At 34.3% G+C, this 61,496-nt stretch overlaps 4 protein-coding genes and 1 long non-coding RNA gene across 8 annotated transcripts; 3 read left to right on the top strand and 2 right to left on the bottom strand.

Annotated features, from left to right (window-relative positions):
• The first annotated feature begins 6,779 nt into the window (after positions 1-6,779).
• LOC112736300 (probable serine/threonine-protein kinase WNK3) lies at positions 6,780-10,578 on the top strand. 4 transcript variants are annotated; one of them, XM_072213016.1, is made up of 9 exons: positions 6,780-7,003; positions 7,157-7,300; positions 7,521-7,558; positions 7,706-7,933; positions 8,069-8,292; positions 8,392-8,549; positions 8,748-8,931; positions 9,006-9,143; positions 9,244-10,578. In XM_072213016.1, exons 2-9 carry the CDS (start codon positions 7,217-7,219, stop codon positions 10,044-10,046), a joined length of 1,857 nt encoding a protein of 618 aa, XP_072069117.1. In that variant the 5' UTR covers positions 6,780-7,003; positions 7,157-7,216; the 3' UTR covers positions 10,047-10,578. The 4 variants fall into 4 exon arrangements, with proteins under 4 accessions (XP_072069117.1, XP_072069116.1, XP_025641472.1 ...); XM_072213015.1 differs by having other exon boundaries at positions 9,000-9,143; XM_025785687.3 differs by lacking the exon at positions 6,780-7,003 and having other exon boundaries at positions 7,004-7,300; positions 9,000-9,143.
• An 11,278-nt stretch (positions 10,579-21,856) lies between these two features.
• Positions 21,857-24,691, top strand: LOC112736299 (elongation factor Tu, chloroplastic). Its single transcript, XM_025785686.2, has 2 exons — positions 21,857-22,941; positions 23,718-24,691. Exons 1-2 carry the CDS (start codon positions 22,282-22,284, stop codon positions 24,525-24,527), a joined length of 1,470 nt encoding a protein of 489 aa, XP_025641471.1. The 5' UTR covers positions 21,857-22,281; the 3' UTR covers positions 24,528-24,691.
• Positions 24,692-25,610: 919 nt separating this feature from the next.
• On the bottom strand, positions 25,611-29,885 carry LOC112736298 (uncharacterized). Its single transcript, XM_072213014.1, has 5 exons — positions 29,516-29,885; positions 27,696-27,829; positions 27,336-27,398; positions 26,928-27,118; positions 25,611-25,976 (listed from the first exon to the last, which is right to left on the bottom strand). Exons 1-5 carry the CDS (start codon positions 29,598-29,600, stop codon positions 25,859-25,861), a joined length of 591 nt encoding a protein of 196 aa, XP_072069115.1. The 5' UTR covers positions 29,601-29,885; the 3' UTR covers positions 25,611-25,858.
• Positions 29,886-42,910: 13,025 nt separating this feature from the next.
• Positions 42,911-44,739, top strand: LOC112736296 (uncharacterized). Its single transcript, XR_003168743.3, has 2 exons — positions 42,911-43,510; positions 43,592-44,739. It is a non-coding gene; the product is annotated as an uncharacterized lncRNA (long non-coding RNA).
• LOC112736295 (pachytene checkpoint protein 2 homolog) lies at positions 43,413-48,425 on the bottom strand. Its single transcript, XM_025785684.3, has 14 exons — positions 48,195-48,425; positions 48,041-48,104; positions 47,817-47,923; positions 47,121-47,188; positions 46,765-46,868; positions 46,521-46,625; positions 45,871-45,960; positions 45,703-45,778; positions 45,484-45,553; positions 45,336-45,406; positions 45,050-45,140; positions 44,472-44,599; positions 44,197-44,325; positions 43,413-44,111 (listed from the first exon to the last, which is right to left on the bottom strand). The coding sequence occupies exons 1-14, from the start codon at positions 48,349-48,351 to the stop codon at positions 43,971-43,973; spliced, it is 1,401 nt and encodes a 466-aa protein (XP_025641469.1). The 5' UTR covers positions 48,352-48,425; the 3' UTR covers positions 43,413-43,970.
• Positions 48,426-61,496: the final 13,071 nt, after the last annotated feature.

The raw sequence follows: 61,496 nt of genomic DNA, 5'->3' as shown, positions 1-61,496 counted from the left end.
CTGCAACAGGAATCGTGAAAGCTACATGCAGGCTGCAAAACCTAGCTTGCGTTTGGCAGGGAATGAGCTTTAAGCCTCGAAACGTATTCCTGCTCCCTGCATGCAGACAAGGACTGCTGTGTTGATCGCCTGGAAACTTCCAAAACGGAAGTTGTGTTTGGCAGCTGTCAGGGACAAAACGCAGGTTGCGTTTGGCAGGTTCTCTGGCTGCATGAACGCCACATATTGCAGGAGAGCGGTGATGGAGTATTTAAAATGCAAAACGAACGTAAAACACAAGAAGGAAGGAAAAAAGAGTTGAAAAGCTTGTTGAAAGAGAGCTTACGGTGAGGGGTTTTAACTTGCAAGGTTGTGCTGAGAGCTTGTGGGAGGAAGAAGAAGAGTAGAAGGTTTAGGGTAGATATTATAAAACGAATAATGGTTCGTGATTTCACTAAACCTGAAGAACACATTATTGAATATTTGGATCATCCTCAATGGGTTATTTCAAAAAAAAAAATATTGCCCCTCACTAAACGCACCTTGCGTTTGGGCTAAAACAAAATAAATTTTTTTTTAAAACCTTCAAAAAACTAAAACGTAGCCTGCGTTTGTTTAATTTCAAGAAAAAAAAGGAAAAAAATAAAACGCAGGTTGCATTTTGGGCTGATACCATAGTAGTGAAAATTTTTTGCATATGTCTATTTTATTGCACTACACCAACATTTTTTCCATAACGAAAAAAAATGAACCTCCACTTACACATTCGGCTTTCTAATACTGTTTCTCTCATTTTTGTTCTAACCAACAAACAAAAAACAACAATAATCATCACACCGTATATTTACTGTCATTGTTATTGTCCCTGTCACCGTCATCACTTCATTTTTCACATTTAAAATCAATAAATTTGCAATGCAAAAAAAGAGAAGAGGAGAGTGAAAATAAGGAGAATGAATACGAAAGAGATAAAAAAAAGAGAGAAGATATAAGAGGTTATGTGCTAGTAAACATGAGAGATTTGAGGAGACATAATTAGTAACCGATATAGAGGAGAGAAAGATGTGCCACTAATAATAGTGAGAGTTAAAATGCAGAAAAAAAAGGATAAAATTCAAAAAAAAAAACTTTAATTAATAATTAATTATAAAAATATTAACTGTAAAGATAAAAACAAAATTTATTTTAAAAATCAGGAATAAATTTAAACCAAGTTAAATATTAAAAATATTTTAAATTTTTTATAAACACAAAAAATGAATTGCATATAAATGACTATTGATTGCCTTAAATGTGATGCAACTGAACTGCTTTATGAAGTTTCAATTAAATTGAATAACATAACACTCACATTTTCGGCGGGTCACTCATGTTACGTTGTTGTTTACTTTATGGTCGAATGTTGAGTCCATATATAAATTGGGGAAAAAAGTCCAACTTTTCTTGCTCCCATGCAAACAATAACTATACATTATATTATACAATATATATAAATAATATTCATTTGCATCTTTAGGGTAATGCATATGTATGGACAAGCCCACCCATATCTTTTGTTATTAATGCATGGCTCATAGCTAGTAAATAAACGTGTTTGAATGAGTAAATAAATTAAAGGAGTGGGACACAAGAATTTATTCATATCTCAAAGGTATACTGTATTTGGAGATGGTTTGATGAAAGAATTAAAACGATTTTCAAATGAATTACGAATAAAAATAAATAGAATAAATTAAAATATTTGAGAGAAAAGCAAAATTTAATCAAAGTTTTTTAGACATAGTGTATATTTTTTCCTTCTAAGCTGTTTCTATTGCTTTACTTATGATATATTTTGTTAATTAAGAGTTATAGATGGAGATGAGTAATAACTTTTTTACATAATTTTTTTTATTGTATTTTCGTAAGTTTGACAAATTAAAGATTAGTTTGTTGTAAATTTAAATTTTCCAACACTTGTTTAAGTAAATTAACGAGTTAATCACTAAAAAATTATTTTTTCTTTAAGTTGTGATGTCTATTTTTTGGATTTTTTTTTGTTTTTTTTTTCAATGATGTGATAGATGAGTATGTAAAGACAAAAAAAAAAATTTAAATGGATATAAGTACACAATCTTTTTACAATAGTGAATTAGAGTAAAGTAGCAAAACTAATCATGAAAAATTATAATATTGACTAATTTTATCATTGAAGAATTAAAAATAATATGTACCCATGAAAGATGGGTTTCATAGACAAAATTAACTAAATCCTAAAAATCTATCCAAAATCTCTAAATTTTCCCTCTACTCTAACCTAATTACTCTTAAACTCCAATCCCACCTCATATCCAACGACAATGGTGTCACTTTACACAACTCCCTTCAATCCAAATCCAAGATCCCTCCTCACCCATCCGAAATTCATCCTAAACCCTTCCGTCTTCACCACCACCTTCCCCTCCCTCTCCACCACCATCTTCTCCTCCCTCTCTCTCAAACTCACTCGCCCCTGCCGCTCTGCTGAAGCTCTCAGCGCCCGCATGGTCTCCAATGCTGCCGCAAGCTATGCCCTCGCCTTCGCCGACATCGCCAAATCCAACAGCACCCTCAATGACACCATAATTGACATCGAGAAAATCGACGAAATCTTATTCAATCCACAGATGTTCGACTTCTTCGTCAACCCAATTGTGGACGCCGAACGGAAGAAGTAGCTCGTCGATGAAATTGCCACGTCATCAAGCTTCCAATCCCATACGCGCAACTTCCTAAAGGAACTTTTGTTCTGTTAGCGGTGCTGCCAGAAAATTGTTGCTTAGATCTCTTGAGGTTTGAGGGCGAATTCACTACTACCAAAATTGTTGGTAGCACGAATCCCCACACCTTCGTACTGTTGTACCAGCAAGTGCACTGGATCGTCCAAGTAATACCTGAGCGAGTTAGGGTCGATCCCACTAGGATTGTTGACTTGAAGCAAGCTATGATTATCTTGCAGGTCTTAGTCAGGTGAATCAGAAAATTGTTAGTTGTGAGATCATAAAACTATGAAGACATATAACTAATAAAGATACTCTGTAAATTAGAGGGGGATCAGTGATAGGGATAAGGTAAAGGATTGAAGTTGCTTTGTCTTTCTGAATTAACTCTGGCATTACTGTCTTCTTTGCTTGTGAGTGATCTCTTCAATGGCAGGCTGTAAGTGATTGGCGCCTTTATTGAGAGGTCGTCAATACTTCTACAGATCTGAACCCCAGGATTAGTGTGGATCCATCTCTGCTTGAGGGTGAAGCGCGTACAGTCCATTCTCTTTAATGATTATACTCAAAATACCACAGACAAGGCCGGATATTTTGCATCAGAGAATGCTGCATCTTTGGGTTCTAGCCTCTACCACAGAGACCCTAATCTCCCCGTAAATCGGCTAAACTGGTGTCTCGAGAAGTCCCCAACGAAGTCGTGGATTAGCCGTCTGAGAGATATATGATTCAAGCTGGTGGTGCGTGCTTTCCACTGAAGTATTCACACGAACCCAAGTAGACGTGGGTGTTTGTCAGGCATATTCATCTTAATGTGATGAACAGAGCTGATTGTCACTAATCATCCTATTCACCACGTTGAAGTACGAATATACATCTTAAAATTAATCAAACACGGATCGAAGAAGAAACAGTGATACTTTTATTAATTCATAGGACTCAGCAGGGCTCCTCCCCTCAACCTAGGAGGTTTAGAAACTCGTACTGAAAGCAAATACAATGTAAAACTCAAAATAATGGTAAATGATATGCGTCCTCTCCTAAGAGAGATGTAAAATACACTTAAAATACAAAACAGTCTATCTAGTGCTAAAATTCACTTCTAGAGCCCACTTGGTGAGTGTTTGGGGTGAGCTTTGATGAGATCCATGTTCTACGAGGTTCCTAGGGCGTTGAACGCTGGCTAGGGGTTCCTCTCTGGGCGTTTGGACGCTGGGCTCTGCTTTGTGGGCGCTAGACGCTTGGAAGGGGGCAGGTAGCTGGCATTGGACGCCAATTTTAGACCTTCTAATCCGAAGCAAAGTAAGGACTATTATACATTGCTGGAAAGTTCTGGAAGTCAGCTTTCCATAGGTGTTGAGAACACTCTATTTGGACTTCTATAACTCCAAAAAAGCTCTTCCGAGTGCAAGGAGGTCAGATCCGGATAGCATCTGCAGTGCTTTCTCTGTTTCTGAATCAGACTTCTGCTCCAACTCTTTAATTTCAGCCAGAAAATACCTGAAATTGTACAAAAACACAAAAATCATAGTAAAATCCAAAAATGTGAATTTAATACTAAAACCTATAAAAACTTAATAAAAATTAAACAAAACATACTAAAAATTATATGAAAATAATGCCAAAAAAACGTATAAAATATCCACTCATCAAGTATGTATATAGGTTCAGTCTTGAGTGTGTTCTACAACTTAAGCCGAAGATAAACTAAGTTGGTGAAAAGAATTTAGTATACTTGTAAATCTACGCAGCATTTTTTATTGGGAGATTAGAACAACGCACTTGATGCATGTCTTCTTTTTTAAACATCCCTTCCCTTAATAGATAATAATAGATTGCACTATTTCTTCTCTGTCTTGGTTTCATCTGTCTCGAATGCAACTAATTTACTATTTAATCGTGTTTGCTTTCTTTGCCCTTCAATTAATTCCTCATAAAGTTTCATGATAAGTGTTTTGTATTTTTTATTTTGGTCCAACCAGCATCAGCACCAATTCGATTTTCTTTGGTAAATAACTAATCAAAGGGTTGCTATATTTTCTTATGCTGCAGTACCGATTCAAGACTTACAATAACACCTGCGATTGATGGAAAAGAAAATAGAAGAGGAATTGGGAGATTGAGGGTGGTGAAGAGGATTGGAGAATGGAGATGAGATAAAATTAATTAGAGTTGGAGAATAATTAAATTAGAGTAGAAGGCCGATTTAGAGATTTTTGATAGATTTTCAAAATTTCGGTAATTTTATTTATAAAATTTTATCTTTCATAGATATAAGTTAGCTTTTTTTTTTTTATGATCAAATTTATCAACAGTATAATTTTTATAGTCATTTTTGGTACTCTACTCTAGTGAATTAATATTAAACATGAATGCATTAATTTATTTAATTATAATATCTAAAAGATTGAAAAAATTAATAAAAAATATTCTAAAAAAAATCTTTCAAAATAGAAAATAATTGATAAAATTGTAGGTAACTTAGTGTTTGATAATCCAAAGTAAAAAATATTTGATAAAATCATGGCTAATATATTATGAAATTTCGAGTATCATATTAACTATAATTAAAAAATATTCACCTTAATTAGTTATTATAATATTAGAATGGTATTTAATCGTATGTTAATTGTAATCATAGTAGTCTTAGAAAATGGATCCTCTGCAGTGAAAAAAATACTTGAGAGAATAAAGTGTAATATTTCACCTTTAATTCTCTAAGTGGGACCAAAATTAAATAGAAGAGAGAAAACAATAAATGGTTAGATTAAACACTGAACAGTATCCAGTTTTTTTTCACTGGAAAGGATCCACTCCCGTAATCTTAGGCAAAGTCAATCGTCATCTACTTCGCTCTTTGTCGCCGCTTTCTAGTCAATCTTGCAACCTCTACTCTGCCTCCCTCCACCGTCGCCGCCATTAACCACTTCTCCGTCTTCCTCCCTTCCAATTTGCATGTGACATGCTCATTCTAACCTTAGCTGGTGAGAGGAGGCAAGACCATCCATGGTGTAATTTTAGGTTAGGAACTTGCATATTCAATGTCACCTTCAAAACAAATTTTCATATTCACCAATTATTTGTAATATTAGAAATAAAATTAATATAAATTAAATATTAAAAATATTTTTAAAATTTTTCATAATTATCAGAGACAAAAAAGTATACATATTTTACCTTAAAAACCACAACAACATCATCAACACAATAATATAATAAGAATGAGACGAGTTTAATAGCAAAGTGGGTATAAACTGTTAAAAAAGAAGTGTATACCAAATTTGTTTGTATAAATATAGATAATATGTACTCTAAAGGACCACTTTGAAAGTTGGACGACCTCAGTAGTAAGGAAGGTGAACAAAAAACGGTGGTTTATTGGGTTTTTTGCTGTTGTCTGAACAATCTAGTTAGAGAGGAATAGCAGGCTGTTCCGAAATCAAGCCTCAGATGTGCCGGCGATCATAAACAAGTCGTTTGAGTTTGCTGAGGAATGGATTGGTGGGGAGTCCTTTGGTTGTTGATGGCCTTGTCGATATTGATCAGGGGTTGGTTGGTTTCTAGTTTATTATTGGTCTTTGTATCGTCTTTTCACTGCTCCACCCTGTTGTGTTGAGCTCCCTTTAATTCAAAAAAAAAAATATAAATAATATAATGTTTCATCATTTTTATCGTTTGATCTTAATTAAGTCTACTTCATATATGTCTGTGTACTAAGCTCTTTAACATTACAATTGCCCCTCCCCAAGCTCTTTTTTTTTAGGAATTAATTAATAAGTTTTTAAAAGGATTTGTTAAGAAAACATATGATTTGTAGTATTTTTAACCAGTCTCTTTAGATATTTATTAGGAAAATGTATTCTTTTAATATATATTGAATATGTAATTAAATGGTCTATTTGGAAAATTGTGTAAATAACATTTCTTGTATTTTGGTTTTAAGAATAACATACATGCAAAGAGAATAGAATGGCATAAAATATTTGGAAATCAATGATTAATTCATTCAAATGGCTCACTAATTTTTTTATATTGATTAATTGATGATTCAATTAATGTTTTCAAAAATAACTTCACATAGTGCCTGCAGCCACCGACGAAAACTGCAGTAGTAATTAGTAAACGACAACAAAAGAGAGCGTTATTTCGGGTTTAGATTCGGGTTCGGGTTCTCCAAACAAACCTATCCAGGAACGCTTTCGGGTTTTGTGTTTGTTACATAGTATGACTTAGAACCCGAACCGAACCCGGTTCGTTGTTCTCCCGAAAATTCCAGCACCAATTAGGTTAGATTCCTTCTCTTGTTCTCTTCTCTCTCTCTCTCTCTTATTCTTCTTTCGCTTTCACGTTCTTATGATCTTACTCTTAATTCTATTCTTAATCGAAATTATATTATTAATTACTCGCTAATCAATTCAGTTATTTGGTTCCTTTTGTAGTCGTTGTTGTTGCTGTTGTAGGTAAAAGGAGGTAGCTGCAGGTAGGGTTCATCACCGGCAATGCCGCAAGATTCCTCCGATCAAGACCTCGACGACGCCGATTCCGAGTTCGTTGAGGTTGACCCAACCGGTCGCTATGGTCGGGTTAGTCCCCCAATTCAATTCAATTGGATACTATAGATAGCCAGATCCTGATTGCATTCTGTTACGATGCTTCATTTCAATTTTCAGCTCATTCTGTTTATTGATTCAGTTTGCTCTCCAAGCTTGAATATTGAAATTATTGGATTCGAACTATGGACCTAATATGATTTTTTTTTTTTTTGGGTTTGGTTTCTAATATTGGGATTGCTGGATCCTTCAGTACAAGGAAGTTTTAGGGAAGGGAGCTTTCAAGAAAGTGTATCCTTTTTTTCTAACTTATGATTATTATTATTACTACTATTATCTGATCTCAATTGGTATTGAAACGTGCATGAGTTATATGGGATTCAATTTTAGGGGGAATTTGGTTGGTTTGTGTCCTTAACTGGGTATGTGGGAATATAGATATCGAGCATTTGATGAGTTGGAAGGAATTGAAGTAGCTTGGAATCAGATTAAGGTGGCGGATCTGCTGCGTAACTCGGAAGATTTGGAGAGACTTTATTCCGAGGTTCATCTGCTCAAGACGTTGAAGCACAAGAATATAATTAAGTTCTACAATTCGTGGGTTGACACCAAGAATGAGAACATCAACTTCATTACCGAGATTTTCACCTCGGGGACATTACGCCAGTGAGTCAATCAATGCTTGTTTGGATCTTATATCAGTTTTATTTATGATTTTAAGGCCGTGCGCAGACCCTTTCTCTGTTCCTGTTTTATGTTTTTGTTGAAATTTCATGTTGATGCTGAACTTTTTAAAATTAGATATCGGAAGAAACATAAGCATGTTGATTTGAGAGCTTTGAAGAAATGGTCTAGGCAGATTTTGGAGGGTCTTTTATATCTTCACAGTCATAATCCTCCAGTTATACATCGAGACCTTAAGTGTGACAACATTTTTGTCAACGGGAATCAAGGGGAGGTAAAAATTGGAGATTTAGGGTTGGCAGCTATTCTTCAACAGGCCCAAGCAGCTCACAGTGTCATAGGTGATATTTCCTGTGAAACTATCATCATCTTTGTGTAAACTACTGTGGAGATATTCATATTGTTACTGAAGGCATATGTAATTTATATTATGACCCTAGGTACCCCAGAGTTCATGGCCCCAGAACTTTATGAAGAAGAGTACAACGAGCTTGTTGATATCTACGCTTTTGGAATGTGCTTGCTAGAGTTGGTAACCTTTGAGTATCCATACATTGAATGTTCCAATGCTGCTCAAATATACAAGAAAGTGACATCGGTGAGTGACATGCTCAAATATATGATACAATGCACACTATTGTTGGTTTTATTTACTCCTATTACAATGGTGATGGATGCTGCATATGGTCTTACTGTTATATGCTGTCTAAGAATCAAATAATTGTTTAGAACTTAGAAGTCATTGATAGAATGGCATTTGTGGTGTTTACTTGCTACTGTTGTTCCTTCCTGGTAGGGAATAAAGCCAGCATCATTGGCAAAAGTGGCAGATCAAGAAGTTAAGGCATTCATTGAAAAGTGTATCGCTAATGTTTCAGAACGGTTGCCTGCAAAGGCTCTCTTGATGGATCCCTTCCTTCAGTCTGACTCTGATAGTGAAAGTGTAGGTCGTTCTTCAAGGTCTGGAACCCATCATTCAGGTAAATCTACTACACATCTAAAATTCCAAATGTTTGATCTTCCTTATGTTCACCATCTGGTGTATTAGATGCAGGAAATAGTTCTAATAATCAAGCAATTGGAAAAAGTGTTCAGGATGTTTCTAGTGATTCAAATAGGGAATTCACAGTGGAAGGTCAGAGGAAGGATATTGATACAATATTTTTAAAACTGCGAATAGCAGACTCCTCAGGTTCTCCTTCTATCTTAGTGTATTTAGTTTTATTAAAAGAAAACAGGTTTTATTTTATTTTTCCCTTTGCCTGGAATGTACTTTCTGCATTTATCTGTAGGTCATGTTCGGAATATCCACTTCCCTTTCGATATTGGAGCGGACACTGCAATCTCTGTTGCTAGTGAAATGGTCGAGGAGTTGGAACTTACTGATCAAGATGTCACAACTATTGCTGAGACAATTGACTCTGAAATTCGATCTCTCATTCCTGGTTGGAACCCCAGTGAAACTCCTGCTACTAATGTTCCTGAAGATTCAGCAGTTTCAGATGGCTGTACCTCTGCTGAAACTAGGAGTGTGTCTTCTCCTACAGAAAATGATTCAACCACTCCTTCTAGCAATCTTGCATTAGAAATACTACGTTCAGGTCGTAAGTACTGGTCAGACTCACCTAAGGGAGTTTGTGGAAACCCTTTATCTAGGCATGGTTCTTCAAACTTGTCCCATATAGGTGATGCAAATGCTGAGAAAGGAAGCTTGACTGCAAATGGTGCTATTTCAGATGAACTTGAGCCTGACCAGGTTACCTGTGTCGGTGCTTACTGTGCAGAGAAGGAATGTGATAGTACTGGTGATTCCCCCTCCACCGAGAGAACTATTACCTCTGGATATTTGGAAGAAACCAGTGATGCGTCATCTCTGGAAAAAATACCGGAAAGTTTGGAAGTTTCTGAAATAGATGCCAGTAAAATAGCCCTGCAACTTGAGAGTTTGTTGACAAATCAAAAAGAGGAGCTGGAAGAACTAAAGAGGAAGCAAAAATTAGCTGTCTCTAATCTTTTGAAGGAACTTTCACCAGAAATTTGTAAGAAGGTCCTAAATATATGCAACCTGCAGATGCTTGACTATGAAAATTTATAGGGTGAGGCTTGAGAGATCCTTTCTTCTTCTAAATGCCCTTTTGTGAGGTTTATATGGTACTGCAGGGCACTTCATGTTACTTGGAACTGGATTGCATAGTGCTTACACTTTTGAAGTTCATGGTTCATGCGTATAAAAAGCTTAATTTTCTGACGGCACAAGTGTTCCATATGATCTCAAAGGAAATTGCAGCACAGCACACTCAACAATGAGAGTCAATGTTCTAGAAGAGATTCATTCATTCCAGGGAAGGCGTAATATCTTCAGCATGAAGAACACAAATGTTATTGCTGCATTTACCCAAGAAACATGTGGTTGAGGTGAGAATTTACCCTCCTAGGTTATAACATTGGATAGTATCTTTTCTTCCAAGGGCATCTGTATATAGTCTCTGATTCATGTCATTAAACTATAGAAAGTGTATACTTGTACATATTACTTGCTCTCGTTTCAAGTTACATCGAGGTTTGATTGATTGGTGATTTTGATACCATACCTGCATTAATAAATTGGAGCGAGTTATTTTTTATTATATATTATTCCTAGTTACCCAATTTAGCTATACATTGTACTGTGAGTTTGAAACATACAACTAGAAATAAATAAATTACTATCTATTTGTGTATATTATACGTATTGATTTACAAATTTTTTTAAATTAAATAATCAGTCATTAGAATAATTAAATCTGTTATAATAAAGTAATTAAATTTGTTTATAGTAGTATAATGAAATTTTATTGGATACTAAATACGTATTTTTATATACAATAGCTGATTAGTGGTTATTTTTTATGTATACATAGCATGATTGATAAATAAGTAAAAGGAAAATTTCACTTTTGAGTACATGTAGGCTGAAGTCTTTAAGATAAAAATGGGATGGAAATTTATATAGATTAGTTTGATCCTATAGTTGTAGAAGTTCTATTGGACTTGGATGGAGATTAAGAAAATTAAATTTAAGTGATAGATCTGATAGTATTATTTAATTCCTATAAAACAAAATTTCTCTTAAATTTTGGTACACAACTATTTGGATATTTTCCCCTTCTTTGAAACTTAAAGGGAGTAAGCCTTATTTTGGTCTCTGAAATTGGCGAGTTGCACTGATTTGGTCCCTAACTTTTCAATTGCTACATTTTGGTCCTCCAGATTCAAAAAAGTGCACCAATGTAGTCCCTCTTCAACGCTGTTAGTGAGATAACTCAAATCTTACCATGTTAGACATTAAAACGACGTTGTACACGTTTTGACGCTAAAAGAGCACTAAATGATGTCATTTTAGGGTTTGAACAATATCAAAAGGGAGGGATATAACGTTTTGGTATTGTTCAAACCCTCAAACGACGTCATTTAGTGCCTTCTTTAGCGCCAAAATGCATACTACATCGTTTTAATATGTCTAGCGTGACAAGACTTGAGTTACGCCACTAACAGTGTTGAATTCCAGCGACGGAAGATACATGATGGACTATATTGGTGCACTTTTTTTAATCTCGAGAATCAAATTGTACCAATTGAAAAGTTAGGGACCAAATTAGTACAACCTGCCAATCTCAGAAATCAAAATGGGGTTTAACTCCTTAAAGAGGTTTAGCGTAGCTACAGGATTGGGTAACAAGTAACGTTAACATCAAGAGAACATTTTATTTTTCGTATTATAGATACTGATAAAGACTTATAGATGGCAGTACTGATATAAAGGAATTGTGTGTAATTTCTTGTGGTGGTTCAGTGTTCCAGCAAAGTGTCCTTAACGAGGGGGCATGAATCAAATACGTATCACAATCAAGGACTACGAACAACTCAAGCACTGACTTAAGGATTCACCTCAAATAATCTCAACTAAAAATTAAATCCATTAATTTTTTACATTAAAAAAAATCTCTCAAGTTTTATAAATTATTTTATGGTCTTCTAAATTAAGCTTCAGACACCATAAAAGTCCTTAAATTCTTTTTCGATGCTGAATCAACAAATACTGTGGTGTGGTGATATGGTACTCTTATGCCTTGTTAGATGAATAAGTATAGGGAGCTAATGGCCTAAGCGTACAATGTGTACAATGGAGATTTAGGAAATATTAGAGATATGACCATTAGTGTTACATTGTCCTGTCAGGTTACGTTTTTTGGATGAGTGATTTCATGATATGGTATTTGTTACGGTGGGTAACCAGAGATTGGTGGGCCGGATGACGTTGGGTGGCCCAAACGAGTGAGGGAGGAGACTATCGCGTTTGCCTGAAACTCGGTGTTCCTCCGTCCGACTTGTACGTGTAAAAGAATGGGGGGTGGTACCTGCAAAGACACTCCGATGCCTAAGTTAGCAAGGGTGTGAGCAAGTTTAGAATGTATTGGACTTAGTGATACCTGAGGGAAGTCAGGGTATTTATAGTGGTGAACCAATAACCACCGCTGAAGTAGTGCCACCTTTTTAGGCGGATAACCGTTCCCATATCTTAGGGAGGTTAAGATATGGCTCTATGAAGTGGTTAGAGAGTTACCAGGGGCAGTTACTCATTCGAATGAGTGTTATCTGCCAGCTAACCCTCGTATCCGACTTCTTTGGAGTAGGTCGTGTTTAGTACCGACTTCTGGGACGGAGGCTGGTACTGGAGGAGGGCCAACCCTTTGGGTTGGGCTTCTTTGCTTAGATCTTGGGCCCTATTTATTGGGCCAGGGTATGAACAGTGCCCCTACTCGAGCCCAATTTCTTTTTAAGAGTTGGGTTCAAGTATTCAACTCGGGGTTTTGGCCGATTTGTAGGAGGACCGACGTGATGGTTTAGGAACCGACGTGATCTTTCTTGACCTTTCGGTTCTGACAGTTACGTCTAATCAAGCGTCGTGTCCGTTAGGGGTGTGCGTAGGGATTTAATGGCCTTGGTAACGGTGCATCTTCATTAATGACTGCCCCCATTTTACCATTATGCCCCTAACGTCTTTATAAATACTTTCCCTCTCTTTCGTTGTTTCGTTTCTGCAATCTTTCAAATTTCCCTTGCATTTGTTCGTGCTGTATTGTTGCGTTTCGAAGGTTCTTACTTCCTCCTGTCTTGATTTCAGACTTCAAAGGTTAGTTTTTTCCCTTCTGTGACATGCTTTCTTATTTGCGTGCCTTTATCTTGTAGGTAGATTTGGTTTGTAGGCTTTAGTTCCGTGCCCCTTCCCTTAGAGACCGTGTGTTGATTTTTCTTTTCTTTTGTAGGTTTCTTGTCACCCCCTTTTTTAAGAAAAGAAAATGGCTTCCGTAGATGCTCTCTCCCAGTGGGTAGACGTTACGGTTCTAGGGGAGGAGCCCTCCGTTGACACTGAATTTATCACCCACCTTCGTACTCACTATAGAATTTGTGCTTCTGAAGAAGATGAGCCCAAGTACGAGTTGGTAGTCCCGGGTCCAGAAGACCGGGTTTGTTTCGGGAGGGCTGACGAGACGGCCCCTCATTTCTTTTTTATGTATGAGAGTATGGTCACTCGTTTGGGCGTTTTCCTCCCTTTTTCAGAGTTTGAAATGTCTGTATTGCGTCATTGCCGAGTGGCTCCCACCCAGCTTCACCCCAACTCTTGGGGTTTTCTAAAAATTTATCAATTTATCAGCCAGGCCCTAGAGTTTCCGACTTCTTTAAGGATTTTCTTTTACCTTTTCCATATGACCAAACCCTTCAGTGGGCTAAATAATAAGCAACAGTGGGTATCCTTTCGAGCCATTCAAGGTCGGAGGCTTTTTACCCTTTTTGACGAGTCCTTTCACGACTTCAAGAACTATTTTTTCAAAGTGCAAGCTGTAGAGGGTCACCACCCCTTTTTCCTGGATGAGCATTCCTCTCCCCGATTTCCTTTATATTGGCTGGAGGCCTCCCCCTGCGAGAAATATGGTCTAGATGACCTAAATGAGGTCGAGGTAGCCATTGTGGGGTTCCTCCGAGAAGTGTGGGGGAGGGCCCCATACTTGGATACTAAAAAATTTCTCCAGGGGTCGCCGGCCTTTGTCCAGCCACAATTAGGTAGCTTTTTGCACTTCTTGCTTATTTCCGACTTGCGATTTCCTTTACCGACTTTGTCTGATTTTAGCTATTATTTGTTTTTGCAGAGATGCCAAAGAAAAATGCTCAAGAGTCTTACCAGAGGGTTCAGGAAGCCAAGGCAAAGTCTCGAGCCAGGTCTGGAGGTGCTAGGACGGTTGTCTCTCCCCCTCCTCCTCCTCGGAACGTCGGGACTTCCTCTCAACCTATTGTAATTTCTTCCTCTGCTTCCTCTTTGCCGCCCCCTCCCGTCCGACCTACTCCTGAACCAGAGCCAAAGAAGCGCAAGACCTTAGAGTCTGGCGCTTCTGGTGAGGCGGACGCTCTTGCGTTCGTCCGAAAGAACATCTATCCTCATGCTCGTATGAGCATGGATGATGTTTCTGTTCGGCACTACCTCACTACTGTGGTTGAGGAGAGTCTTAAGACGGCGGGGGTTTGTGGCAAACTTTTGGATATATTTGAGAAGACTCCCATCAGTTCTTTAGGGACGACCTCGAGGGTCGAGGAACTGGAGGGTAGGCTTCGCATATATCAGGAGCATGAGAAGGAGTTGGAGGGGAAAGTCGCCAAACTGACAGAGGAGAGGGACAGCCTCAGAGAGAAGGGGAAGGAATTGCAAGCCCAATGCAACATGGAGATGGATTTGAGGAAGGCAGCGCAAGCCAGCTACAACAGTTTGTTTGCTGATCTTGTGTCTGTAAAGAACGACTTGCTGAATGCTCGGAAGGCCTATACCGAGTTGGAGGACTCTATTGCGGATGGTGCTGATGAGGCCTGGAGGATTTTCAAGGAACAGGTCGGAGTTATTGCTCCTGACTTGGACCTTTCTCCTCTGGATCCTGATAAGATTGTTGTCGATGGTGCCATCGTGGATCCTCCTGTCCCCATAGTGGAGTCTGAGTCTGATTTAAAGACTCGGGGGCAGAGGATCATAGAATCCCCTCCTCATTCTAAGGACGCTCCGAGTTCTTCTACCGTTCCTCCGACTTCCTCTTCAACTCCTGCTCCTGGCGTTCCCCCTGACTCTGCTGGTGGTGGTCTTCTGAAAAAGTGATTTTTGGCTATTGGGGCCCGGCCTGTGGGCCCCTCTTAAACTCTTTATATTTATTTGCTGGTGTTTTGAACAATTTTTTGGCCTTTTAAGGCCGTAAACAAATCAGTGCTGCCCCTTTTTTAATAGGGGTTTAATTTAGCGTTGAATAAATACCCTTTTTGGATAAGGGTTTTGAGTTACCTTATGCGCACGTTTTTCGTAGTTCGTTTGATTCTTTGATCTTTCCTGGAGAGAATCTTTTCTTTGGGACTTGCCTGCCTTTCTGAATTTCCTTGATTCTCAAGGCAGCCTTTTTCTTAGTTTTTTCTTATCTCTTTTTGTTATTCCTAGTACTCAATTTTGTTTTATTGAGTTTTTCGTGACTTAGGCTACTATTGCGATTCATTTTAATTTTACTCGGTTTCGCGTTCTGACTTGTGAGTCGGACTGCTCCCGAGTTTATCATGATCGACTTCTATAGCCTCTTTACGCCGACTTGTACCTCGTCGTTTTATCCTGACGACCATCTAGGTCGGTTCATGGGATTTTCACGTTTTGTCGAGCTTAAGTCGGCGCGTTTCGTAGAAATAAAATAAAAGAATTTAAAAGAGATACTTAAGATGAAAAAAGATCTTTATTAATCGAAGAGGTACCTTGTTGCTACTAAGGGCTGTTGATAATTTATTTCCCTTAGTCCCTACTGTGATGCCTCGTTAAAAACCCTTCTTCAGAAAAAACCCTTTGATTCTGGGAAAAAATCATGAAGTTGGGAAAAGAGTACATCAGGGAGTAGAGTTCGCTTTTAACTGTAGTACCTTTTCATATTACAAGCATGCCATGACCTTGGTAACTCGGCTCCGCCTAAGTCGGTCACCTTATAATAGCCTTTTCCTAAGACCTCCTTGACTTTGTATGGTCCTTTCCAATTAGCAGCGAGTTTTCCCTCCCCCGATTTGTTGATTCCAATGTCGTTTCTGATTAGGACTAAGTCGTCAGGGGTGAAACTCCTTCGAATGACTTTTTTATTGTACCTTGTAGTCATCCTTTGTTTCAACGCTGCTTCTCTTATCTGAGCTTCTTCTCGGACTTCAGGGAGCAAGTCGAGTTCTTCTTTGTGCCCTTGTATATTCCTGATCTCGTCGTGGAAAATCACTCTCGGGCTTTGCTCATTGACCTCTATTGGGATCATGGCTTCTACGCCATAGACTAGTCGGAAGGGTGTTTCTCCAGTGGCGGATTGGGGGGTTGTTCTGTACGCCCATAGTACTTGCTGGAGCTCTTCAGCCCAAGCTCCTTTCGCATCTTGTAATCTTTTCTTCAGTCCGGCCAGTATGACTTTGTTGGCTGCTTCAGCTTGCCCATTGGCTTGTGGGTGTTCCACCGAGGTGAACTGGTGTTTTATTTTCATGCTGGCTACCAGGCTTCTAAAGGTGGAGTCCGTGAACTGGGTCCCATTATCTGTAGTGATGGAGTAAGGTATCCCATATCTTGTGATGATATTTTTGTAGAGGAACCTCCGACTTCTTTGTGCGGTGATGGTGGCCAGTGGTTCTGCTTCTATCCACTTTGTGAAGTAATCTATTCCCACTATTAGGTATTTGACTTGTCCTGGCGCCTGGGGAAAAGGACCTAACAAATCCATTCCCCATTTCGCAAAGGGCCATGGAGAAGTGATACTAATGAGCTCTTCTGGGGGAGCCACGTGGAAATTTGCATGCACTTGACATGGCTGGCATTTTTTCACAAATTCTGTGGCATCTTTCTGCAAAGTTGACCAGTAGAATCCTGCTCGGATCACTTTCCTGGCCAATGACCTGGCTCCGAGATGATTTCCGCAGATTCCACTGTGTACCTCCTCCAACACCTCGGTGGTTTTTGAGGTCGGCACACACTTTAGCAATGGTGTTGATATCCCCCTTCTATAGAGAACATTTTTCACCAAGGTATAGTGTTGTGCTTCCCTTCGGATTTTTTGGGCTTCTTTTTCCTCCTTAGGGAGGATGTCGAATTTTAGGTATTCGACTAAGGGGTTCATCCATCCGAGGTTCAATCCGACCACTTCAAGGACTTCTAGTGTGTCTTCCATTTTTACCACTGAAGGTTCCTGGAGAGTCTCTTGAATCAGGCTTTTGTTATTTCCTCCTGGCTTGGTGCTTGCTAGCTTGGATAGGGCGTCTGCTCTGCTGTTTAGATCCCGAGTTATGTGCTTCACCTCGGTTTCTGCAAAGCGCCCCAAGAGTTCCGAGGCTTTCTCCAAGTACCTTTTCATAGTTGGGTCTTTTGCCTGGTACTCCCCACTTATTTGAGAGGTCACCACTTGGGAGTCGCTGTATATCATCACTTTCGTAGCACCGACTTCTTCAGCCAGCTTCAATCCTGCGATCAAGGCTTCGTATTCTGCCTGATTATTTGAAGCTGGGAATTCGAACTTGAGGGAAACTTCTATCTGGGTTCCCCTTTCATCTACCAATATTATGCCTGCGCCGCTTCCTGTTTTATTGGAGGATCCATCCACATAGAGTTCCCAAGTAGTCGGTTTGTCCTCTTGATCCCCTGCATATTCGGCAACGAAGTCGGCGAGGCACTGGGCTTTAATCGCCGTCCGAGTTTCATACTTTAAGTCGAACTCGGAGAGCTCTATTGCCCATTGTACCATTCTTCCTGCAATATCCGTTTTTTGGAGGATTTGCTTCATGGGTTGATTCGTGCGGACTCTTATTGTGTGAGCCTGAAAGTAAGGCCGTAGCCTTCGAGAGGCTATTACTAAGGAGTAGGCGAACTTTTCTAATTTGTGGTACCTTAGCTCAGGGCCCTGTAGAACTTTACTGATGAAGTAGATTGGGTGTTGCCTGACCTCCTCTTCTCTTATCAAGGCTGCTGAGACAGCCCTGTCTGCCACGGAGAGGTATAGGATGAGGTCTTTTCCGGGTATAGGTCGGGTCAAGATAGGAGGCTGGCTCAGAAACTTTTTGAACTCCTGGAATGCCTCCTCGCATTCAGGAGTCCATTCAAACTGGTGCCCTTTTCTCAGTAGGGAGAACAGTGGAAGGGATCTTAGCGCTGATCCTGCCAAAAATCTGGAGAGAGCTGCTAGTCGGCCATTCAGCTGTTGGACCTCTCTCAAACAAGTCGGGCTTTTCATCTCTAGGATAGCTCTACACTTGTCGGGATTGGCTTCAATCCCTCTTTGTGTTAGCATGAATCCCAGAAATTTTCCTGCCTCCACTGCGAAGGCGCACTTTGCAGGATTTAGTCTCATCCCGTGCGACCTTATGGTGTCGAAGACTTGTGAGAGGTCAGACAAGAGGTTGACTTCCTCCTTGGTCTTTACCAACATATCGTCGACGTATACTTCCATTAAGTTTCCTAAGTGAGGGGAAAACACCTTGTTCATCAGCCTCTGATATGTGGCCCCTGCATTTTTCAATCCAAATGGCATGACCACGTAGCAAAAGTTAGCTCTGGGCGTGATGAATGATGTTTTTTCCTGGTCTGGTTCGTACATCGGGATTTGGTTATATCCCGAGTAGGCGTCCATAAATGACAAGTATTGATAACCCGAGCTAGAGTCTACTAGGGCATCAATGCTTGGTAGTGGATAAGGGTCTTTGGGACATGCCTTATTTAGGTCGGTATAGTCGACGCACATTCTCCATTTGCCATTTTGTTTTTTGACTAGCACTACATTGGCTAGCCATGTTGGGTATTTGACTTCTTTGATGAAGCCGGCTTCTAGGAGCGCCTGCACTTGTTCTTCTACTACTAGGGCTCGTTCTGGGCCGAGCTTGCGTCTTCTCTGTTGCACAGGTCGGGACCCTGAGTAGACCGAGAGCTTGTGAGACATGAGCTTGGGGTCTATCCCAGGCATGTCGGAGGCCTTCCAGGCGAAGAGATCGGAGTTATCTTTTAGGAGTTTAGTCAATCCTTGTCTTAAGGTTTCCCTTAAGTTGGCTCCTATGTGAGTATTTTTTCCTTCCTCTTCGCCGACCTGAATCTCCTCGGTTTTTCCCCCGGGCTGGGGTCGCAACTCTTCTTTAATCCTTGCTCCACCGAGCTCTATTGTGTGAACCTCTTTGCCTTTTCCTCTCAGGTTTAGGCTTTCGTTGTAGCATTTCCTTGCTAGCTTCTGATCTCCCTTCACCGTTGCTATCCCTGCTGGGGTCGGGAATTTCATGCAAAGGTGGGGTGTCGATACCACCGCTCCGAGTCGATTAAGGGTAGCTCTGCCGATTAGAGCATTATAGGCTGACCCCACGTCGATGACTATGAAGTCTATACTCAGAGTCTTTGATTTCTCCCCCTTTCCAAAGGTGGTGTGGAGGGGCAAAAATCCTAGTGGTTTTATTGGCGTGTCACCTAGTCCGTACAAGGTGTCGGGGTAGGCTCTCAACTCTTTCTCCTCTAACCCTAGCTTGTCGAAGGCGGGCTTGAATAGGATGTCCGCCGAGCTTCCTTGGTCTACTAGTGTTCTGTGTAGATGGGCATTTGCCAGGATCATGGTGATCACTACTGGGTCGTCGTGCCCCGGGATTATTCCTCGCCCATCTTCCTTTGTGAATGAAATGGTGGGGAGGTCGGAGGACCCCTCTTCAATCTGGTACACTCTCTTGAGGTGTCTCTTACGAGAGGATTTCGTGAGTCCCCCTCCTGCGAACCCTCCTGAGATCATATGGATATGTCTTTCCGGAGTTTGCGGTGGTGGGTCTCTTTTGTCCATATCATCTCGCTTTCTTTTTCCATGACTGTCCGACCTTTCTATGAGATATCTGTCAAGCCGACCTTCTCTGGCCAGCTTTTCTATCACATTTTTAAGGTCGTAACAGTCGTTTGTAGAGTGCCCATATATCTTGTGGTACTCACAGTAATCCCCGCGACTTCCTCCTTTTTTATTCTTAATAGGTCTGGGGGGAGGCAGCCTTTCGGTGTTACAAATTTCTCTGTATACATCCACTACAGGGACTTTCAATGGAGTATAAGAGTGATATTTTCTTGGCCTATCAAGGCCGAGCTCTTCCTTCTTCTTCGCTTCCCTCTCCCTCTCTTTCGTTGAGGGAGGGTGCCCGAGTCGCAAACTTGGGTCTCTTAGCCTAGCGTTTTCTTCCATATTGATGTATTTTTCGGCTCTTTCCTGTACATCATTTAAAGAGGCGGGGTGTCTTTTTGATATGGACTGTGAGAAGGGACCTTCTCTAAGACCATTGACTAGCCCCATGATGACTGCTTCGGTGGGCAGGTCTTGAATCTCCAAACATGCTTTGTTGAACCTTTCCATATAGGCCCGTAAGGACTCTCCGACCTCCTGTTTTATTCCCAGGAGACTTGGTGCATGTTTTACTTTATCCTTCTGTATGGAGAACCTCATCAAGAACTTTCTTGAGAGGTCTTCAAAACTGGTAATTGACCTCGGAGGGAGGCTGTCGAACCACTTCATCGCTGCTTTTGACAAGGTTGTCGGAAAAGCTTTGCATCGCGTAGCGTCAGAGGCGTCGGTCAGATACATCCGACTTTTAAAGTTGCTCAGATGATGCTTTGGATCGGTGGTTCCATCGTAGAGGTCCATATCGGGGCTTCTAAAGTTTCTCGGAACTTTTGCCCTCATTATGTCCTCGCTAAACGGATCTTTCTCTCCTAAAGGAGAGTCTTCTCTATCGCCGTGGGAATTCCGACTTTTGAAGGAGGATTCTAATTTTAAGAGTTTTCTTTCTAACTCTTTTCGTCGCTCCATCTCCTCTTTTAGGTTCTTTTCAGCTTCCCTTTGTCGTTCCCGCTCCTGTTCTAGCTGCTCGAGGCGGCTATGGATTAACCCCATAAGCTCACTAGTGTGGGAGGGTCCTTCTTTTTCCGATTCGCGCCCCTCCGAGGAGTTCACCTTCGGATTTTTGATTCCGGAGGTGCCTTCCCTATGTTGATCATTAGCTTCCTGGTGGAGGTTCTGATCTGCTTCATTGTTTCCGGTGTTCAAATTCTCTTGATCAGAATCTGTCTCCACATGACCTTCTTCAGGGGATCTTTCCGCCATCACTGGTTGATCTCTCGGGTCCCCGGCAACGGCGCCAATGTTACGGTGGGTAACCAGAGATTGGTGGGCCGGATGACGTTGGGTGGCCCAAACGAGTGAGGGAGGAGACTATCGCGTTTGCCTGAAACTCGGTGTTCCTCCGTCCGACTTGTACGTGTAAAAGAATGGGGGGTGGTACCTGCAAAGACACTCCGATGCCTAAGTTAGCAAGGGTGTGAGCAAGTTTAGAATGTATTGGACTTAGTGATACCTGAGGGAAGTCAGGGTATTTATAGTGGTGAACCAATAACCACCGCTGAAGTAGTGCCACCTTTTTAGGCGGATAACCGTTCCCATATCTTAGGGAGGTTAAGATATGGCTCTATGAAGTGGTTAGAGAGTTTCCAGGGGCAGTTACTCATTCGAATGAGTGTTATCTGCCAGCTAACCCTCGTATCCGACTTCTTTGGAGTAGGTCGTGTTTAGTACCGACTTCTGGGACGGAGGCTGGTACTGGAGGAGGGCCAACCCTTTGGGTTGGGCTTCTTTGCTTAGATCTTGGGCCCTATTTATTGGGCCAGGGTATGAACAGTATTAGAGTTCTAGATCCGAAAGGTCCCAAAATCAGTTTAAGCTTTTGAGATGAGTAGTTTTATGACATGAAATGTTTATTATCCGACGTTTTTGTTTGCACCCAATGAAGGCCGAAACAACATGATTTTAAGTCTTGTGGACATCTAAAACACTTTCTACAGGCCGTTTCTACATACAACATATCATCTTACAACAAGAACAAGATCATAAGGGCCTTGGGGGAGTAAACAATAGTAGCTTCCATTTTATTTATTCTTTTCCTTACCTAGCTACATTACATTGTTGTATGCCTTGTATCATGTATGTCTTAAATAGTTAAATTAAATTTCCTAAGGCCGGGTGAGTAAGAGAGGGTGGTGAGTGGTGAGTGAGTCCCTCCAAAAAAATGTGGCAGAAAAGGAAAAGGAAAAGGGGTAATATGTGAGGTTATCTCAAGTCTTATCTTCATCCACACAAACAACACCAAATAGATAACATCTCCAAACACCAAAGTCCTCTTCCTCTCCCTCCCTTCATTCAAAACCCTCACTCACTCTTTTCTCATTCTCTCTTCAACCAATTAAAAAAAAAAATAAAAAAACCATGGCAATTTCAACAGCAGCAGCAGCCACAGTTTCTTCAAAACTCATCATACCTTCACATGCGTCAACCGTTTCTTCTTCTTCTTCTTCTTCAACAACCGCCACCATCTTCCGCTCTTCATCAGCCACTACTAAACTCTCCTCCTCCTTCCTCAACCCCTCCACCATCCTCCACCTCACTCCTTCTTCCACTTCCACCTCAACTCCCACCACCACCCGCCGCAAAACCTTTACCGTACGCGCCGCGCGTGGAAAATTCGAACGTAAGAAGCCACACGTCAACATCGGAACCATCGGCCACGTCGACCACGGCAAAACCACCCTCACCGCCGCCCTTACCATGGCTCTCGCCGCCCTCGGAAACAGCGCTCCGAAGAAGTACGACGAGATCGACGCCGCGCCGGAGGAAAGGGCGCGTGGAATCACCATCAACACTGCGACGGTGGAGTACGAGACGGAGAACCGCCACTATGCACACGTGGACTGCCCTGGACACGCTGATTACGTCAAGAACATGATCACCGGAGCTGCGCAGATGGATGGCGCTATATTGGTGGTTTCCGGTGCCGACGGACCCATGCCGCAGACTAAGGAGCACATCCTTCTTGCTAAGCAAGTTGGTGTTCCCAACATGGTTGTCTTTCTCAACAAGCAAGACCAGGTTTAAAAAATTTGCTTATAATCAACTCATGAATTTCTATTCGAGTTTTAATTTTGATATACTTTCAGTGTAGCGCATGAATCTTATACTAATATGCAATTGTGTATTGTGATTATCATGTTTGACTCAGCCATTCATTATCTTGAACTTGAAAGTTTTAGAAGTAAAATCATGTGATTGGATGATAGGATTAAGCTAGTAGTGTATCAAATGGTCACCATTAGAAATTGTCTTCATGTAAAGATGATAGTTGAGAACTATTAAGAATCGTTAGATGGCTTGACATGTTTGACGAATTGTTATCTAACCATTCTCAACTATTATCATGTGAGTAGTCACAGTATTAAATTGTCCATGACCAAAAAACATAGGCGCAAAGTTGTCATCTTGGATTTGAAAATGACAAATTCATCTAGTCTTTTGGGCAAGGAAATGGCAAGGTGAACTATTTTGTTCAGCAACGAGATTGGAGATTGATAAACTAACTTGCTTTGGATCATTGTTGATGTATAATTTGTGATGCATGTTTTATTACAGAACGAGTTGAGTCGAACCAAATTAGTCTAAGATTGTTAGAGAAAATGATGGTCGTTTATAGCTGCAATTTTACAATTTAAAATTTTAAATGGTTTGTTCTTTGGGAGATTGGTGGATGTCCTCACTCACATGTTCAACTTGGAGCTTGTGCAATCTCGATTTGACTTTTGATTGGTTTTCTTGCATTGCCACTGTATGTACGGGTATTTCTTGAATTTTGTGTACCAAACTTGCTGCAGGTGGACGATGAGGAGCTTTTGCAGCTTGTGGAGCTTGAGGTTCGTGAGCTTCTGTCCTCATATGAGTTCCCCGGTGATGACATTCCTATTATTTCCGGTTCTGCTCTGTTGGCCTTGGAAGCTTTGATGGAAAATCCCGCAATCAAGCGTGGTGATAATGAGTGGGTGGATAAGATTTATCAACTTATGGATTCTGTGGATAGTTACATTCCCATCCCACAGCGCCAAACTGATCTACCCTTCTTACTTGCGGTGGAAGATGTGTTTTCAATCACTGGTCGTGGAACGGTGGCCACAGGGCGTGTTGAGAGGGGAACCATTAAGGTTGGAGATACGGTTGACCTTGTTGGTATCAGGGAAACTAGGAACACTACTGTGACTGGTGTGGAAATGTTCCAGAAGATTCTCGATGAGGCGATGGCTGGGGACAACGTGGGATTGTTGCTTAGGGGTATTCAGAAGGTCGATATTCAGAGAGGGATGGTTTTGGCCAAGCCTGGAACCATCACACCACACACAAAGTTCAGCGCAATCGTCTATGTTTTGAAGAAGGAAGAAGGAGGGAGGCACTCACCTTTCTTTGCCGGGTACAGGCCTCAGTTCTACATGAGGACCACCGATGTCACTGGCAAGGTTACTCAAATCATGAATGACAAGGATGAGGAATCAAAGATGGTTATGCCTGGTGACCGTGTTAAGATGGTGGTTGAACTGATCCAGCCCGTGGCTTGTGAACAGGGAATGAGGTTCGCTATTAGAGAAGGAGGGAAGACCGTCGGAGCCGGCGTTATCCAATCTATAATTGAGTAATTTGGATGAACTTTCAGTATGACTCTTAAATGGTGGACATGCAATTAATTTTTTTCCCCCTTTTTTCCCCCCTCATTTTACACAACTTGTACCGTATATCCAATTTCTTATATTTTGTAGGTTTCTAAATGATGTTTAGTCAAGCTGGATAATATTTTTCCCAATGCTCTGCATTTACTTAACTTCCTTCTCTCTTATTTTGCATCTGTTGAGTACTTGGGCAGAAGAATTTCTTATATTGCATAAACATATAAGGTTTATAATCAGGCATAAACAAATAATTCTTCTATAGGAGGGCACATTGTGTTCCAAAAGATGATGTTCTTATCAAGAGTCAATAGAAGAGAAATCCTAGGCATATTTTCTAAGATATGGCATGGCAGCAAATTGTAAGAGAAAACATCCTTTTTACCCCATGTAACTAGCTTTGGTATATGTGGATGGATTAGGTTCTTTTATTTCTTTTAGAGTAAATTACAATAATCTCCCTTTTAGAAACTATGATTTGGATGTATAATTTTTTAAATCTGAATGTGTAGATTTTAGGGTATTAACTCGCATCACGGCGTTAAAAGAAAAGAGAAAAAAAAATACAATTTCAATAATTTTGCGATTCATGAATGTTTTCACTTATTTTTGCTTTCATGTAAGAAGACTGATAAGAGTAAAAAGTAAAAAACATAAAAATAAACACCTTAAAAAAGATTTTATTAATGAATGTGAAGATCTAAAGTTGGGGATTTAGTTTAGATAATGGTTTTATATTTATCAAAACAAAAAAGGATAAAACTTCATAGTAAAAGATCCTCTAATTTTTTTAAAATTTATTTGGTTCAATTTATGCAGGTTGGTAAATAAACTCGTGAATAAAGTGTAATGGAGTTATGAGAGTTTTGTGTATGTGTAATTCTTTAGCATGATCAAAATGAACAATAGTTTTGAAAATCCTTTGGTTGTAGAGACAAGAACAAAAGTAAAATCTTAAAATATTTGTCTCTGTCTCAGTGCCTCTCTATCTCTGTATTTCTCATTGATAAAACACTTATAAGAGACCAATAATCACTTAAATAAGCTAGCTATGAATTGGGTCAATCATGACACCTTGATTATGAAATAATAATTCAAAACAAAGTCCTATGTAAATGCAAATATATAATTAGAGTTCAATGACAGCCTCAAAAAAAGGGGCAACCATCAATTTTTCTAGCCTTTTCTGACTACCAAAATTCCTTCATAAATTGATATTCTAACTAAAAACTAATGCATCAAAGTAAAACTAAGTGCCTTAGTTAATCTGAAGGTGCAAGCAACTTGATAGCACCATGTTTTCCTTAGATCATAGTTGATAGTACTAATTTTTGAGCAAAAGATGCTCTCAGCCTTCTCTCTTCAACATTCTCCTCATCATCAGTCATAGCTGGTGTTAGTGCTGGTGAACCTATCACAGAGCTGCAATCATAAAACCATCAGCGACATCACGGCGTTCAAGTTCAAGTAGAGAATTACTTTTCATGAACATTAGTTTATTGCTTGTCCACTTTTATTCGTCTTTTTAAACACGCGACAAAATGATACATTAAAAGAAAAGTCAATGTACTTTTTGATGTATCATTTTGTTGTGTTGTTCAAGAAGATGAATAACAGTGGACGGAGGGAGTAAGTAGATAACACCGTATCGACCACTTGCACGGCGGCTTATAGAAAATTCTTATAACCAAAGAGGTGAAAAATCAAGGCAAAATATAAAAAATCTAAGAACACTTTTCCATAACTATCAGTTATTTTCCTTGAAATGCTTGATAAGGATAGCATTATTAATGTAAGGAAGAATCTAAGAAAACAAAAGCGCGCATAAAAGATTTAGTCAGTCCTAATTAGGGTTTGAATTTGAAAATTTTTCTTTACATGCTTCAAGGGCTTGATTAGCCGAATACCTTTATAATGTGTAAATAAGGAACTCATAAATCATTGCATGAACTACTTATGTTTTAGGAATGTATTGAAGCAAAACAATAGTAGCACTTCAAAATAGTTTTGGAGATTCATAGAGATTTCAAAATTGAATGTCAAATATTGATAATCTTCAATGAATAAAGTCAAATCCAATATAGAAATGTACTAAGATACAATAATTTATACATTAAGAAACAACATCTGCTATTCCAACTTCCTAGATCATAGATATCATTGTTTCTATTCGATGTATATTACGTTGAAAGGGATAAATTGATAGTGAATTCAGATAGACAATTCATGAGTTTAGTTGAAAGATCCTAGTACCATTTCTTACAATCTTTTAAATGCTACCTGCTTTCAACTACAGGTTTCTCAAGTTTATTCCTTTTATTTTTATACCAATTTGCAACCATTACAAAATAGAAATTGAAAACGGAGTTATACCTTTCTGTGGATGAAATGTCTGAGGCATTGCTGATGGAATCCACACGACGATGGCTACTGCTCCGGTTTTGAGCACACGACGAGAAAAATGAACCATGTGTTGGTTCATGTTGGCTAGCCCTGGCAGCAAGTTTCTTGTCACGCATAGACGATTCGCCAGAGCTGACAATGGATTTCCTAGACTTCGACTTCTGTCACAGATAAAGATGTTGAAATTGAGTGAGGCAAAAACCAAATTGTCCTAAAGCCTGAAAAGTAAGCTTAGATAGCATTTGGAAATTAAGGTTATCAAACTCGAGAGTTCAGCCAAACTGGTTGATCTTAGATAAACTTGTAAGAGTTTAAGAGTTAACTCGAGAGTTGATAACCTTGTTTAGAACACAACAATCGCAACATACGAGTAGATACCTTTAGTGAGATGAATTTCCTTGCTGCAGTCTCCCCCAACTTTTCATCACAAACAGGACAAACCTGAGATATGAATATTGATGCTTTTAGACAGAGAATTCAAAATTTAATATAACTTAATTTGCTGCATAATTGAATGTTTCCTAGTTCATTTTTCCTTTGTTTTCAAGCACAAAAGTTGCTGCTAGAGTACTTGATTCTCATTCAATTGTGTTTAAGCAAGGATCTAAAATCTATACATTAACAAGTTATGACAATGATTATGGACAATTTACCAATCAATCAATGAAAAGTAGGAAAATGGAACAAAGTCTAAACCAGCAATTACCAATCCTAAACACACATACATAAAGGTCATACCATATTAGCTGGATCGAAGGTCTCCGAATTGCAGTGGGGTGTAGGAAAATCAAGCTCAAGATCACAGATGCGACAACGGATAAGAGATTGGGAATCGTCGTCCTCATCAGTGTAATTGAACACTGAAAATTCTTCTGTGTGATTCAAAATGGTATCAGTGTTAGCAGGCTACTTCCAGAAGACAAGAACCGCATTTCGCATGTTTTCGAATGAAAAAGATCAGTAGGAAAAATGAATGAATTCTATGTTATACACTGATGCAATTAAGATCAAAAGAAAATCCAAGAAGAAAAAAAGCACAATGCTCACTCTCCTTGCACCTAGAACTCTTTAGTGCGTGTTTGCAAGTTCTTATTTCAGAGGATTTAGGACAAGAATGGTAAAGGAAGAAAATTGGAGGTTAAGTAATAAGCTTCATTTCCCTTTTTCCATTGTTGAAAATGGTTGAAAATTAGAGAAATTGTGTTCATAAAATTGATTTACAGGACAATTGTCATAACCCAAGAATCTCAAAAACAAAGAGAGTTTTGTTTTGTTTATGCCCCTCCCAATTTCACCCTTTTCTCTTCTCTTCTTTTCCATCCAAACACAGAACAGAACTAAACTAAAACTAAAAGCTTTGCATATAATTCAGGACATAGAATTCCCAGTCAAGAAAATTTAAGAAATAAAAAACTATCAATCTGGCTTCATTTTTCAAACAACAAACATTTTCACCCACAAATGCAGACATGGGTTTAAGTCTTTATACATGTAAGAGTTCGTTAGACCTAAGACATTCGTCGTCCTAGTGGGTTAACCAGTGTCGAATAAAAAAAAATCACACATAATTTAAAATCAATAAAAACAAAACAGCTCAATTTCAGCATCACCAGAAAGGGCATCATCGTCATCATCATCAAAATCAAAAACAAAATCGCCTCCTTCTTCTTTGTTTGTTGCCTCAGAACCTCGAAGCCTAGCAGCTTCTTCATTAAGAAGAGCTTCCCAATTAACATTCCCAATCTCTCTAGCAATAAAAGAACTCATAAAATCATCATCCAGCAATGGAAAATCCAATGGAAGCATTTCAAGACTGTCCATAATGCCACCTTCACCAAAACTAACACCATCACCACCACCCTCCAAGCTCTCTCTTTCTCTGTGAACCAGCATCACTCACTCTCTCTTTTGTGTTCTAATCTTACTATCAAATTGAGAGAGGATGACAAAACAGACCCTTCTAGAGGAACTATTTATCATGCAGAAAAAAATATAAAAAAATAAAAAGAATTAAATGATCTTATGTAAGCAAATCCTCTATATGGTAAGAGTTTACACATGGAAAGCTTCATATGGAAGCAGTTTTAATTTTTTTTTTTTTTAAATCATATAATAATGTGAAACATCCAAAATACAGAGAACCAAGAATTAAATTCACCCAATAAATTCAAGACAAAGAAATTATGGTTATCCTTAAAAAAAAGTCAACCTGCAATTTTCTTTTGTTTCCTTCCTCATCATGATCCATGAAAATGTGGAGACTCTAAGAACAAGTAACGGTTAACAGCAAATTCAGGTCCAATTGATATTTTTTGAAAAAAATACACAAAACAAGCATTAAAACAATGATTATCCTCGGAACTTAATGCAACAATAAGGTCTACGAAATTATTTTTAAAAAAATGAGTGATGGGTGTTCATAGAATCCAACAAAGATTGAAACTTTATGCTATACAATGCAAACCCAAATAGTTTCACTTTGTGGGGGGTTTCGGTTCATGAACAATAAGAGACATTCAAATTAAGAAAAAGAGAGAATGAAATATGAATATATGTACCAGAGTGAAGATGTCTAGAAGGTTGGAAATGGTGAGAGGAAGAATGATGAATGGTGGAAGAAGCTCTGAAGTGAAGTAAATTCATGGTGGTAACAGTGAAAGTAGCTTCTTCTTCTTCTTCTTCTTCAAACTTTGAAAGTTATTATTATTATTTTCAGTTTTTGTTATGGGGGGGGGGGGGTTCATAGGTTCATCATAATCATCATCAACATCAACATCATCATCGTCACCATGATCACTTCATAAGATGGAATGAATTTGGCGTCTGACACTAACTCAAACTCTCTTCTCTGACACACAAAGAAGATTGACACTTGATGATTGACATCTGCCACTTTCACCATTTTTTTTAATTTTGTGTTTATTCCCATTATTTGCCTTTTGTTTATTAAAATGTATAATTTTTAGTATTTTACTCTCATTCTTTTTTCTCTGTTTTCGGAGTCAACTCAGTTTGATTTTTTCAAATTAGGGTTTAACCAATTTTTAAATATTTTGTTTTAAGCATGAGGGGGCAAATGACCTATTTAAATAAATTAGAGTTTAAAATTATCCAAATGCAATAAATAGAAATTGATTATATTTATTTATTTGGGTAGTACATCAAGTTTATGTAAATCATTGAATTGCATTTGAAATTGTCCAAAAGTACAGTTAGTTTGGTAAGTTTTGGAGATCAACCATTGAATTTGATGAATTGGTTCTTATATAATAGCAAGTAGCACCCCTTTAGAATCTTTTATGGTCTCTGGTGAATTTAGTATTCGAGAAATAACAAGATATTTCATCCTCATGAACCTTAGACCACGGACAAGGTGATTGGTATGACTTTGTCATTGGAAAAGGAGTTTCAGAATATTTGAGTTGTAACGAGTGTCTATCCTCTTCACCATTAGTTGCTCTTAGATTTCTCTCTCGGTAAGTACCTTTAAGATTAATTGTGATACAAGCTAGCTATCATGACAATAGTGTTCGGGTTGGTTTTGCTTGTGTTTGCAGAAATTGGAAAGAAAAGTGGCAACAAGGCTGTCTGGGAATAATGGAGAGTCATAGTATTCTGTAATGAGAGTTGTTTGCTATTTGGAGAGGTTTTCTTTTAGTTTGGGACTCGGGGCAAAGAGATGTTATATGTGAGACAGATTGTGTAGATGCATTTATTATTGTCAATAATTTACAGAATTACTCTGATTTTATTGATCATCTGGTGTTGAAAATTCGAGATATCATGTCTTAGAAATGACTTGCTGATCCCCGATTGATCTTGAGAGATGCAAACATAGTAGCAGACATCATGACAAAGACGGCAATGAGAACCCTTTCTCCCTAAGTGGAGCTTCGGTTACTTTAGAAGGAGTTTGAGAGTAGTATTCAACGGAATTGCGTTTCTTAAGCAGTTTCTTGTTTGTTTTTCCTTTCTCGATTGTTGTTTGTTTTCTTTCTAGCCACACAAAAAAAATCGCTATAAGTTGAACTATTTTAATATACTAATTTGAACATCCACAAAACTATTTGATGAACAAAAAACACACTCAAAAATGGCTTATTTTTGTTCCAAAAAATTTTGAATAGTTTAATATTATTTATTGTTAAATTTGACACAAATAATTAATAGAGTTAATGATGTGGACATTAACAATATTATTGTTAAGTCATATCTTTTTTTGTATGTTAGAAAAATATAACTAAAGCCTTATTGTAATAAATCGACTTGTACAATAATCAAACTCTTGTTTCCTCACCATTCCAAATGTTATCTATAAGTTAGCAAACATTACATTGTGGGATAACTTTTTTAAGAATAAAAGACAGATAAGTCCCTGACTTTTTTAAACGCGGATGAAACGCATGACAATTATACCCCTCCGTCGAATTGGAGCTCAAAACGACAATGAAAAATGCTGACCTGGAGGGTAGAGACTGAGCTGTCTATTTTAGTTGATGTGAATGAGGAACAAATTGTTAATGGACAAATTGGTTTTTATGCTTCAAACGACGCCGTTACCAAACAATCGCGGCATAAATGAAAGCTTGGAGGAGAAGAAAAGGCATGTGAGTGATTAAGCCGCGATGGTGTAGGAAGAGGTTCTGTAGGTATTGTGAGAGGTTTCTCTGATGAAGATGAAGCGTTCTTGGATGAAGGCGGGGACGGCGTCGTTTGAGGAGAAGAAGAAGAGGCAGACGGTGAAGATGAAGAAGCTAAGGCGGTTGGTGATTTCCTGAAGATTCTGTTTGGGGTTGTGGAACAATGTGGCCATCACGAAGCCCATGATGGTGAGTACCATGAGGCGCGACAGGAACAGCTCTGAGGTTCTTCAGATGTTGATGAAGTTGCACGCATCAGGATCCAAGTTTCCGAGAGGAAGGAGTTGGCGAATTTCGGAGCCAGCTGCTTTGGCATGGCGGCACCAGTTGTTGGGGTGAGGTAGTCATTTTCGTTCACAGTGTAATCGCTGCTGTGAGGGGTTGGTGTCGCTGCGAGGATCTCGCTTGAGTATGTGTTCCTTTCACCATGTCTTCAGAGAGCTTTGTTTTCTGCTGTTGATGTTCTTCTCTCGTTCACCTTCTCTGTGTTGGCCATAATAAATCCTTACCAAAGGTTCTTTTCAAATGGCAACAACAACAACAGCAGCAGCATCACTTCCAACGGCCACAATAACCACCATAACAATAAGCTCAATAAGCCCCTTATCAGAAACAACAGGAGTTTCACCAAAATAACAATCTTATGGTTCAAGCTAACTCTCATTGCAACATCTGTTTTGGCTGCACTTTCCATTGTTGCTTCCATCTTGGTGTTTAGCAGTTCTATAATTCAGGCTCCATGGAAGGTACTTGATGGAGTGTTTTGGTTGGTTCAGGCAATAACACAAATTGTGCTTGCAATCATGATCATCCATAAAAAGAGATTTGACGCTGTTAATCATCCTGTGTCACTTAGAATCTATTGGATTGCAAGTTTCATTGTTGTTTCTTTGTTTACAGCTTCCGGGGTTATACGTTTCTCCACTTTAGATGTTGACACTTTCATGGTAGATGACATAGTTTCTTTCATTTATCTCCCTATATCAATTTTTCTTCTGTGTGTTGGGATCAAAGGGTCAACTGGGATTAAGTCCAGTGAAGACTCACAAGTTCCTATTAATGATGAAATCAAAGTATTTGAGACCATATCGAATGTCACTGGTTTCACTTCGGCTTCTATTGTATCCAAGGCCTTTTGGATTTGGATAAACCCTTTATTGAATAAAGGGTATAAGTCACCACTTAAGATTGATGAAATTTCATGGCTTCGATACATTTGGAAGATATAGAATTCACTTTCAAAACGGCAGTGTTTCATGTGAGGGACCTATTTGTCTGATTATTTTTTACCAATCATCCACATCATCACCGTAATGGACATATCATTAATTTCCGTTATGTTTTTTAACTTTGACTCTACGGAGGGACATAATTGTCACGCATTCTAAAAGGTGAGAGATTCCTAAAGGACTTAAATGTCTACAGTTAAAAAAGATCAATGATCTATTTGTCTTTTACTCATTTTTTAAAAACCAAATCATCTACTATCGTAAATGTAGAGATATAGAAGTGATGACCAAGTCATCATTTTTTTTATAAATACCTTATCAATTTCAAGTATTTTTCATTCTTGATTTATTTAAATTTGTCTAAAATTCTTGCTAACTTAAATATTAGAGTCTCTTATAAATATTCCCATCATCATCCATTCGTGGACGTCGGACAATTTCACCATCCCAATGAACAAATCGAAGCGTCACATCTAAACTCAAATCACTTTAAGTTTAGATATTTTCTCCAAAGAAAAATTAAAATATGTAAAAAAAATTATACAAAAGTAATACATATAACATATTTCAATTTACGGAACCTAGCAAAGAACATAACAAGCCGCTCTTTTAGTTATGTCAATATTTATACCCTTGACAAATAAATTATAAGAATGAAAGAAAAATTTTGTGTATTAAAATAGTATTAACTATTACATGTATACTATTATAATATGACAACAAAAATAATATTATAATATCTTCAAAAATATTTTTCAATAAAATGCTTATATAAATAAGGAACTCCAAATTAGGAGAATAATTGCTTTGCTTTTTTTTTTTTTATGTTATTGAATAATTGCTTTGTTTATTTCTTACTTTCTTGTTTATAGGCATTAATCTTTCAATAACTATGCAAAAATCAACAACTAATAGTCTAATATTAAATTTCGTCAGAATTCTCCTTCTATTGAGATTATGGCCTTACATAAGAACAATTTCTTATTTTCAAATTCAGTAAAAAAATTCACATTCAATTGAAGACCCATTTCCAAAAATAATGAATACAAAAACAAAATGGGCCTGTTATTTGAAACATTCAATTGTACACTTAAGCAACAAAATAGACAAAAAAAAAAGTGAACCAAAATGAAAAATATTCAATTGCTAGTTAGTACTTAGTAACAACTTGGATTGAAGAAGTGATTAGCTCATTAGTACTTAGACAAATATTGATGATTCGAATCTCATCTTGTGTATGTAACAACTTATTGGTATCTACAACTCTGATATGCGACAGATTCATATCTACAATTAACTATTGAATTGATAATAATTTATTTGAAATAAATGAAAATGAAAATTATTAGTAAGAGTATTTACAATTTTTTTTTCTTACATGTAGCAATAATTTTCGAATATAATACACAAATATTTTTAAATGAATTTTCTTCTTCATTTTACTATATAAGCTTCATATAAAAAAAGAAAAAAGAAGAAAGTAATTTACAAATTCAATAACATTTTATTTTTCATAAAGTCATGAGATTTTTTACTTTATTTGTTTACATTGAAAACTTAATTTGTCTTCTTATACAATTCGGTTTTTAAAACTGTATTTAAAAGAAAAAATAAAATTGAGAGACAGAGAAATAGAGACTTAAATCTAAAATTAAATTAAATTTTTATATTATATTTAGTATAAAATGTACATAATTAAATTATATCTTAGTATTTATTTAATTTAAGATAAATATAGAAATAAAATAAGAATATATCCTTAGTTATTGAAAATATTATTAAAGTTTTAATTTTTTATATTTTTATTTTTTAAAAATATTTAAAAAAATAAATTTTATATTTTAAAATTAAAATTTTAATTTTAATTTTTTATCATCAAATAATACTAAATTTTAATCTTCAGTTTTACGATCAATTCGAAAACGAGAATGGATCCTCTTAATTATTGAAAAAAATTGAGAAAGTAAAATGTGATTTATAAGCCTTCAATATACTTTTTCTCATGTTTTCTTTTAATTCTACTTATAATAATTAATAATGAAAAATTACACTTTAATCTCTCAATTGATAAAAAAATTGAGAGGATCCATTCTCTTCGAAAACAAATACTACATAAATGATATTATCATATGATGGTTGCTCCACATAGAGAGAGGGATTTTCATTTTTAGTTTTCACCTTTACTTTGTAAGATGTGCCCAAATTGACACTTTGGTTACTTGTCATGATTAACCTAATTGCAAAAGCCAAAAACCAAAGAAAAAGACACAAATGATTACAATGATAAAAATTAGCTTTACTATGTTTTTGAGTATGTGTGTGTGTCTCGTAGGTGGTGCCTGCCAAGGATTCACTAGCCACATTTACAACACATTACCATAGTCAACCAAAGCTTTTCATCATTAAAGATAATCTAAAAGAAAAAAAAATGTTATGTTTCTTAAAGTCATTAACAATATAAATTAAAGCAAGTTTTATATTAGTAGTAACTAGTAAGAATATATCCAAATTTAAAATAATTTTTTTTATTCGAATTCTCAACACCTACTTTAAATTAACTATTAAACTAACCCAATTTAATTTATGTTAAAGTTGATTTAGTTGAAGGATAGAGTCAACCTAGATCATGATTATGTCTATTAATATATCGATAAAATAACATATAGTCCTATAAGGCTAGAAATAGCAGCCAAATATATACATAGTCTTTTATTTCAAAACTACCTTAATTTCACATTAAAAACGAATTTTTAAATTAAATTATATTATTTATACTATCATTTCAATATAAGAAAGATAAACATATTACTTGATTTCATAAATTTAATAAAACTGTATTACTAATTAATATTCAATTATCTCTTCATTTTTATGTTACATATGTTATGAAAAATCGAAAATAAATAAGAAAGAAAATTATAACCCATTTCTCTTTCTACATTTCGACCTACCATTCTCAACTAAAAAATGTAGATAGAGATAAATAAAAGGGAACAAATATATATATATATATATATATATATATATATATATATATATATATATATATATATATATATATATATATATATATATATATATATTCCTCATCCATTTCATGTATGATGAGATAATTATTCAGGTGATTAATTATTTGAATGAAGATTAGATTAATTTGAATGTAGGAATAATAGTTAAGATGTTCATATGTATTACATTAAATAATTTAATCAAATATATTAAATTATTTAATAATTTTTAATTATTATTTTCACATAAAAATTATTCTAATTGTTTTCAAGTGAGAATTCACTTTAGTCACTTTGATTTCAGATACCCTCAAACCATGGTCACATTTTGAATAATTGGGGAAAAAAAAAAAACTCTCCTAGTGAACAAAACCATAATCTATAAACCAAATATTATAATAACTGTATAAACCAAATGTATTTGAAAGCGTGTATGGATATAAAAAGAATGATAATATCAATTAACCGCACCTTTCTCTTCTTTTTTTTTTTTTCTTTCATAGTGGTTTATATATCAAGTTCCAGATCTCATTTAGGTATATATATATATATAGTTGTAATAATTTTCCAAAAAAACATCAAAATATTATCATATATATTAGATAACATTTGAAGATTAATCATTAAAAAGAAGAAATAAACACTACAATAATGCAAATAATAATAATTATTAACAAATCTAGAAATGGTATTATACATTAGCTAGAATAATGAGTAGCAACAAACAAATTAAAGGGTAACTAAATTTACATTCTCAAACCCAATTAACTCTTTCAAGTAACTGATATTATAGCTAGTATTATTAGAAAAATACAACTCTTTTTTTTTTTTTTTGGTAATTAGGTACTACAATTATAAATCTGAATGAACATTACAACATGTCATAAACTACTATATAATATCTAGCTAAGTAAAATTAAATTAAGAATTAAAGGGAAAAAAAAAAGAAAGTGGAAGATAGAAGATAGAAGAGAAGAACAATAGATATAATATATATAGTGATTCGGACCAGGAGTGCTTAATTCCCCCATGGATATGGAATTTTGATGAGGCCTTGAATTCCATTTTCATGATTTGTTGTTGATGTTGGCCACAAATTAATTAAGGAGCCTTCAATTCTAAACCCATATTAATAATATAATAATATAATATGGATCTAGCTATTATAGGCTTCAACTTCTTCTTCTTCTTCTTCCTCTCTATCTTATTGAAGTTGTGAAGATAATAAACATGTGAAGTTGTGAAGGAAAATCATGATGTTGAAAGGGCATGTTCAACACACTATTATTCTTGATGAGCTTCAACATCTCTTGAGAGAGAGAGAGAGAGAATAACCCTAGATGTAAATGTGTTTGATGGGGATATATATATATATATATATAGAGAGAGAGAGAGAGACAAATTTTGATTTGTGTGACATATAGTAATTATATACTATATATATATAATATAAACACTATTTTATTACCACTCAAAAGAGTAATGTTACTATGCATGTATGCATGTCCTTCATCAATTCAAAGATCCTTGTAAAATTTAATTTTAATAAATATGTATTGATATATAGGAGAATGCATATACGGTAACAAAAAAATATTAGAAAAAAACAGCTATAACTTTTTTTATTTAACATTTATTAATTGTTGCGACAATTAATAAATACTAAATAAAGTAAGTTCTGGTTGTTTTTTTTTTGTCTCCTTAGCATTATCCGTTTTATATTTAGTCACCAAAAAATATACATATGGTTTTATATTTATTTTTATAAAACATTTCATAATAATAAATAATAATTATGTCAAACACTTTTTTTTAGATCCTTATTTAGTTATTAGATTGTTACTAATTAATGATGAGATATAGGGCCTATATCACAAAGATTTAGAGGTATAAATAAACAATAAGTATATTAGAAGGAACAAGAGAAAAGGGTACTGAAATATTGTGTTGCAAGCATTGGAGAGAGAGAGAGAGAGAGTTACATAGTAATCTTATATTCCCGCATGCATTCAATTTTTTCTTTAGTGTACAGTGCTGCCACTGCACGTTTCCACAAGCTAAGGTTCATAAAGGGATATAGTGAATGGTGGTGTTGAAGTTGAATATTCAACAAAATTCATTCTTTTTATTTCACTTTTTTATTTTTATCCAAATTGCATTAGGACATTGGGATTCTATTAATACTATTTCGGTTAAACTTAATTGAAATATCATAAAATTTTATTTTAATTTTTGAACATCAATTAAAATCTTTAATGTGTTTGGTATGTGTTTTCGTTTTTTATTTTTGTTTTTAGTATCTTTTATTTTTATAATTTTGTGAATGTAAAAAAAATAATAAAAATAAAAAATATCTTTTTTTTATAGAATTTTAAAAGCAGAAAATACTAAATATATAGACTCGGTAAATTTTGATATATTTGATTTATTCTTGAATCTTTTAATTTAATGACCAATTTTTTTTTTTTGGTCTTTAAATATTTAATAATTTAACTTTATTTTTTTGGCAAAGTAAAGAAATTAAAGTGTTGTCTCAAATTCAAAGGCTGTTTGTTATTCCATGAACGGAATGGAGGGTCTTTGTCTAAGGTGATTCAAGTCTTTGGCTTTTGTTTTTTCCTTTATCTTTTGGTCGCTTGTGTTAAAAAAGTATTGTATTTTTTTGGAATACCCTTTTGGTTATGTATAAGTGCTTGCTATGTAGCATGTGGGGCTTGTCTCAATTTGCATGCTTTTTCATTCAAGAGTTATATCTTTTTAGTTTTTATACTTAGTGATAAGGGTGTTCGCGGTGCGGTTTGGATCGGTTTTGAGTAAAAAATTCATTCGATCCGAACACTAATTTTACTTGCAGTGTGGTTTGGATTGGATTGTTTTTTTTTTTTTAATTCGATCCGATTTGATCCAATTTTAAGCAGTTTGGATTGAATTGGATTTGTGATTTTGTAAATTAAAAAAATCAAATACATATAATAAGTCTCAACATCAAATTTTAAATAATCAATAATGATATAACAAGTCTCAACAATATCTCAAAAAGCTAACGATGACATAATAATAGAAATAAAATTATATATTAGTTAAAATAAATAAATAAATAACATTTTAAATATAAAATATTTATTAAATAATAATAATACATGAATAATATAAAAATGTATAACAAATTGAACATGTTATAAGTATAATTGTAAATATAATAAAAAAAATAATAATATTATAATACATTGTGCGATTTGAATTAGATTGAATCGGTTATGAAAAGTAGATCCGAAATCCGATCTGATCTAATGGTTTGTAAAAAATAAAATCCAATCAAATCCGAATTAGTATGATTTTAATTGATTTTTGATTTAGATTAAATTAAATGAGCGATTTAATTTAGATCGGTTTAAATTTGAACATTCTACTTAGTGACCTTACTTTGTATATTCACCAACCTTGTGTTGTGATTTTGTGAATATCATGTCTCCCCACATGTCAATGATGATATTGGTAGCTCTAATTCTCTTGAATTCTTAAATAAATAAATAAAACAATGTGAAAAGAAAAGTTCTTTCACATGTGGAGAGGGATTGTAAGTTATATTATCAATCACAATAACATTTTATGTACAATTATGTAGTTGAATACACAACGGTGTAACATGCATGTATTTTTTACAAATAGTTATTAATTGAATTTAGCAGTTTTTTATTATGGTTTTATTAGTCGCTCGTTGCTACAAGGTAAATTATATTTGTTGTATTTGCTAATTATTTTTTGTCATTATAATTTAATTTGGGATTTGCAAGTATAATTAACTTTATTTTTGGTGGTTCTTTTTCCACAGTTTCTTTTGAATCGTCGATTATTGGAGCTATTAATAAAGTTGTTGTCTCTACTTACTTATTATGACCCATTTAAACTACGCTTAACAATGACAGAAAAAAAAAGGAGAACAGAGAAAAAAAAAAAGAGTGACTTCTAATAGTAGGTACAACTATCTGAAACTCAAATTGAGAATTAGGGTTATAAACTATTTCAGGGACTAAATTGAATTAAATAAAAATAACAATCATGTCATATAGCCGTTATTTATTTACCGTAATGTCTTTTTGTACATTAAAAAATATTTTTTAAAAAATACTTTAAGGACGTCTGTGAGTCACTTTTGTTCAATTCAAGAATAATATTGGAGCTAATGAAAGTTTAGAGACGACTTTGAAGTTCGATTACAAATTTAGGGACCACTTCGAATATTAATTTTTATAATTTAAAATAATTGATTGACTTATTATGATCCTAATGACAAAGGAATTTTTTTAAAATAATAAATAAATTTAAAAAATATTTATAGAACATGTTAAGTTGGAGTATTATTATATATTACTCGGAAGCGGAATCTCGATCAAAAATGGATCTTGATCATGTGGCATAATGAGTACTTTGGTCTAATAATAATAAGCAACCATGGCTTAATAACATAAGATGCCATGTTTTAAGATTAAAAAAAGGGCTTCATAGATGTTCTTTAAGTATTCTTGGGATTGATGTTTTAGACTATTAGATAATATTTGATTAAAACTTTACTTTACTTTCACAACTTTACATTAATAACCGTAAGTGAGATGCTTAATTAATTTCATGAAATACTTTTTATTCAAAAAAAATTAAATTATTTAATTATTCTGTTAGTCTTTATAATTTTATTAAATTTATAATTAAATTTTTATAAAAAAAAATTAATTGGATCTTTAAATTGCTTGTAATTTTATAATTAGGTCATTTAACTGAATTTTTTCACAAATTAAAAATATTTATAATTAAAAAACTTAAGAAGATCTTTGACTGTATTTATTTTAGAAAAAATATTTTGTTAATTTTAACGTTTTTGATATGAAAATAACCTAATTATAAAATTAAAAGTAATATAGAGACTTAATTAAAAAAAATATACGAACCTAATTAAAAATTTCGTAAAACTATAAGAATTAATAGAATAATTAAATAAAAAAATTATTTATTTTATGAATTTAATTTTAATACAATAACAATATAAATATACAATTATTATTTTTATTTATATGAGATTACCTAATTAAATAGACGTATAATTTTTAACTTGCATAATAATAAGAAGTTACTTTATTTTTTGGAACATTGCATGTTGTAACACTCTTCATGCCATGTAGAAGAATATGTTTTCGTACTAAAAAGCAATGCTAGTAATGTACGTTTCAATACTTTCAGCAGAAACAAGAATCAAAATTTCAATGCAGTAAAATTTTGGTCTACCCAATATGTAATTAACACATTTCCAACTACCTATGCATATAAATTTATGAATTAGCTATGGTCTAAACATTAAGTTAGTTGAACAGTTAATTCACTTATCTGTTTAATAAATATAAACTCTTAAATACAATTAAAATTCATATATATGCTTTATTTTCTTCTTTTCTTTTGATCCATATTTATCCGAATTGATAACCAAATATTATTGGTTTGAAAATGGGGTTCAAAACCTTAGTAAAGGTGGTGAGTGTAACTTATAAAAAAAAAAGGAATGAATGCTACTAATATGCTAAAATAAGATAAATTTATTAATTATTATAATAATTAATAAATATTAAATAAAATAAATTTTAATTTTTTTTTGTCTCCTTAATATTATCGATACTAAAGTTATAAGTAATTATTCATACGAAATATCTTTATATAAAAATAATAATTAAAATTATTAAATAATTTAATACGTTTGATTAAATTATTTAATATAATATATATTTATATTTTAACTATTATTTTTAAATAAAAATATTTTTGTATGAGTAGCGAAATGTTATATATAACCCCAAAAGTAATAATCATATAAACATACACCTTTAATTTATTATTCATGGATAGGAGAAGGAACATGATGACCCATAGAACAGTATATCCTTTTAACTCATAGTAGAGTTGATGTTTTATTCTTTTATTATGAATTATTGCACAACATAGATATACATACATATAGTAGTGCTCAGATAAAGCTAACTCATCTCTCAACTATTGCTGGCCACATATTTTTACTTACATGACGGTTAAATATATAATTGTTTTTATTTTTATATTTATAATTTAAACTTTTAAGATAAGTAATGTATTATATAAATCAAATTTAAAATAAATCTTATCTAATCTGAGTAGCTATACAAAATCTATATAAATTGGGTGGGGTGTGTCGTTTTCAATGGAAACTTGGCGTGAAAGAAAAATCTTATTCTGGCTACTTCAATTCCAAATCGATCAAGACAATATAGCCAATTAGCCATGGGGTCACTAACCAAGTACATAACAAATAATATGTGTGCTTCACTGCTTCACATTCTGTAAATTACTTCAATGTTTTTTAAATATTTAAAAAGTACATAAAAAAATTGAATGATTTGTATACTTGCAAAAACATATAATATTTTCTTTTTCAAAGATAATCATAATATCTCTAAAATATTTATAAGTGAAGGCCATTCTTCACATACAGAGTTAATTTTAGTGTCAATAATTAAGTCTATTCAATTTTAATCTAGTATAAAAACTCTGATATAATTTATATATTAATTAATATTTATATTTATTCTTACTTTTATTATATTTATGTGTTTTATAACTCTTGAAAATCAAACTTTTTCCAAACCGAAGTGATTAGTTGTTAATATTACCTTTTTCTCTTTTTTTTTCAGCGGGTATTTCTAACATAGTTGTATTATTATATATGAATCGTCACATCTCTCCCCCATAGAGAAAATACGGTGAAAAAAATAGAATGCAACTGTGCCAAGAAAACAAAATCGAAAAGAGAATAGGCGAGGCTAGCTGTAAAAATAATGATGATAAAAAGTTTTAATACCCTTTTCTATTTTATTTTTGCGCAAAAATGGTATCTATTTTAATAATCATGTGTCTAATTGTATCTAATCTTTAGTCTCACAATTTTAATTCAGCATGATCGAACCAAAGATGCACAACCAATAGGAGGGTTGATACAGTGGTAGAGATTACATTATAACTTTTTACGTGAATTATGTTAGAAAAAAAATAATCTCCTTTCTAAGATAATATGAGGAAGAAATTCTAAAAATTATCAAATAATAATAATATTGTTATTCCTACCTTCTCCACTCACATTCCTCCAAGAACCTACCTACCCTTCTACCTCCCATAATCCTACCAACTTCAGAGCACCATCCATAATCTGTTCATTCATTCCCCAACACTTTGAATATGCAGATACATCTTCGTTGTACATGTCAGCAACAGGTTCTCATATGTCTGTCTTTGTTATGTGCTTATAAAAGATAAAAAATAAACAATAAAAGAAGCAAGTGAAAGATTGTTTTAATGTTTCAGAATATTTATTAATTATTTCTTTTTTTATTTCTAATCTTATGGTTGTGGGGGAAGTTATTACTATAGTTAACTCACTAACTTCTTGATGATAAGAACCACCATGAAGTTATTGTTCACAGACCTTTGCACAGTCTAAGGAAAGATGTCACAACTATTGGGGCTGGGGGGGAGAATTGCTACTTTATCCAGAGGCACAGACCACAGTTTTACTGTCAGCAATACAGCACACAATTAAGAATGGATTCAAATTCAATAGAGTTGTCTAGAGAAACTACCATAACAGAGTTGTGATGGTAAAATGGGTATGTTGAATAACTAATATCTCTAAAGTTAATTGCTTCCCTAGTTTTCAGACTTTAAAATAAATTTTGGTTCTTATGTAGCCTTCAAATGCAAGACAATGAAAAGTAGTACATAACATGAGAAAGAATTTCTCACCCTTTAAAGACTGCACCATCCTCAGTTTCTTCACATCATAGACAGAATCATTTACACAGGCCATGGTGGTACGGTTGAAGTCTCAGGTTTATATATAACATTGTTCCTATGTTTGAGCCTAAAATCTCATCTACGATTTACTATGGTCAATGCATCTTTTCTGCTAGCTTAATTTCAGTGGGATCAACCATTTAGGTCAGCTAGATCCTGATATTGCATATAATAAATAAACATTACTGCTGCATCGACACTTGCCGCATTAACTTGCAGAAGTTGAATTCTTGATTGATATATTTTTTTGTACGGGTGAAAATCTAAGTTGTTTTAGTCAGGAAGCTCAGAACGCTCCCTCTTTGCCGTTTCAATCATTGTACATAAGAACTTAATAGGGTTGCAATGGAAAGGATTGGCAAGGGCAGCATGTGCCAAAAATGGAAGCTTTCTCAAGGACCTCCCACTCATTCCCTGTGGACAAACCAATCTAATTAGTTAAGAGTAAAGATCAACCAGAAAAGATTTAAATTCAAGATCCCTTAGGAGTTGGTTCTACCTCACAGGCCTTGGCAGTTTCAAGAAGTTGGTTGCATAGTTGCATGGATGCAGTAACCTCATGAAAATCCGGTGCACTCGACCTATCCTTTGCACTGGCATAACTTGGAAGTGTGGTGTTATCACAACCCTAAACAATTTAGCATGGTTAGCCATAGACAGATATCCATAGACAGATATGCCACAATGCCCAAACCAGAACAAAGATCACAACATTAATGCCTTTCATTCGTTCCAGAACAAAGTTTCTTGGATATGACTGAGAATTTTCTGCACCTGTAAACTAGTTAAGATCCCCGTACGCATCAATTCCTGCAAGCAAGACCTTAATATTTCATATCGAGCTTGAAGTGTCGGGGGACCAATATATGCTTTAATATCAGCTCGGTCGACAAAAGCAATATCTGAAATAAAATAGATAAATCAGTGATACAAAATATGTGAAGGGGAAATTATGTGTCTCTAATGGAAATTTATTGAGTGTATGCTATGGAACTATTTTAGCAACAGAATTGGAATGATGTCCACAAAAAGGTTTTTGCTATGGTGTTTTGTGATGTTAATTTGGTATAGTGCCTCAATAATTCTGCCAATAGAAGTTCAAGCTTATTTCATACAAGTGCTACTACTTATTTCCTAAAAAAATTGCTTCCATCATCCACTATGCATTCATGATAAAACGAAGTCAGTAAATTCCCAAATTAGCAAGCTACAACTTCACTTGATTCTTTTGTATAGTATACCGACATATTATGACAAGAAAAACAGATCCGACCTTTCTCATTTATGGGAGATGGTTTACATAGCTTACTAGGAGAAAATATTGAAGGAATGGAAGTTTGATTTAGGCTTACCAATAGCAGCAGTTATGTTGGATGTGGTTAGAATTATCACATTTGGAGATGATTTTAACTTGTCAATCTGAGTTAGTAATGCATTTACAACCTGAAATATTCACATTGAAGGATTAGTAACACATTACGCAAATACCCAAGAAAATCCAATATCTCTCAGTTGCATTTTTTTAGATGATATTTAACATTCTCACACACTATTAAAAGAAAAAGAAAGAAAGAAAGAAAGGAATAGTGGGGAGGAAGAGGGGTATTCCTGCAGGAAGGACCAGAGAGATTGGTATACCCGAATAGAATCTGAAGGTTCTGAACCGGATATAGCAGCTTTCCTGGCCGCAGCAAGGCTTTCGACTTCATCTGCATGACCACACACTTAAACCAAAGCGGATATATGACAAGCATACAGCATTAAGTTAAATTTCGTTCTGCCTCACCAATCAAAACAAATACTAGATTGCTTTCTTCCTCTACCATTTCTTGAATCTTTTGGAAAAGTTTCGCAACCTAAACAACAAGGAAACACAATTGTGCATTCAGTGAAACAATACAACGTAATAACAGTTCATCTATTAATAACCTCTGAAGTGATAACAAATTGGAAATTCATCAACTACAAAGCATTGGTACTTCTAATAACTGTTGTACATGCATACCAGCTTGCCACTTTCAGAAAACCATTTACTGAATAAAGAATGTGCATTCACTTCAATAAGCTGGCACTGTGGGAATCTGAGTACAACAATAAACTGGTGAGTTTTTGTTCATTTATACTTGTCTCATTGGAAAATTATTGTATTAAAATTTTAACAGTGTCAGTGCACCTTGAATTGAATCGAATCGATAATTTCTGAGCTAATGCTTTACACAACGAAGTCTTTCCAGTCCCAGGGGGTCCATGTAGAAGAATTATGCTGTAAATATCCAAAAGAATCCAAAAATGTCAAGATATATTCATGATTCAGTCGTCTCAAAAAAAAAAACTTATATATCAACTTCATAGTTTCTTTTTCTTCTTTAATTCTATTTTTCCAGATAGAACTCATTATTATTGGTTATGAATCTATCCAATAATTTTACTTGCATTAGTAGAATTAAATTCAAATAAATAAAAGTAAACATGATTAGCTTAAAACACATCCAAAATGATATTATTTGTGCAAGTTCTATGCTATTAGCTTTTAGTTCACAATCTAATGAACACAATAAGTATAGTTCCACCATCAGCAAGTTTTTGGCCTCCTTCCTTTGTCTGTTGAGTCCCCCCTTCTCTTTCAGGGTTTGCAAGAGTTAGCCGTAGTCCCTCAAACTGCAAGCTTTTTTTTAAAGGAACTCTATCGAATCTTAACAAATTTACTGAGTTGTTTTAAAGATGTCCCAAAACCAAAGTATGTATGTTGCAAATTTACATTCAGAATTGAAGACCATACAAACAAACAAGGCATTCCTAAGTAAACAAATATTCAGTGCTTACCGATTCCATGAAACAAGGAATGGATCAACACCTTTTTCAGTAAAGAGCAAAGCACTAGCTGCATAACGTAACAACCTTTGCTTTAGACCAGATTCGAATATTAAACTGCAAAATCAATGATTGGTAGTTCAGGTAAACTGGTTTAGAACTATGATATTGATATTTAGTCAAAATTACAAAAGATAAAAATAACAACAGTATAGAACTAGTTGAAGAAAATCATAAAATGCTATCAAGTACCAACCTTTCCCACATGCCATCAAATTCTTTTGCAGGAAGAATCCATTCATTGAAGTTGGAACTCTGGCCATCAGAGCTTATATCCTCACATGGTCCTTCCTCGCTAAGCTGACAAATCAAAATTTAGACAATATTATAAGTTGAGCTCTGCTTCAACTGAAAATACATAGGGAATAGATTTTTGGACCAAAGAAATAGAAACATGTAAAATTTAAGGGAATATGTGATGTCGATGTAGAACGAAACAAAACATTTGTATAGCTTACAACTTAGATGATTGAGTGACAAAGTTATGAAACCACTTATTCATTGAATATCGTATTCAACCAACTGATATTAAATGAAATCAAGCTGTTTCACCTGAAAGACATGGACAACTGGCTTGACTTGCCAGAACAAAAGAACATTATCATTGTGCATCCCTTCATCTACAAAGGAAAAAAAAGAAAAGTAAGATTTCAGCATCAGAAATCAGAATTGGAGATGCAGAAATGGATCTCTCTCTCAAATCTAAAGGAAATGATAGCTTCAAAAGCACAAGAGGCGAATTTCAATGTTCTAGTCCTTTGAATACAAAAATATTCCAGCTTTTTGTCATGCTAAAACACTCAAATCACTGAGAAACCAAGTTTGCTGAATTTCAGAGTGACAACAATACCAAAAACAAAAATAAAATTCACACACGAAGCATCAAAATGATAGCAATCAAACCATTAGCTACGGTTATGAATAGCAAACTATAACTGTTTAATATTTTGAAATTACTTATTTGATACCATTTTTGAAATTGCAACTCAGCATTGGCACCTCGTCGAAAAGCTCTCACAAAAACAATCAACAATTTGAGAGCTTTCCAATCCAATGCTAGTCGAACAAAATATCAAACAGTTGCTAGGCTAACTATATTTAACATTATCTAAGCTTGCCGTAGCTAATACACTTAATGACAAGTTAACAACAATAACAATTACAGTAAATAAATAACTAATTTGATGTCCTAACTCCTAATAACAATAATAAAATAAATAAACAAATCAAGACACAATAGGGTAGTACCTGTGTCACAAATACAAATTCTGTGGACGTTGTCGGCGAGAAAGGGCTCGTCCATGGGGAGAGGAATGGGGCCATCACAATAGCTCAAACTCCTCTTCTCAAGCATCCTGAAATCGAGAAAAAAGTTGTAATCTTCTCCGAATTAAACTCAAAACAAGAGCAAATTCAAGCTTAAGAAACTCAATTAAAGAAATAATTAGGGGAATTGGGGGAAATGCGTGTGCCTTTCGATAGCGGAACGAACGTCACGGATAGAAGCAGTGCTGGAAGGCTTCAAGCAGACCTCAACTGAAAGACGAAGAAAGAAAATGGTGAGAAAATGAGAATAAGGAAAAATCAAGGAGAAGGAATGAGAGGGAAAGTGGAAGAAGTAGGAACCAGGGAGAAGGATTTTGTCGTCGGAAACGGGAAGCATGGGAGAAGAAGGAACGACGCCGTTTTGATGAGTTTGAAGGTTTTGGTTTGTGGCTGTGGCTGTGGCTGTGACGTCATCTTCTTCTTCCATAGGAACAGTGGGAGAAGTCGCAGTAGCCATTGTTGTGTTGTGTGAAGAATGAGAAGTGAGGTTCGTGAAATTGGGAACAAATGTTTCAGGAAATTGGAAATTGAAGCAATGGGCGGGAAAACGAAAACCCTCCCAATAATATATTTTATTAAAGAAAAATATATAATAATTAGTGTCAAGTAATTTTACACCTATATTGATTTCGCGAATGCTCATTCAAAAGAAAAAAGTTATATACTGTGCATCAAAATTAAACTCTAATAAATAATAAAAGATGAGTTTAATTTTGATTACACTACAAGAAAAATATTAAATACCATCGAATTTAGCGTTACAAGGTAGAGACGACTTTACTGGCAGATTCGATAATAAATTCGTCGGATACAAATTTTATTGAAGGATTCTCTTTTTCGACGGTAACGCCGACGGTAATAAATGGAGGAAAAAAGTAAAAAGTTGGCGCTATGTTTACTTTTGGATTTACAGGGGAATAAATCCGACAGTTACCTGTATTAGTAAAACATTACGTTTTAGTCACACGCGAAGATTTACCGATGGACTTTTCCGTCAGTAAATCCAACAATAATCGTACTCTAAATTCGAACTGCAAACCCTCTCTCTCTCTACACCGTCTCATCTCTCCCTCCATATTCTCTCCAGCAGTCCCTCCGACAACCCTCTTCTCGTCGTTCGGCGATTGTTCTTTGTCTCCCCGACGAAACACCGCTTCTGCCGCTATGCCGTCGAACCGCCGCTGCTCCCTCCAGGTAGCACCCCCTTTCCAGCTCTTATTATTCAAACTCCATTATTTTTTATGTTGATTAGATTAGAATATAGGATGTTAGGTAGATTAGTTGTTAATTACACCTATTAGTTTGAAGTTGTGATTAATAATTTGTTGATTGTTGCTGATTTTTGTAAAAATAGCTCAAAGAGGGATGGATTCTACTGGTACTCCTGGGACTTCTCAATCGTCCCACTCTATTCCGACTATTCCTGTGACGTCATAGGCAATGGGTGCACAGGACTAACCGTTCATCATGGTCCCTAACTCCAACTACATAGCTCCTACTACTGCGCCACCCTGCAACCAGGAAGTCGTTTGTCTGCTTCATCATAGTGGACTCCTCCACCACCTCCATCCGCTCAGCAGCGCACTATCTCAACGATGATGTCTCTAGCGATAGACACCGCGATGTCAGAATCCTCCCACGGATCTCAGCCATATGCTCCTCTACCATCTCTCATTGTACGGATGATAATTTGGCCTGATGGGACTTCGGCGTGAGTACTATTTTAAGTCTTTTATATGCAAACTATTTAGTTAGTCAGTTTAATTTAGTTACAATTCTCTAGTTTTAGTGGATTTAGGTTGTTAAGATATGTTCAATTTGGTTTAGTAGGTTTGAATTGCTTATTGTATTTGATAATTCTTGATTGCTGATGGATGTTGTTGCTTAAGTCAGATAATGCCATATAGATGAAACTACTAATCTTAATTAAATGATAATTCTTTATTATCGATGGATGTTGCTACTTGATTCTTGATTCTTGTTTGTTGATTGTTGCTAAATGTTGTTGTTTAAGTGAATTGTTGATGAATGTAGATTTTTGTGCATTCTAGTTATTGATAAAACTGTGCTGAAATTTATAAAAAAATCTAAACATAATTGAAGTTTATAGATTACTTCGAATAACTTTTTAGTAAACTACTAATCTTAAGTTTTTTATTGATAGGTTTACACCAAATAACAATGCATGTACACAGGCGTGTACTAATATCATCAAGCTGATGTACGGCCACCCATCGCTAAGCTACAAGAAGATCTCAGTTGAGACCAGAGAGCGCTGATTTTAGAAGTGGACGGTAAGAACTCAACATATTCAAACCTTAGTGTTAGTTTATACTTTCTATTTTGTTTAATTAGTATTTAATTTCAATTAACTCGTGCTAAGTGTTCTTTCCGTAGGAGAAATTTACATGAGACAAGACTCATGATCTCATGATCAGGAAGATTTTCGACCATCGGATAGCTAGGCGGCTTCAGCAAATGTTGAAGGACGTACATGAGCACCGTGACCAGCTCGCCATTTGGCTCCGTCCAGACATTAAGAAGGAACTGTACGTCCATTTGGAGGGGTTCAAGCATTGCCGTCTCACCAACAGAGCTAACAGGGCATCGCCCAGGTCGTCAAAGTATATCGGTGGGTCAGCGATTTTCATGAAGACTAAAGCCAGGCTAGTAAGTAACTTGTTTCATTCTGTTATTAAGTTCCTTTAGTATTAATATAATGTCATTATTACTTGACTTAACATGTGGTTTCAAAATATGTAGTATAAGTCGTTGGATCGTGAGGTGACAATGACGGAGATCTTCAAGTATACTCATACGTTGAAGAAGAACAAGGAGAGATTTGCCAATCAACGAGTCGCGGATCATTATGTGAGTAAACATCATGTGATATACTATTTTTAAATTAACTGCAACCCTAATCATAAAATATGTTACACACGAGTCCTACACACAGAGATTGGAAGCCGCAACTCAACAATCTCAGTGTATTGGAGAAGACGGCAACAACTCCATTGCACTAGTTGTCAATCCTGATCAGGATTGACGCGATGTCGCATCTGAGCCGTACAAGAATCGTGTGTATGGGCTGGGATCGTTCTTCGCCGACAACCTCCGCACGTCCATATTGAGACATTCATCCACCTCTACCACCAGTCGACTTGTCGATCCCGAGGACGACGTGGATTTGAGGGAGCAGGTGCTGCTCCTCACCCGGAGCCTTCACCAACAGGCTTAGCAGCTGCGGGAGTCTGACGAGAGGTATCAGATGATCCTCTCATGCATGACAGACATAGATAACCTCAGGCTGAAGTGGAGGCGGGGAGCTGGGGTGGCTTTAGCAGATGGAGCAACACATAGCGCCAAACGAAGATCAGATGCACACTGGTGGCAGCGACGCTGATGGAGGGGCACAGACATCACCGCCCAGGCCGCTGCCTTAGCAGCAGGACCAACGGGACGACGACAACTTTTGGTGACTAGGATTTTTTATACACTGTTTGATTGTATCATATTCTCTATTATTTGACTTTTTATTTTATTTGTACACTTGATAATTTAACATATTTGACTTATATTATTTAGAATTTGACTACTAATTATGCAAAAAATAAATTTAAATAAATAATTTAGAATTTGACCACTAATTTCATGAGAAAAATCTAAAAAAAGGTAAACATACCGTCAGATTTTTTTAGAGAAAAAATTCAATGGTAATAATGTGGGAACAAAACAGTTTCACGCCAAAATTATCGTCGGAAAAAATGAAATCTGCCAATAACTGGCATCAAATATTTGTAGTTTAAAAAACTAATTTCGTCGCAAGTTATCGGTGGATAACAAAATCCGACGGTAAACATTTATTGGCGAGATTTATATCGGCAGATTATTTTTATTTTTTCACTAATAAATCGGACGGTATTCAGTATTTTTCTTGTAGTGTTATTTTTTAAGTAATGTCTTTAAAAATTAATTATTTTTACTATATGACAATATATTTTTGGTTTTCTAAATAAAACTTTTACATAAAATTAAATTTATAAAAGATTTTGCTATATATTTTTTTGTGAATTTAATTTTGATGTAAAGATTTTTATACAATTATTCAATCAAATTTATGTATTTAAATGATTTTTTAAATAATATTTAAAAATTAAATTATTCTGTTATTATTAAAGAAAAATAAATACTAAAACTCAGCACATTTTCAATCAAATTGACCTTTTGAATAATCATTCTTGTCATGGATTAGTGGTCATGAAAATTTTGCGTTTGTAATGCGTGTGTTTTGATATAATTATTTAAATTAGGTTTATTACTAACTAATAAATTATTGTATGTATAAGACAAGATTCAAATTTTAATTTAGACATTTATTTAAGTGGACAAGTAAACTAACTACTCGAGCAATTTAAGTCGGTTAAGTTTTATTAATAATTAATTTGTGATAAGTTGATGATAACATGATATAAGTATAGCTAAGCAGCAATTTATTTAGTACGAGCACACACTACTGTCTTAGCAAAATAACAACATGAGATTATGATGATAATTACAAGTTAATTAACAAGCTTAAGGCCTGAAGGTCTTCCACTTTTGCAACTCAAATCCCCTCTTTGGAGCAGGGTAGCATTGATCATCAACTTTCTCTACCACATCAACCCTCTCATGGGTCTCGGGGAAGTCGTCGTGGTGGTGGCGGCGGCCGTAGGATCCTTCCACCGCGTCGTCATCCTCGGAGACGGTTTTCTTGAAGGCAAGGTGTGCATTAGGGTATCGAGGAACATCACTTAGGATGCTTGGGCTCCTTCGGACATTGGTGATGTGAGTGTGGTAGTCCATTGATCTATACATTTTTTAGGGTATGATCACAAAATTTATTATTTCAAGGACTACTAATAAGGCACAAGCACAAGACACAAATTGAGATTGGTATTTGGGGTTTTATATATACATACTATAGGCCATGATATACGTGTACTAGCTTTAATTAATGGATTCCACTGATTTTGGGTTCACCAAGGATCGAACTCTTGACTTTTTGGATCTAGCGCTCTAATACCATGTCATGATACCACTCATCACAAAAGCTTCAGCTGATAGCAAAAGGTAACACTAATAATTATATCTCTAATACTCCCTAAACCTCTATTGTACATATTGTATAAATATTCCATTGGCTCCTCGCATTTTCCCTTAATTTATTCTTCACATGATGAAATTGATGGAAAATGAATCCAATTCGCTTCCGGTGTTAATGTCAATATATGAACGGACAATATTAGTTTCCTACCTCCTCCGAGTTTATATTCCATTTCCACCTTTAAATGTTTGTTATATTATTATGAGGCATATACCATAATCATTAAATATGAATAGATGGGAATAGCATTGTTCTCCACTATGATTATACGATAAAGAGAAATGCTAGATATATAGCACTATAGCAGTATTTTTTTTATTAATATTAATACTATATATTTTTAATCAACACTTTATTTTTAATTATTAAATTTAAAATTGTGTATTTAAAATCTATGATTCGTATTCTTTGAATATTACGTGTGTATATATATATATATTTTACCAAAAATAGAAAACTTAAACTCGCAACCTCTTAAATGAGTATGAAGAGACTATGTCATTTGAGTTATAACTCATTGGCACATATAAAAATATGTTTGTTGACTAAATAAATAAATATTACATAAGAATATATTATAAAAATAGATAAATAAAGGTAAAGATATATATATTAGAATATAGAAGAATTGTATCTCGATGATATCCTTATAATATAATACTTGGTAATGTATGAGAATAAATTTTCTATAACATAAGAGTTAGAATAATCATGTAAATTTATAAATTTGATGTATGTTAAAATCTTCTCTTTAGAATCTATTTATAGATAAAAGTTTTAAAATAAATAATAGTAAGGTATTATTTATTTACCCACTTATTGATTAGTAAAAATATATTATGCAAATTTATGTCTCATTAATTGATATACTTTGTTATGTATGATAATGCTCAATAATATGACATCCACAGTATAATAATTATTTTATATATAACACCCCTCTTATTGGATGTGATTAGGGATATGTCTCATTAAAAATTTAGTAAAAAAAAAATTGATAAAAAATAATTTAATGAAGAAAAAAATAGTACAATATCCTTTATAACGAAAATTGACACATTCAAAAATCTCATAAAAAAATTCTAATAGGATAAAAACCTTATAAAAAAAATAGTCTACTCTCTCCCTCTCTCTTAGTAACATTATCCAAGATCTTAAAAGCAATATATTTCGATTTTATGTACCAAATTTTAAAATTAGGATGTAAGAAATAACTTGATAAATAAATCTGTCAAATTATCACTTGAATGAATTTATTAAACATCAATTGCTCATTGATTTTAAAAGTTATGTGTGAAAAAAATTTTTTTAAAAAATATGTTTTGTTTGATCACTTTTGATGTATCCACTTTTGAATTAAGCAATCTATATTATCTTCCTATAATATTATAGGAACTATCTTTTTGTCAAACAACCCACCTAATAATTAAATAATGTGTTAATAAAAAAATCCAGATTTAATTTCCTTCTTCTAAAAAAAAAAGTTGTCTTCATCAGAAGTAGTATACTGCAAATAAATTAAGCTTTATTAATAAGATGATTACATATAAGATCAAGCCAATGCAAGCAGGAATTTATTAATTAGTACAAGCACACACCACACCAATACATATATTTGTATTATTTATTATAGTTCCTGCCTAGCAAATTACCAAATTATTTTTTTTTTTAAGATAAAGATGTCTTCATGTGAATATTCCGTTATAATTGAACAATTTTAGTGGCCAAAATGTCCATGCCCTATCCTTTGTTGTTGGCAAGTTGGGTCAGTTTCAACTCCTTTATAGATCACTTCATGAGTGCCATATTCCGGTGTCCTCTGGTACTCTACCACTTCGACTACTCGCTTGCGAGTATGGGGCTGGTGGCGACGGTGGTGGTAGCTGAAAAGGCCGTCCTCGGCCGTGTCGACGGCGCAGTTCTCATCCTCAAGGGTTCTTTCATATCTTCCTCCGGACCTTGAGCATTCATAGAGTTGATATGGTGTAAAAGACATGTTGGATACTCTGTTTCACAAATCACAACAAAGAAACTATGAATACAAGATAATTGATGCATGTTGAGATTGGTATGTGGGGATATATATATAGAGGAGGATCATATATTCATATGTGCTTAATTTTTTTTTTAATTATTTTCATTATATTCTCCACTCCAAATTGATAAGAACTGAACCTAATTCCGTAGCATTTCTCAATATATATAAAGGTTAGTTGCATTTGGTTCCAAATGCATTTTTACAATTTGTTATATTATATAATTAAGAAATTAGTATTGAGGAGTGCTAGAAGTCAGTACTTTTCTTAAATTCTGGCCCGCATTTAATTATCAAAAGAAAATTGAATGATTCTACACCATTAGATGCAATCTCACACCATTAAAAACATCATTAATGGCTAATTGATGGCTAAAAACCACAAAATCTGCTGGCCCCTTAAACTTTCTCATTAGTATTAAACTACTCTCTCACCTTAACTCATAGCAATAATAAAAAAGTCTTGTAGTCCATAAATTTAGCCCAACATACAGAATACATAAATTTAGTTATAATTTTAGTCTTTATTATTTTATCTTATCTTATCTATAGTTGTTCTTATCTTATTTTTATTTGTTTTTATCTTTCTTAAACCAATATTCTATATATATTTATTTTACCTTTATAATATAATTTAATTCAATAAAAAAATATAAAGTATAATATCCTTCTTCTTTTTTTTTTCTTATTCTTTCACAATTTTATCAATTAAAAAATCGAAAACTGAATTTAATCAGAAGGTATTCTATTTTTTTTTCCCTTTAAGAAAAAGTAAAACTTGTGTTTACATATTATATTGTTTTATATAATTTATGCAGATATGTGAAAGCTATTTTTTCATTAAAAAAGCCCTCATTTTTTTTATTAATAAAACCCAAAGTTCCAAAGGCCAACTGTATATTTTTTAGCCAACATTTGACAGTTTTATATGATAGCACGTGTATATTTGAAAATTGGCAGAGTATTCAATTAAAATACTATACCTATATAAAATAGATAGGCGACGAAAAATAGAGGAAAACCCAAAAATAAAAATTATAACAAAAGGAGGTAAAAAAAAAAAAACTATGTGTAAATTATTTAACTGCAAACATAATATATAATAGAACATAATAATATTGTTTAATTTATGTAATTAATCTCATTTAATAAAATAAAATTTTGTTGTTATTATTATTGTTTATATATTTGAGACTAGTATATTTATATAACGCACACACAGACCATAATAATTACTAATTAGTAAAATATACCCATCATATAAAGAATAAATAACCTGAGTTTTTTTTTCTTTTGATAAACTCTTTTTATTATTGTCTATTTTTTTGTTAGGCAATAAAAGAATTTACAAAAGAAAAATGTTAGACGGTCAATAATACAAGTCATAAATTGGTAGTGAAATAAGAGAACTATAGGATAAATGAAATTAGTTGATCAATTAGAGACTACTGTTAATTAAGCATTCTGTTACATAGCCTTGCCAAATTCCATTTTAATTCCATGTATATAGTCTATTTCTCTATTGCCCATTGTTATTTTAAGTCTCATATTCTTTTCCAATTGATTATGTCATGTTTAGGGATGGTAAATGAGCCGAAATTTATTGGATCGATTTGCGTAATTCGCAAAAAAAAAAAGAGTTGGACTAAAAATTTAAGATCAACATAATAATAAAAAAGTTTACCTAATTCATATCGACTAATCTATGAATTTTGGCAGATTTTAATGGAGCGGACAGACTTGTCTACCAGATTTTTAGCTTTAAGATGATAATTGAATTTGAAACGTTATTATTATGCTTGTATTTAGTTATAATGTTTGTTTGTTTTACTTTAAGTTATAATTTAAATTATGTTTGATTGATTTATTAATTTAGACAATATTTAATTATATATTTTAAAAATATTTATTTTACTTTAGATAACATTAGTTTCATTATTTTATTTTAAAAAATTTTGTTGATTATTATATTTATTAAATATTTAAAATTATAAAAATTTTGGTATTTTTTAATTTAAAAATTATAATTTTTTTATATCTTTATAAATTATAAATTTATCAAAATGTTTATGAAATGATATATTTTTTTAATATTAAATGATTTAATATTTTTTTTTATAAAAAGTGAGAATTTACAAGCTTAGCCCACTAGTCCATTAATCCGTTGTTAAACAAAATGAAATAAAAATTTAGAACCGCTTCAATAAACAAAATAAAATGGATTAACCTCCAAATAACGGATTTTTGACGAGACAAAACAAGACGAAAATTATTACTCCATTGAACATATCGAAAATCTTTCTGAAGATTCCACTGAAAATTATTAAATACTTCTCACCACCACCATCAGTCCATCACCCAAGCCTGAATCTTTCTCTTTAGGTGCTTGTTAGTTGTTTCTCGATGATATTTTGGAAATCTCTCTTCTCTTAAAAGTAGTAAAAGTATTTTATGAATATATGAAAAATGGTATTTTAGAAACTTTAAATGTGTAATATAATTTTTAATATATATTTTTTAGATATATGAATTTAAAATTTTAAGCGTACAATGTTTAGATTTGAATGTACGGTTATTAATTTATTATTGATTTTTTTTTTTTTTGTTTATTTAGTAGCTAGGATGATTTCGAATACTATACAGATATATATTAGCAAATTATGTGAATTGTTGGTTTTCTTATTAACGGACTTTAATTTTATCAAAATTTCAATTGGGTATTAATAGTTTAATGTTTTCTAATTGTGTCCTTGTTATGCTAAGTCCCTCTAAAAGCACTTTCCAATTAAATAAGGGAGCCACTTGGATAAAGATGTTTAAAATAATTTTTTTTAAAGATATTTTTAAGTAATTAAAATTCAATACATATAATTGATTAAACTATGTTATTTTTATCAAAATTAGATTAGATAAATTGATTTGACAAAAAAATCAATAAATTATAGCTTGAACCGGTATAAATTAATCTTTTTTTATAAAAAAATGACTAAAATATTCTTTTATATATATATATATATATATATATATTAAGAATCCTAAATTCTAACCCTTTTTCTTTTTTTTTGTGTCCTTAGAATTTAGGATTTTTAAAATTAAAAAAAATATATAGTAAAAATATTTTATTCATTTTCTATAATAAGGTTATTGTAGTCATTTTCTATAAAAAATAATATTAATTTAAATCGGTTCAAGGTTTGGTTTATCGATTTTTTGACCAAATCAATTTGTCTGATCTAATTTTGACAAAAATAATATGATTTAATCAATTATATGTATTAAATTTTAGTTAATAACAAACATCTTAAAAAAAGACATTTTAAGTATCTTTATCGTAGTATTTCCCATTAAATAAACTTTAAATATACCAAATAATAAAAGATGGCATGCATCATGCATGGTTGTTATATAAAATACAATATAAGTATATAATTAAAATATATAGTGCAATATTAATAAAACAAACTTTTATTAATAACTGATAAGATGAAAATTAAACATAAGATCAAGCCAAGCAGGAATTATTAGTACAAGCACACACCACACCAATATATTTTTGTAACATTATTATGAAGATGATTATGTAACCCTGCCTAGCAAATTACCATAATCACATGCAATTAGTGGCAATTGAACAAGCTTAGAGGCCAAAGTGGTGGCCATGCTTGTTCCTGTGTGATGGGTACACTCGATCAGTTTCAACCTCTTCATAAATCACTTCGCGAGTTCCATATTCAGGCATCCTCTCGTATTCTACCACCTCGACTCGCTCGCGAACCTCTGGCTGCTGGTGGTGGTGGTGATGGTTGTTGAAGCGGTCGTAGGATCCTTCAACAACACGATCCTCCTCGTAATAGGTTTTTTCGTAAGTTTGGTAAGTGTTTGGGTATTCGTGGGATCGGAACAAGTTGGCCATGGATACAATATTTTAAAAAATCACAAACTCACAAAATATGAAAACAGAACAATACAAGATACAAAAATAATTGATGCATGTTGAGGTTGGTTTTTAGGGCTATATATAGAGGATATCATATGTGCTTAATTTTTTTTTTTTTATTAATTTCTTTATATTCTCTACCCCAATTCAAATTGATAAGAACTGAATCTAATTCCGTTGCTTTTCTCAATATGTATAATAATGTAGTATATTTGCTAATAATTAGGGAATTTTGATTCCATTTCTCTACCTTTGGAAAAACTATGCATATAAAATGGAGATGTGAATAATTGATGAAAAAAATAGCATAATGTAACGCGGAAGAATAATTCTAAAGTAGGCGTTCATTGATTTTGGTTTCCCTCCATATATGCATGTATCCTGCAATAATATCTTATTTAGAATATTATTATTATTATTATTAGTATGTATCTGTTCGGTAGGTCGGGTACCGGACGGTTCGGGTTAGGATCCTGAGGTCAATGCTTCGGACGGTGGAGGAGCTCGTCTGGCCGTGGTTTCCTGGTTCCGGGTGAGCGAGGTCCCGAGTACTTCTGATGGGAAAGGGGGGTGCCACCTGCAAAGACACTCCGACGCCCTTGTCAGAATATGTGCAGGCGGAGAGGGAATGATGTGTGAATGTGACGTACCTTGGGGGGAGAGCCAGTCTCCCCCTTATATACATGTCAGTGGTGGGCCCTTCGAATGGGCAGGCCCATGTCCTCAAAGGTGCTGTCCCACGGCTGTGAGCGAGCCGTACGGGACGCGTGTCCGGGTTGGGTGGAGGACGCACCATTGGGCCGGCGGGGTCTCGGGTCGGACTGACCCGCGCGAGTCTTGGGCCAGGCCGTAACAGTATCCTTGCAATAATATATATTATTATAAACTATTAAGATGATAACCAAAAGTGTATATATATTGTTGAGAAAAAAAATTTTCAAAAATATAAACGACAAATAAATTTTTTAAAAATTTAAAAATATGATTAAAATAAATAACTAAAAAATATTATTTTTTTTGTAAGTAACAAATAAATTTTATATTTAATAAATAATTCATGCATTTGATCTAATTTTTTATAAAAATATTTGAATAATTATTTAGTTAGAAGGTGCATGTAAAAAATTAGAACAAAATTTTATCACTACACATAAATTTTTCATTCTTTTTAGAAAGTTTTAGGTTATTCTTCAAAACATAAATGATAAAAAAAATCACTAACTATAAAATCACTACATTTTAAATATTAAAAGATCTCATTTTTCTAATTATTCTTATAACGACTCTAAAGTTCTTTTTGAACATATATATCTAATCATATTTTTAAATTTTTTGCAATTTATCTGTTGTTGGTATTTTTTGAGATTATTTTTGTTAATAATTTAAACTTTTATTAATCTAAAAGTGTAATTAATTACAAAAATAAATAATTTTTTACTAGTATGACATTACATCTCCTGAAAGGGAAATGTCATACACCTCTAATAATTATGATAAAAAAAACTATTAAATCAAAAAGAAGAAAAGAAAAGAGCATAAACTTGTCATATATTCTATCTTAGTTATCATTTTCTTTATAAGCATCTAATTTGTTTAGTAACACAAAATAACCGTAGCGATCGATTTTTACTAACAGATTTAGTGACATATGTAATTTGTCTTCGGTTTAGTCATTTTTACTAAAAATTAGTCATTTTATTTAGTTATTATTTATTTATTTATTTTTTAAAATTAGTTTTACTAATTTTCACAACATATTAATAATTTATATATCTTTTTCGATCAGTTTTATAATATGATATCAAAATTTTTATAATTAAAAGATTTATAATTTGATCTTCGTTTATCAAATAAAATAATTCAACATAAAACTAATAAAAAAAATCAATGTAAAATTTACGCAACCTATAAGAGAGGTTATTGTGTAAGAGAACAATATTAAAAATATAACAATTTTATGTCTCCTTCTATACTTTAAAATTTAATAGGATCGATCAAGTAAGTTTATGAAAACATGAAAATGTTAGATATGTTAGGTAGGCTTTTATTTGTTACTCTTTCTCTTTCGTCCAAACTCTAACGAACACATATATACATGTGGATCGTTGGTTTCACTAAAGTGTTTGTATTCTACCTATGTATTTAATTCATTAATTATTTATCTACGATAAATTTGATTATTTTTACTATGAGTTTTGCTATGTATATTCAAATATTTTTATCAACCAATTTTAATTATATTAGTCTAAATCTAACAAAAATCAATCATTTAAGATGTACATAAATTATACATTTTTTTTTCTTTATGTATTTTTTCTTCTTGTCATTTTTTTTATTGTTGTTGCTGTTGCTATGTTTTTTTCATTTCTTCTCCTCAATGGCGGAGAACGTTAGTGGGAAAGGGGGACAATTGCCCCTCCCAAACCTCTAATTTTTCAGTTTAGTCTTTTTTTAATTTTCAATTTTTTTCATTTCTTAACTTATATT

The sequence above is a fragment of the Arachis hypogaea genome, chromosome 13 (genome assembly GCF_003086295.3).
Source record: "Arachis hypogaea cultivar Tifrunner chromosome 13, arahy.Tifrunner.gnm2.J5K5, whole genome shotgun sequence".
Taxonomy (NCBI): Eukaryota; Viridiplantae; Streptophyta; class Magnoliopsida; order Fabales; family Fabaceae; genus Arachis; species Arachis hypogaea.
Note: the sequence above shows the minus strand (reverse complement) of the source record. Positions and strands in the feature narration are given on the sequence as shown.

Bases quoted from the DNA above. Each gene is read 5' to 3' on its own strand.
- LOC112736300 (XM_072213015.1), top strand. From the start codon at position 7,217: ATGCCGCAAGATTCCTCCGATCAAGACCTCGACGACGCCGATTCCGAG. The intron at 8,932-8,999 runs GTAAATCTACTA...CTGGTGTATTAG, and splicing joins GTCTGGAACCCATCATTCAG to ATGCAGGAAATAGTTCTAAT. The intron at 9,144-9,243 runs GTTCTCCTTCTA...ATTTATCTGTAG, and splicing joins GCGAATAGCAGACTCCTCAG to GTCATGTTCGGAATATCCAC.
- LOC112736298 (XM_072213014.1), bottom strand. From the start codon at position 29,600: ATGAATTTACTTCACTTCAGAGCTTCTTCCACCATTCATCATTCTTCC. The intron at 27,830-29,515 runs GTACATATATTC...TGAATCACACAG, and splicing joins TTCTAGACATCTTCACTCTG to AAGAATTTTCAGTGTTCAAT. The intron at 27,119-27,335 runs GTATCTACTCGT...TATCTGTGACAG, and splicing joins GGAAATTCATCTCACTAAAG to AAGTCGAAGTCTAGGAAATC.
- LOC112736299 (XM_025785686.2), top strand. From the start codon at position 22,282: ATGGCAATTTCAACAGCAGCAGCAGCCACAGTTTCTTCAAAACTCATC. The intron at 22,942-23,717 runs GTTTAAAAAATT...AACTTGCTGCAG, and splicing joins TTCTCAACAAGCAAGACCAG to GTGGACGATGAGGAGCTTTT.
- LOC112736295 (XM_025785684.3), bottom strand. From the start codon at position 48,351: ATGGCTACTGCGACTTCTCCCACTGTTCCTATGGAAGAAGAAGATGAC. The intron at 45,407-45,483 runs GTGAGGCAGAAC...GTGGTCATGCAG, and splicing joins TCTAGTATTTGTTTTGATTG to ATGAAGTCGAAAGCCTTGCT. The intron at 44,326-44,471 runs GTGCAGAAAATT...TAAATTGTTTAG, and splicing joins GGATCTTAACTAGTTTACAG to GGTTGTGATAACACCACACT.